Raw genomic sequence first — 72089 nt, 5'->3', positions numbered from 1 at the left:
ATCTGTGTGCGTGCACGTAAGCACTGGAGCGCGCTGCGATGCTTCGATAGCGTTTAGCTTAGCCCCATTCATTCAATGGTACCATTTAGAGATAAAGTTAGAAGTGACCAAACACATCAACGTTTTTCCTATTTAAGACGAGTAGTTATACGAGCAAGTTTGGTGGTACAAAATAAAACGTAGCGCTTTTCTAAGTGGATTTAAAAGAGGAACTATATTTTATGGCGTAATAGCACTTTTGGGAGTACTTCGACTCGCCTGAAAAGTCCGCTCCCCTTCTCCCTCTCAAAATGGGAGAGGGAGGGTGTTACTGCGCCGAGTCGAAGTACTCCCAAAAGTGCTATTACCAGCGCTTACGTGCACGCACACAGATGATAGAGGGATGTATTAACAATTCTTAGTTAAGGTAATAACATATTTTAATATTGAAAATGAGTAGACTATTCCTTTAAGAGACAGCCGCCCAATGCCACCAATCCACTCTTCTGCAACAGGGCTCTTTCTTCAGCCTACGAGATGATCACTGAAAACACTGACAACAGCACAGCACAATTGTCCAAGTGTACACACTTCAAAAAAAGCACCCACCACACTCCATACACTTACAGTGATATAGGGTCAGGGTCACAACGTTGAGCTGGGCTCGGAGTCCTGTATAGACAAATAACTGGGTCAGAGGACAACCACATGCGGCGTCTAGACCACGACACTTGAACTCCTCCTCCCTTTTCTCAGCCGTCTCCACACTCACATGGATCCTCCAACGAATGGGGTGACCAACACACTTAACAGGGAAACAGAGATGTACTGGAATGGCAGTATTAGTAATCCTGCACACAGTAAGGCAACAGCAAGACGAATTCCAATGTAACACACTTTAACTTTTTGATACTTCCCTCCTCGTTGTCGATATTTCCTACATCCGAATCCTAGTTTCCACACATTACTCCACTTTATTCCGTCGCTAATCTCTCCCCTAGTTTCCACACATTACTCCACTTTATTCCGTCGCTAATCTCTCCCCTTAGACCCACTTCCGGTATCCTTCCACAGACAAGATCTCTTCATAATACACAGTAAAATCAATGGCAAATACTGCAGAGTGAATTATATCTTCGTCGCGGTTCCAGCCCAATTCTCCAACTCGATTCTGCCCAAGCCTGCAAATCCACACGAAAACATATCTCCACATACACCGTACACCTCTGCCTCACTCACAGCGCCTGCCGGAATAAAAACTCTCCCTTTTGGTTTTCTGGACGCCTTATTTATGGTCTTCCTCTTCCCTACAACGTCCAATCACCGATCGCCACATTTGCTAAACACACCTAATCCCAATAGCGCTTGATTTGCTTGCCCAGAGTTGGCCGGAACGGCCAGGTGTTACACTAACATTGGTCCGGGCGGAACTATTTCCACCATTTTAGTTCCACCGACTCAAAGTCACTCCGTGACATATGGCACAACTGCAAACCTACCAAGACATGGGCATCCACATAAACTGACAGGCCTTGCAAGGAGAGCATTAATCAGAGAAGCAGCAAAGAAACCCATTGTAACTCTGGAGGAGCTGCAGAGATCCACAGCTCAGGTGGGAGAATCTGTCCATAGGACAACTATTAGTCGGGGGACTCCACAAATCTGGTTATTATGGAAGAGTGGCAAGAAGAAAACCATTGTTGAAACCCCATAAGAAATCCTGTTTGCAGTTTGCGAATGTGGGGGACACGGCAAGCATGTGGAAGAAGGTGCTCTGGTCAGATGAGACCAAAATTGAACTTTTTGGCCTAAATTCAAAACATTATGTTTGGGGGAACCTAACACTAGACATCACCCTGAACACACCATCCCTGGTCAGAGTTAATGGGAAGATGGATGGAGCCAAATAAAGGGCAATCTTAGATGAAAACCTGTTAGAGTCTGCAAAACACTTGAGACTGGGGCGGAGGTTCACTTTCCAGCAATACAATGACTCTAAACATACAGCCAGAGCTACAATGGAGTGGTTTAGATCAAAGCATATTCATGTGTTAGAATGGCCCAGTCAAAGTCCAGACCTAAATCCAATTGAGAATCTGTGGGGAGACTTAAAAATCACTGTTCAAAGACGCTCACCATCCAATCTGACTGAGCTTGAGCTATTTTGCAAAGAAGAATGGGCAAAAATTTCACTCTCTAGATGTGCAAAGCTGGTAGAGACAAAAGACTTGCAACTGTAATTCCAGCGGTGGATCTACAAAGTGTTGACTCAATGGGACTGAATAAAACTGCACGCCACACTTTTCAGATATTTATTTGTACAAATATTTGGACACCATTTATCATTTTCCTTCCACTTTCTAATTATGTGCCACTTTGTGTTGGTCTATCACATAAAATAATTATAAAATACATTTTTGTTTGTGGTTGTAACGTGTCAAAATGTGAAAAAGTTCAGTGGGTATGAATCATTTTGCAAGGCACTGTATTTGCAGGCAAAAGATGTGCCTGTAACATAGTAGAATTCAAAACTGCCCCTAGAAAGGTGATTCTCAGTACAAGAGAATACACACTCTTGGCATTGTGCATCCACACACTTAGTAAAAGTTCAGAGAGATAAATGCCCTGTCCCAAATGGCACACTCCAGACTTGTGGTCCTCCTCAGAATCCACACTTTGATGACATCATGTAGTGCAAACTTTAGGGAGCCCTGATGCGAGTCCACCTGGGACAGATTTGAGCGTCACACTGGAAATAGGAAGAAAAGTTGCCCGTCAGTGTGAACTCCTCCCTTCCGGTCTGATTGCTCTTTTGCAAGGACTTCTGGGTTGTTAAAGTGCACGAAGCCTGCTGCAGTGCGGGCTTTACTGAAGACTGCATCAAGGGGGCGCTGATGAGCACACTTCGGAGCATAAAATTCACAGATGGGAAACCCTACGGGATGGAATGGAAAAACCTGCAAACTATAGGAAGTTCCTGTGTTGGATAGAGACATAACGATGTATTGTGACAAATTGGTTCTCAAATCTGATTTGCATCACAATCTGTTTCAGTCACAGCATTCAGGCTCCATGCTTTTTTGGAACAGTAAAGTAATGGCTGTAAATCATAATTTCTTTCATCTAGAGGTTCTACAGTTTCTGTGCACAAGAGTGTATTCATGTTCTATTACCAGAGCTAGCTCAGGGTGCACCATGGGTAATAGCCATTTAAAATGAGACGGGCAACATAACTTAATCGCATAGCCCCGTTCCAGTGTATGCAGGTGCATGTTAAGGACTGTGGCCACATGCGGCAGTGTGTGTGCCTTGTGAGTGCACTGAAAGAAAGCAGGCACCATAAACTGAGGTGTGAGCCACCTTGCTTCCGCAGGGGCTACCCTTGTTCGTCCTATTTGTCAATTATTCTCCTTTTCTATGTGATAATGCGGCAAGTGGTCCATTTTCCTCCTTAGCTTTTTCTTCCACAGGCCAAACTTCAGGACTCACAGGTAAGTCACTTCCAACAGCAGATTAATTCACAGGTAAGTCACTTTCAAAAGTGGGTTACCTTTATTTTCAGAGCTTTATTTTCAGGTAAGTTGTGTTTGGTGGAAATGTACTTTGATTGTTCTCTACAGGGTCCTTGCGATATCAAAGACTGAATACAAGGAAGTCAATACATACAAGTTGGCAGGTCTAGAAGTTACAATATTTACAAGTGTAGCATCCCTTTAGGCAAGACCTTCCATCCCAAACATTGATCATATGTCTTGACCTTTTGCTCTATGTCAAAAGCCATCTTTAGCCAATAGAACCGACTTCTGACCAAGTATAAAGTCCAATCGATGCCCATGTGACCAAGATCATCATGCAGAGCCTTAAAGGCGGAGTCCACGATGTTTGAAAAACGCTTTGGAAAAGGAGACGGGCCGACTACCAAACACACTTATATCCAATCAGCAGTAAGGAGCATGTCTACTAACTGACATCCTTGCCGGGTTGCGTATGTGTGGGGTGGGTCTATCAACAGAAGGTCCAGATTCTATTGGGGTAGGGGCGTGTTTGTTTAGGTGATTTCAAATATCGACATTGGCTTTCAAACATCGTGGACTCCGCCTTTAAGAACGTAAGAATGGAACTTCTCTGCGGGTAAGGTAATCTGGGAAAGTATTTCTCACTGAGGTAGGTGGATTTTCTCCAGTTTTTACATATTCTATAGCCACTGGGATACCGTAATCTGCTGCTTGCAAGTACTGAATTTCCATCATTGTCTTGATTCTGTTTCTCTGATCTGTACTGCAACATGAAATGATATGTTGATAGAACAGCTAGCCACCTATAGCTGGTTACATCAAGCCTAGCTGTGGAAAGCACATATGTCAGGGGATTACTGTCTCTTATGACAGTAAAAGGACTACCATATAAGGAATCCTGAAATTTCTCAACAACTGTCCACTTCACTATGCGAAACTCTTTTATTTGCATAAGTCATGACTCTACTTCACATCTTCTTATCAAGTAGTGCTGGCATTGGTGTGTAAGATGTAAGGTTGTTTTGTATCAGCAAAACCCAACACTGGCACAGTTGAAAGTTTCACAATAAGATTTAAATGCATTTTGACATTTGATAGTCCACCTTCTTTCAAAAGGTTCTTTTGGGTTTCTGTATCCAATTCCATTCGGAGATTTTAGTTTTTTTTCTATTTGATGGATATCCAGAAGTCAATTTATTTAGAAGTCTAGTCTTCCTAGAAAAAATATTTAATGAACTTGCGATAATAGCCAATGAACCCAAGGAAGAATTTTAACTGTTTTAAATTTCTAGGAATTGGCAAGGTTTTTACTGCAGACACTTTCTCTGGGTCTGTACTTACTCCTTGGTCAGAGACTATGTGACCTAAGTACTTAACCGAATTTTCTGCAAAAAAAAAATTCTGGGGCAAGCTTAAGTCCATACTCCCTGAGCCGTGTTAGAACTCTTATTAATCTTTCCTCATGTTCTTCTAGATCCTTGAAAAAGACAATAAATGTAATTTATGAACACCAGGGCCTTTTAGCGATGTACGTCCACCATATTTCTCCAGGAGCCTTTGAAAAAGTGCTTGGGGCATTTGTAAGATCTTGTGGCATTCTACTGAATTTGTAGAATCCTAACGGACACACGGATGATGTATTTGGTTTGTCTGCTGCTTCAACCTCAATTTGATAATAGCCCACCATTAGTTTAAGGACAGAGAACCATTGAGATCCATTCAAAGCTATGAATGTGTCTTCCAACTAGGGCTGTTAGAACGAATTTCAGTAATCGAATATAATTCAAATATTAAAAAAATTAATACTAATCGAATGTTAAAACTACTATTTGAATGGGATTTTAAAAAATTGTTTAGATTTTGTTTATGTGTTCAGTGTTCACTATCTTTAGCGAATGTGTGATAACAAATTGCTTGTCACTCTGAAAATGGCCGACAGCGGTGCACACACAGAGGCAGCTGAGCAACAAGCTCCTGTAGCAGCGGTCATCATGGAGAAGAAACTATGTCATCTCGAATTGAGTACCAGCGAGTGGACCCTTATGGAGGAGGTGAGAGCTGTGCTTAAGCCTTTCAAAGTAGCCACGGAGGCGTTATCGACTGATCGATTCCCAACTGCATCAGCCGTTCTCCCGCTAAAGTATGTGCTTTTGTCACATCTCAAGCCATCCATCGGCGATTCGGCAGCACTCAATGAAATGAAAACTAAAATTTCAGCGGACCTCGAGAAACGATACGGCACAACAAAGACGCATTTATGCTGCTAAATACCGCTAGCTACCTCGACCCGCGTTTCCATCAGCTAATTCATTTGGAACGAGACCAGCAACAGGAGGTACGTGATAAAGTTAAAACGGAGCTGACGGCGATTGCGGAGAAAGGCTATGAGGATGAGGAAGACGAGAACGGAGCAGGCATGCTGAAAAGACAGTGTCAGGAGAAAAACGCTCTCAGTGCTATGGGCGACCTTATTGGGAATGTTTATCTCCAAGGCGCTGATGCATCGGGTGGTAAACATACCTTGGACATTGGAAATATACTGCAACAAGAAATGCTGATCTACTAGAGTGTGACCCCGCTACCCTCCGACAGCGATCCACTGTCGTGGTGGAAGACATCTGCGTCTACAGATGTGGCCTTTAAAAATGCGCGTTTTCTCCCGCGGCATTCGCCAAATCGTCTCGCGGAGTCTCGCAGAATTCTGCAAGTGTTTTCGGGGGGGCTACTTTGCCTTTTCCCTTAATGTTTTTCGCTTCACAGAAAATCCACCAGGTGGCGCATAAAAAACTTGTCATTGCGGTTGTTTCCAGAAGTTAATAAGGGCATTGCCGTATATTTAACATTGCTATTAAAACAGCAAAGTGACGTCAACCCCTTCTTGCCAGCATAACAGCGCATACAACGATGACTGTATGTACAATGCATTTATACTAAGTGCAACGGAGAATTTAGTGTGAGCCTAATACACGTAACTCTATTTACAATGAATATCTTAATTATTTGTGTTGTCGAATTTTGACACCGTTTCATTGTTTGTTCATAATATTTATAATTATGTCAATTTTTCTAAAAGTATCAATATTTTAAAGAGATTAATGTGGTATAAAAAATACATGTTTTACAGTTAAAAGTGTTGTAAAAATATATTAGTATTCTTATATATTAAGAACAATAATATGACACATGTATATTGCGCTAAAATGCTTTACATATGGAAAGAGGAATTCTTCTCAGCCACCACCAATAAAGTTTAAAAATTATTCTTTAGAAAAACAGTGTTTAAACCCACGCAGAGCGAACAAGAAAACATAGGCCTATGCTTACATACAGTACAGTTGGCATATGATATCTTTATTTAGTTTTACATATTTATATTTATACCTTTAATAATACCTTTTTTGCTCATATAGGCAGTGTTGTTATTTTTTTAAATCCTTTCAGCCGTAATTCATATCTGTAAAAATATCCAGCTTTGTAAATATCATTAAAATAATGGATTAAAATAACTTTATAAAATCTCTTAATGTCACATTTTTATTTAAAATTGACTTTATATGTAGGCTATACTGCATCTAATAAATTAGCGAACAGAGAAACTGCAAAAACACCCCCGAAGTGTTGAGTTTATGAATATTTACACTTACAATATGTACTTTGTGAAATGTGTGTGTAAAATAATCAATTTAATAACATGTGGCTTTATAAACAAACAAGCCGCGTCTCCTTCCAGATATCTTATCTCCTACCCGTTCTCACCAAGATGCGTACAAATGACACGCAGTGTGATTATCGTGCAATAGATACGCCAAATTCCGATTTTGCGTGCATATGATACGCCAGTCCTTCCCATTCACTTATATGGCGAATCGTTTCGTGACGTTTTATTTATTGTTTTCTCGTTTGTTTTCTGTTTTTTAAACAATTTTCGCTTGGGTTTAGGGTTAGATTTCACATTTGTTTAAGCAGGTTATTTAATATACAGGTTTCTCTATGTTTTTATCTATATTTAAGCCATGGTCGCTTGGAGTTGGGGTTAGAGTTGGGGTTTGGGTTAGGATGTCATTTTTATATAATAAAAAGTTGTTCTAACCCTAAACCCAAGCGAAAATGGTAAAAAAAAAACAGAAAACAAATGAGAAAACAATAAATAAAACGTCACGAAACGATTCGCCATATAAGTGAATGGGAAGGACTGGTGTATCATATGCACGCAAAATCGGAATTTGGCGTATCTATTGCACGATAATCACACTGCGTGTCATTTGTACGCTTTTTGGTGAGAACTATTCAACACTTTTCAAAACTTATTTATATAAAAAGTGTATTAATTAACTTAATAAAATCTAATGTCATTTATGTATTTTTATTTGGTCAAACCAAAATAAATTATTAGAAATAGAACAGACATTTTAATTTAAAATGTATATTATATTATAAGCGTATGCTACATCTAATAAAATAGCGAACAGAGAAACTGCGCCTTTTACGGACGGAAAACACATCCGAAGTGTTGAGTTTATGAATATTTACACCTACAATTTGTACTTTGTGAAATGTGTGAGTAAAATAATAAATTTAATAACATGTGGCTATATAGACAAACACGCCGCGTCTCCTTCCAGATATCTTATCTCAGACATTCGCATTCAACAGTTTTCAAAACTTATTTATATATAATCTAATTTATAAATTTAAAAAACAAAGTTTTAAGTTAAGACAATAATAAATATGTTTATCTTTTTTGAAAGAAAAACGTAGAAAATGTTATTATGGGTATAGTTGATGCAAATAAAGTGTGCAGTATACAAAAAAATGCAAACAAATTATTTCTAAAAGTAGCAATATTTTAAAGAGATAAAGGTGGTATAAAGAAAGACATGAGAAAAGTAGAGGTATGCAAAAGAGCACAGTTCAGATATTGTTAATTCAAGCGGTTTTATACACGTTTCAGCTTTGTTTGAATTGACAAGCATTTTATTCGGCACTGTCAAAACATTTTGTGATTGATTTACTGATTTATTACAGAAACTTGTTGTCAGAAGCAAAGCTATTGTACTAAGCATCTTTATATGTATGTTTTAAAGTTAAACGTGTTGTAAAAATATATGAGTATTCTCTTATATAAAGAATAACAATATGATACATTTATATTGCGCTAAAATGCTTTATAAATTATTCTGCAATATAAATTATTCTCAACCACCACCAATAAAGTTTTAACATTATTCTTTTAAAAAAAACGGCGTTTAAACCCGTGGAGCGAACAAGAAAACATATGTTTATATGCTCATTCGGCATATCATATGATATTTTTTATTTAGTTTTACAGTTTTAAAAGTGGCAAAAAAAGTTCTTAAAATCTAATGAATACTGGTCTCTGTAAATATAACTGCAGATGACAGCAGATTAGATTCAGTTCACCTACTAAGAAATAGGAGAAGCGATGATTTGTGATTGATTGGGGCTAATAGAATGACTGCCACACTCAAAATACACCAAACCAAATGAGCACTTTATATTAAACTAAAGCAACACACAATGTGCAAGTCATGACCTTGGCCGGGTTTCCCAAAAGCATCGTAAGGCTAAGTAGATAGTAAAACGATCGTACGAATCATCTTAGAATTACGGGCTGTTTCCCAAAAGCTTCGTAACTTAAGTTGCACTTGAAAATCATCGTAGATCTACGAGTGCTCTGGAGTAATCGTTCATTCATAAGTGCTTTTGGGAAACCGGGCCCAGACCTTGACGCTTTGTGTATTCGACTTTAAATGGTGCGGCGCTGACTGGTCGGCGTTTGACATCAGAGTACCGCGAGAGCAAAGGTAAAGTCGGACCATTTGTAACATTTCGACTTGCTCTCGCGGTACTTTGATGTCTTCGGTGCCGAACTGTCTGCGCAGCGCCACATAGAAACGCCCTTTGACTCTTTACAGCAGAGTACCAGCAACATGAGAAGTGGTGGCACGCAAAAGAAAGTGAAGGAACCCAGTACGCTAAAATATAAAGTGTCGGTACTGCGAGCACTGGTTTAGTTATTTACATCGTGTGTTGCTCTTTCACCATTGTGCACCCGCGCACTCGCTCTGTAGTTTGTAGCTCGCGCTCCGGCTTCTGTAAACAATGGCCGTTTCTCAATACCAAGTAGGGGAGAGTGGGGCAAAATAAGCCAGTGGGTAAGTTGACCCAACCCCTTTATCTAGGCAACCATACAGATTTGTAGCCGTGTGACCAATACAGGTATAAGCAACCATAATTTCTATTTGGCTATGTTAAAGAGAAGGACAAATTAAAGAGTTATGATTAAAGTAATTTTTTTTACAAAAAAATAGTTTTTATCCCATCAAAGTAAAATTTATACATACCAGGTATAATGGTTGTTATGTCAAAGTAGATTTATCCATGTCTAAATATTTATACCATAAATATTGGTGATAGGCTAATGTATAAAACCATGTGAATGATTTAGCTAAAGATTAGCCTTAATTATTAAGCTAGGCAGTTTTCCCAAAATGGTGGCTGTGGGGCAAAGTGAACCAGATGGGGTAAACTGAACCCCACCATGAGGCACTGAAACCACTGAATATGTTTCATTAAAAAATATATTTCTGTGTAGTTTCGCACAACTGATTTGTTCATTTTTAAACATTTTTGAAAACATATCATGCCAAGACATTACAGTATTACTACATTTTTATTTTATGCATTTGGCGTTTTGGTCCATACTGAAAAAACAAACTTACCATTAAGAAACGTCCATTCTCCAAACAATAAGTTGTTCCTCAAAATCTGTATTTCCATCTGATACAGACTCAAACATGAGTGGATGACATCAGAGTACCGCGAGAGCGATTGAAACCAACCTTAGTCTGTGTCACTGGTAGCTGCTAAAACTAGCAGCTAAACAATGTGCAATTAATTACATTTTGGAATTAACTTCCTTCATGTCGTTTTATTTATACACTGTAAAAAATATTTTCTGAATTTGTAAGTAAAGTTAGCATTAAATATGTTGTACAATTTTAAATGCATTTTTGCTTTTATTATAATTATAATTTAAATAACTGTAAATATTTATTAAAAATAATACACATTTTTTTTTTATCAAAAAGACAAATAACTTGATTCTCATTAATAATAGGCATGGAAAACAAACTTCTCATTTTCAAAGCCTCGTACAGCTTGTGCCTATGTGCGTTGAACTTGAGAGCGCTTTAAGCGTTTATTGTGTCTTTCACATATGTGTGTTACATATGTTACCCATTCTGTCTAAATGATGTTTTCAAATACTCTATTAATTAAACATCTAATACGTTTTCTGAGAGTGAAATGATTAATACTAAGATGCGTGTCATGTCTGACATCTTGGTTTCGGTTTAAAAACATGCAGGAATTTGAAAATAAAATGCAGAACTTGCTTGATGTTTAAAGAGTTAAGAGAGATAAAGTTCGGGACTGATTTATGTTAAAAAGTTATTAAGATCAACAAGATTCGCGCTGACTGACAGATCCGAAACGCAACGCACAGACACGCAAGTACCTGACTGACAGAATAGTTCAAAAACATCTGTTTTGGCAAGAATTTACGAAAGCATATTAAGCATTACAAAAAACTTGCTAAGCTCATTATTAAATATGTCCATAGCCTACAGCGTTTGCGCGAACAGAACGAATTGTTTAAAAAAACTCTTCTCATTAATCTTTATCTAAATAAATAAATAATCAGATATTCGTTTAATATTTTAAATAACAGTATGCTCTATTATTTAAAAGTCAGATTTGACTTGGTTCAAAACAAGCAAAATGTTTTTAAACAATAAGGTAATTATAAAGATGTAATTCAAATGTTTCAGTTGTTATTTACTAACTTTATTTTTATGTTAATTGCAAGTCATGTCATAATAATCTTCAGTATAAATTTTGCTTTTAAAATGTTACATTTTCATATTTTTATCTATTTACTTGTTTATTTTATATTCACCTAGATTGACAATGAAGCTGGCTTTAACTTGAACTAGTTAAAAGATCATCTGTGACCGAAGTCACGGAGACACGGAGTTATTAACGAATATTTTATTATCAGAGTGCAGCATTTTATCAAGGTTTTCTGGTCTTGTGTAATTAAATAAAATATAAAAAACTAAAAGGATTATTTTTTACAGTTGGATTAAAAGAAGTTTGATATTAGCAGCGTTTTAAAACTAATTCCAAAACATCTCGCGTTTCCAAATAAGGGACGCGCAGAAAATGTCATTCATGTAATTTTATAGATTACACTCATTCACTTCACACACATATTATATGTGCTTTAAGGGCTTTATAATTTAGCTGTTCCAGTAAACACGTGATTATGTCTGGCCTAATATTTTTTCTGTTATTCGGATGAATTCGTTATTCGTTTTAAAGCCATTATCCGTGCCCTTCCGAATAACGTATTTAGCTTCGGGCACATCCCTAATATATATATTTGACGAATGCTTATCAGTACATTACTTTTTTGTTTCTTCAACTTTAAAGATGAATATTCTCCTTTAGAGTTGGGCAATTTTTTTGCAATAGCACATTATATTCAAAATTTTGAGCTCATAAAAAAGATTTTTCGCTTATTTAAATTACTTGTTTATGTTTTTGTGCACGTTTAGTTTTGGTGCAATTTCCCAAAAGCTTATAATTAATACACACAACGCGCTTAACTTATATTTTCTTATATTTCTACTTATATTCCTACTGTTCAGTAATGCAGAAAAGCGCAACACAAAGCTATTAAAACGTTCAGATGCAAAAAAAGAACTAAATGTAAAATTAGATAGTTAATGATATTGCGTAAATGCGCTCGGTCTCTTCAAAGGTCTTCGCGAGTTATTTTGTTATAAGACTCAGTTATCATACATCACGTCTCTTCTACTGTAAGTACACGGAAAATAATAAGACAAATGATGCGCGTTTGAGTCGGATGAAGAATATGTGACTGTTTATGTAACTGGCAAAAGAAAACTTCGCCAACGAAATGTTTGCCAAAAAAGCGTGCATTTGTATGACATCAAAGTCTATTGCCTAAACACAGAAAATCCGTGTCATGTTACTTCAATATCATACAGTATACGCTCAGCATGAAGCCAAGCACACAAATTGTCGTCAGTATGGCCTACATGAAACACGACTGCCATCTACAGGTTTTTGTATTTCCTGCGTCCCTCACCGAACCCCCCTTCTGCGGGATCTCGCAGAATTTCGGAAGTGCTCGCGGCATTCTGCTCTCAGAAACGCGCATTTTTAAAGGCCACATCTGTAAGTACCCCCACATTGCCCAGCTGGCACGACGCTACTTAAGCATCCCAGGCACCTCGGTTAGAGCAGAACGGGTTTTCTCCACGGCGGGCATTATAGTAAACAAAAAACGCTCCGCACTAGATCCAGAAAACGTAGATCGCCTTGTGTTTTTGGCCAACAACCTTTAGGATCAAATTGTGACATGTTTTTCATTATAGCCTGGCCTACAGATTAAAATTAGTGTTACTATTAGCTCACTTAAGCAGCGCACTTTGGTTTACTGTTGTTCTACATGTCTTTAATGCTCATTTGTTTGGATAAGTTTGTGTTTTTAAACAGTGGCAAAATACTTGTTCAAGATCGCACTTCCTTTAAGGTGTGTTTAAATGAAAAAGGAATAGTGAAATTGGAGGGCAGGGGAAATGTGTGCTGTGTGTAAGTCAGATTGTATAACGATGCGATCTACGCAGCCCTACGAGAACAAAGAGAACTTTTGCGTTGACAATGAAAACGTTCATTAAAGTTGACAACTTTATACATTTTGTGTCTAAGCTTAATCATTAATTAGCAAGAAAGCTAAATCCTGTTGGTTAATAATTACATGTTTATTAGTAATACTGCAATGCTTTCTAGTGGACATAATTTAAAACAAGTCAACTACGAGCTCGAAGTTGCATTGGCAATGCATAAGCCCGTTTTTACAGTGTGTGTAGATAGATACATAGTAAATATGAATAAGTCAAATTTGCATTAAATAATCGATTATAAATCGAATTTTTAAAAATAATAATGAATGAAATTCGAATGGGATAATAGAGGAAGATTGACAGCCCTACTTCCAACTTTGGGAGTGCATATGCATTTTTATTGTCTGCTGATTTAATTTGCGGAAATCTTTGCACAGACGAACATCCCCATTCTTCGTTCTTAACACAACAATCAATGAGGCAAAAGGAGATTCAGACTCTCTGATAATTCCCTTAATAAGGTAATAATTACCTTTAGCCATTTGCGAAGATGTTTTCTAACTGCTTCTCTATCATCAGGATGTATGGGCCTGACACGATGCTTAAATGGTTTCTCTTCTGAAAAATTTATGTATGTAACAAAGTCACTTTCCAGCAGAGGTGTCAAGTAACAAAGTACAAATACTTCATTACCTTACTCAAGTAGAAATTTTGTCATTGTTAAAAAAACCTATCCAGATAAATTTGTTTGTGATTGGATAATAAGTATAAACATGTGATCCATCGCACATGACCCTAATCACATCAAACTCCAGCAAGGAGGATATAGCCAGTGTTGGGGTACGTTTTAAAAAATATATTTTTTGATTGATGGCACAGTACAGATCGACCCAAGAAAAACATAAAAGTACTGCGAGAGCGAATACTTAGAAAACAGAACGAATAGAAAACATGTGGAGCAGTCTCCTCTCATGATACTTTGATATCATACGCCATCCGTATTCATCATAGAAATACTGACTAGCACTTCTACAGAAGTCTTTTTAAACCCTAGTATTTATACTTCTACCTGAGTAATGAATGTGAAAACTTTTGACACCACTGCTTTCCAGCAACAAGACTTAAACCTTCAGGCAAAGGGAAAACTGAAGGATGCTCAACAATTGCCCACTAATCAGAGTGTGGGGTTGTGACTGTAGCTGAACCACAAAGGACCAAGTTCTGACCAGCATGAATTATTTGGGGACACTTCTCTGGCCCTCGCACTAACCCTATATTTTCCTCATTGTTTTGTTTGTGATGCAATTGTAGGACCTTTAGCACTTGCTTGTAACCAAACAGTGGAAAGAACTGGCTAACTTGCAGTTTGGAAAAGTTTTTGTACAGTTCATTCAAAGTTTTTTAACCAACTAATATTGAAGGTTGAGACTTTGGAGAGAAGTCAGGAACTATTAAAGCTAAGGTGGGCACTTCTATGTTTTCTCCTGAAGAGTCTTCTGGGAAATCAATGGTTAATTCAACATATCCAAGGTAAGGGACACTTTGTCCATTTGCATTCTTGACGAGTAAAGTGTCCAAGCAGTGAATTTTCTTGTATGACAAGTATTCATCGTAGAAATACTGACTAATAGTGGTAACCTGTGATCCAGTGTCGAGCAAGCAATTGCATGTTTTTCCTATAATTTCTATCTCACCTGTGCATTTACCTTTTGGTAGATTGAAGTACTGCTGTTTGAAGTTTGTTTGAGTCAAGAATCTTTTAGGATATTTGGGACATCCTTCACTACTCTCAGTTCCCATTTGTCCCGCAACCGGAACCGTTCCAAGTTTAATGGAGGCTTAGAAAGACCATTATCCAGGTCCCACTCATTTTGACATTTTTTTAGTTGCTACCTCTTTTCGCCACTAGTACTGGATTCGGATTGTTTGAAAAAGAAGTCATGATGTGCCCATCTTCCCCAAATCTAAAACAATAACTGAGTTTGGGCCAGTGTTCTGTGTTTTAGCTGTGGCCCCAGACATTGCTTTGGCATTTCCATCTGGTTTTTTATTGACAGCTTGGGAACATTTTGCTTTGACTTGGGTCTATCATCTTGTTTCAACATCTCTTTAAGAATATCTGTGAAATCTTTTCCACTGCATTTTGATAAAGCTTTTAACTCATTTAGGTAAGTCTGAGTTGTGTCTTTCCCCACTTATTGAGTGTAAACACCTGACAGGGGCACCATATGAAAAAAAACTACAGGGTCATGGCTTGCCTGTTGAGTGTGTGGCAAAGAAGTTTGGAGGTTCTATTCTTTTCTATAAGTCTATTATTTCTTCATCTGCCTCTGAGATTCACCATGATTGGCTGCTCTACAACCGCAGTGCAGTGTACTTTATCTAATTGAATGACCTTTCTTTAATGAGGTTTATTTTAATAAAACGTTTATACATTAAGTTTCACTTTCTCAGCAAGATCATATTGTGACTCCCACAAGTGCAGCAGGCGCTGTGCCTCAGCAGAAGTGGGACTGCTGCTGTAAGGGTTGCAAGCCCGAGCACCCTTCTCAAAGAGCGCCAGGTAGGAGCGAAACATGTGCATGGGAATCCACTCGCAGTTCACACAGCCAGGTCCCTTAAGAGCCCACTCTGCGTGCTGCTCTCCCAGACACATTACACATAACTCATGGGTATCCTTGTCTGTAACATAGCGCCGACAGGGAGGATTGATGATTTACACTTCTTAGAAATGCTTGTTGTATAAAACGTCACTTGCTGAGGCACAAAAAGCGAAAATGCTTGTTAAGGATGACCTTTTGTACCCCTGGTCCGCACTGCATCCCGCTCATTATCTCATAATTAGTTTATTTGATACAAGTGCTTCAGATCATTCATGGCGAGCGATTCCCCAAAGTTTCGCAATGGCCATCAGGGGTGGACCGGCCATTGTTAGCACTGGGACATTTTCCGGTGGTCGTTCTGGCCTGCCAGGCAGTCAGCTCAGATTGGCATGTGATAGGCTGACAGGTGAATAATGGACCCCTAAAAATCTACAAATCTGGCAATCACAGTGCGAAAATCAAGTTCAAGTTCAAGTTCCTTTATTTTATACCCTTAGGTAAATTAGGTTTCAGTGGCAAGTTCACAGTTCCTCACACAAACAAATAGAAAACAACAATAAAACAACACTAAAAGGACATCATAAGAACAGTAACATACAATAACAATGTAAAATACATCAATAGATAGCAATTAAAAAATAAATAAATAAAATAATAAACCCCTTTTACGCCTTTAAATTATTCATGTGGTTAATCACAGCTGGGACAAAGCTGTTCTTAAATCGTTTTGTTGTGCAATGTGGTACTCTATACCGTCGATTTGATGGGAGTAATCGAAATTCATTAAACAGGGGGTGATGCCTATCTCCTGTAACTGAAACACCCATTCGCTGTACCTGTCTGGTATACAGTAAAGCAGGGGTAAGTAAAGGCTCCCCAATCAACTTACTAGCCCATTTCACAATCTGGTTCATCGAGTTGCGATTTTTCACTGATAGATTTCCATACCAGGACACCAACGTAAATGACAATACTGACTCAATGTAGGCACGATAAAACAAAATCAACAATGTTTTATCAATATGGAATTTACACAATTTCCTCAAAAAGAACATTCGTTGATGCCCTTTTTTACACACAGCTTCACAGTTTCCTTCAAAACTTAACTTGGAATCAATAATTGTCCCCAGGTATTTATATGATTGCACACACTCCACAGCTTGACCCTTAATGGTTGTGACTTCATGCGTATTAACATTCCTTCTAAAATCAATAACCATATCCTTAGTTTTTAACACATTCAAATGAAGCTGAGACTCCTCACACCACTCTACAAAGTCTGTAATAACTGGTCCATGACCCGTCTCACCATTCTTAAGCAGACTGACAATAACAGTGTCATCTGCATATTTTAAAATAACGCGATTCTCCCAATTGCTTTGACACATATTTGTATAAAGAATAAACAGTAAGGGGGAGAGTACACAACCTTGTGGTGAACCGGTAGAGGATGTAACTTGTACAGAGAGACTATTTTTTATCCTTACTCTTTGTGTCCTGTGAGTTGCCACCACATGACCTAACGCTGACAATGCACTGCCTCTTTGGCTATATCTGACAAATATGCAGCACAAACACAAAGGAGAAGCAGAGAGAAAGCTAGCGAATAGAAAGAAAAGCCCTTGACAAAGAAGCAGCGAGATGTTGCAAAAATCACAGATATATTCACCAAGAAGGGAACAGGTCAGTCAAGATACAAGTAAAAGTACCAAAAAACTGTATCAAAAATCCAAATCATGCCTTTTTACTGGCATTTCACCTTTTAATTTGCAACTCTTTAAAATGTCTTTTTATATAAAATTCTATCTGTTCTCTGGTCGACAACTAGGCTGCTTTGCACTGTAAAAAAAGTCCGTAAAAATTTCAATGTTATTGCAGCTGGGTTGCCGGTAATTTACCGTAGATTTACATTTATGTTATTTACTGGCAAGAGTTTGTTCAAAGTTAAATAAATTTTAAATATTAACAAGTCTTTATCTTTACAGAATAAAACTATACAATAACAGCCTCATGCAAAGCATTCTGGGAACCAGAAATCATCATCAACCTTTTTCGGTTTTTTGCTTCAGATTTTGTTTCTCAGAATGTTTTGCCTGATGCTGTTTTTTCAGTTTTACTCTGTAAAGACAAAGACTTGTAAATGTTAAATGTTCATTTAACTTTGAACAAAATGTTGCCAGTAAATAACATAAATTTAAATCTACGGTAAATTACCGGCAACTCAGCTGCAATTTCTACGGATTTTTTTTACAGTGTGCAAATAAAGGCTATGTGTGTAGATATAGGAACAATCAATTGGGAGAGACCTCAAGGAAGCAGAGTGATTAGTGAGCTGATTGAGAATAAATTACATGCCTTTTTACTGTCATTTCACCTTTTAATTAGCATTTTTTGAATGATATTCTATGGGCAGGTAGAATTTGCGCGCTGTTTACGCACGCAGAACGCCTTGCCGTTTTTGCCACCAGCCGCAGCACGCGCTTTTGAAGGAGAGCTGAGAGCGAGAAGTGCCTAACGTCATTTGCGTCTTTCCATTGTCCAATCGAATGAGGGGAGAGGCGGGCCTTAAGTTGTGGTGAGGGAAGTTTACAGTTGCTTTGAAGAACCGGACTCCACTTGCTTTACTTTACTCATTACTTCAGAAAGTAATATTATTACGTAATGCACGTTACTTGTAATGCATTACCCCCAACACTGGTAAGGACCCTACATAATAAACAGATATGTTATTATTACCTTAGAATGAGCCGTTTTATCTACATACACTGCAAGTCCCCTTAAGCTCGGTACACACCAAAAGAGAATCAGGCTGATTTTGGACTGATTTTCCCCCTTACGACAATCCAAGTTTTACCTCCTCCACACTAAAGTGCAATTCATTTGGGACAGCTCACCATGGGTGCCCTTAACAGTCTGCAATGGCTGTCTCCTGGTGATATTAGTGTGAAGAAGAAGAAAACTATTGCCTGGAGCTACACTTCTGTATACCTCTGTTCCCTTTGTATTTGTGTGTGTGTGTGTGTGTGTGTGTGTGTGTGTGTAGCCTGCAGCACTTAATCTTATAAAATACCCCTAAATGCAGTGGAAGAATCTGTAATGAGCTATTAAGCCACAGATTGACAGGCTCTAATACAAAAGTAGACTTTACCTCATAAAGGTAAAAAAGTAGTATTTTTTTAAATGTATTTTTTCCAGTTGCATATTTACCCTGCAAAAACAAGAAGAAATATAATTTGTTTTATAATATTATGTTCTCTTATTTTGATTTATCTCGTTATGTGAGGCTGACTTTGTATCTTTTTATCTGATAAAATTTTTTCGGTTAGCATTTTATGCTCAAACAAATGTCTCAATGCTCTCATTTTGTGGTGTGCTGCTCACAGTTCCTTCCATCAGGTGATTTCCTAAGGGAATGTGCATGAATAGTTTATGGATAGTATAAAACCAGCTTTAGGTAATTCCTATGGTCACTACATAAAGAGCTAGAGCGTGTCATACACATTTGTATGTAGTAGGGGTGTCATGTCATGTAGAAAATGCCAATGTGGTGTTTAATGAAGCTTCAAAGGGCTGTATAGTTTGGTTCAACTGGTGAAGTGTAGAAAAGATGCCATTTCACGGTGTGCATGTGTGTCTGATGGTGTTGTTACTCAGCACTTTAATCTCTTCACAGCTCTTTCAGACCTGTCGACTTATGCGCAGCACCTTGGACCTGCCCGTGTTGGCCAGCGAGGGAGACATTACCATTGGCACCCTCTTCTCTCTACATGACACAGTGCTGGAATCTCCACTGTCTTTTACTGCAAAGCCAAATCCAACACACTGCTCGGGGTAAGTAATTTAACCTCCTAAGAGCCAAGCTTTGGTTTGGCTTGCATTTTAGATTTCTTCCAGCTATTTGGGAGCGTGTCCAACTAGTGGCACCTTAGTAGGAAGAATTTGGGGTTAGGAAGAACCAATAAATATAATAAACAAATATTTTTCTTTGAACATGAAGCAGTGTAATTATCCACGTTTGTTTACAACAGGTTCCAGTTACACAGAATTAAGTACTATGGTACAAACAACAAAAAATGTGATGTCCACGTATGTCTTAGGAGGTTAGAAGAGCTTTTACTAAAATATTACTGTATTTTTTTATAAGATTTTCATTTTGCATCATTGTTCCTTAAATAATTTTCTAATGAAAGTTAAGACTCACATTCAGTCTCTTATTAAGTAAACTGTTAGGACAATAACTGGGGTTTTTCAGTCTTAAACCTATTTAAATAGACACAAAAATGTGATTTTGATGATTTTTAACAATATCATTTTTATTGTGCTTTTTTGCAAAAGGTTTAATTTTCGAACCTTTAGATGGATGCAGACAATGATTTTTGCCATAGAGCAGATCAACAGAGATAACCGACTCCTGCCCAATATAACTCTGGGTTATAAGATTTATGACTCATGCAGTACCCATTTCCATGCCCTCCGCACAGCCTTGGCCCTGATGAGTGGTCATGATTCTGAGAATCCTGGGTGCCGAGGCAAAGTGCCTGTTGTCATTGGTGACGGAGGATCCACATTATCCCTAGTGGTTGCTCGCTTTTTGGGTGTTTTTCATGTTCCACAGGTGAGCTGTGCATTTAAAACACAACTGAGGTACATTAATGTTTTATGAAACATTTTTATCCCCTCTCCTTTCTGCTCTTCCAGGTAAGCTATTTCTCCAGCTGTGCATGTCTTAGTAATAAACTCGAGTTTCCAGCATTTTTGAGGACTATGCCCAGTGACTTCTTTCAAGTGGATGCTCTTGCACAGCTAGTGCAACACTTTGGTTGGAGCTGGATAGGAACTTTCGCAGGAGATGACGCTTATGGTCGTGGAGGTGCTCAAATCTTCAACGATGAGGTTAACAAACTGGGTGCATGTATTGCATTTTATGAAATTATCCCAAAGAACCATGAAAAAGCAGAGATGTCCAGGATTGTAAAGAGAATTCGTGAGACAGGTGCCCGTGTGGTTCTGGTCTTTGCTTTAGAACAAGATGCAAGGGCTATCTTTTGGGAAGCCCTTTTGCAAAACCTTACTGGTATACAATGGTTGGCCAGCGAGGCCTGGATCACAGCAGCTGTTCTCTCCACACCTGAATTTCACTCCATCCTGCAAGGCTCCATGGGATATGCAATCCGCAAGGCTGATATTCCCGGCCTGCAGCCTTTCCTGCTACGGCTGCATCCTTCCAAATACCCTCAGGACCCATTTGTACTGCAGTTCTGGGAGCAAATGTTTAAGTGCTCTCTAGGTAAAGAAAATGAAAGTTCCCCTCTTAAACCCCTGTGTAATGGCTCAGAAGTACTAGTCAACACTGGCCACATTTACTCCGATGTATCCCAGCTTAGAATCTCCTATAATGTTTATAAAGCAGTATACGCAATTGCTCACGCTCTGGATTCAATGCTGCACTGTGAACCAGGCAAAGGACCTTTCAAAGGTGGATTGTGCCCCAACTCTAACTCCATACAACCACAGGAGGTATAAGTTATGACACAATATATATATATACATATATTATTTTTCAGTTGATCTACCTTTTTATCTTTTTTACATATCTCTCTCATATTTGTCCTTTTCTTATTAATTTACTTACCAACACAGCTTCTGCATTATCTAAAGAATGTCCACTTCACTAATGAGTTTGGTGAGGAGACTAAGTTCGATGGTAACGGAGATCCTGTGGCTATGTATGATCTTATCAACTGGCAGCTCAGGGACAATGGAGAAGTGCAGTACGCCACTGTGGGGAGGTTTGATGAAACAATGCAGCCAAAATTAGTGATTGAAGAAGAAAACATATTCTGGAATGGAAACCAGAAACAAGTAAAGCTCCAGTGTGAATTTTATTTTATTATTTATATATTAAAAGTGTATTTGTCTGGTAACTTAATTACAATTTTCCTTGTTCTCCTTTCCCTTTGTCTATGAAGTGTCCAAAAGTTTGAAAACCTTAAATTCAAAATATCATTCAAATCAGTTTGGGAATTTTAAAATGATAAAACTAAGAAATTGTAAAATGTTAAGTTTTTGAATTTAATCGAAATTGAGAAATAGGTAAGCTTCTGTTGTATTTCTTGGACAAAAAATTTAATAAGCAAATTTGTGCTATAAAATTAGTTTAAATCATTAACCTAGTTAATAGTTATATTTTATCTATTTATTTAGCTTTTATTTAATACTGGAACATCTTAGATCATGCAATTATATTATGCTGTTTTGCACAAGCACAAGTGCATAAGTTAATAAAGGACATACAAAAAACGAAAAAAATAAAAATAAAAATAATAATAATCAAATCAGCATCTTTCTACATCAGCAAGTTTCTAACCGATAATTCTGATCTCAGACTTTTGGACCCTACTGTGTCTCATGTATTTCAAATTGGCATTTATTCCTTAGATTACGATGTATACCTCTGTAGTTGGTCTGCTTTCTGAATTGCAGGTTCCTGTGTCCATCTGCAGCACCAGCTGTCCTCCAGGCACTAGAAAGGCTCTCAGGCCAAACTTTCCTCTCTGCTGCTTTGACTGCATTCTCTGTGCAGCTGGGGAGGTTAGCAATCAGACAGGTGTGTGTGTGTGTGTGTGTGTGTGTGTGTGTGTGTGTGTGTACTGTAGTGTACTGTACTGTAACAACCAGATCTGCATTTTTGCAGATTCTTTTATTGCAGGCACTAGGGTAACACATTTTGTACAAGAGATTACAGAAGGTATAATTACTAATAATATCTTATTCGTCTGTTTAGATGCCCTAGAGTGTGAAAAATGCCTGCCTGAGTACTGGTCCAATACTAGACGAGACACCTGCATCCCAAAACTGGTCGAATTCCTCTCCTTCAGCGACACCATGGGAATCGCTTTGCTAGCCTTGGCCTTGCTGGGGTCCTGTTTCACTATTGTAGTTGCTCTGATATTTGCTTTCAAACGTCACACCCCCTTAGTCAGAGCTAATAACTCTGAGCTCAGTTTCCTTATTCTCAGCTCCCTGTGGCTTTGTTTTTTGTGTGCACCAGCTTTCATTGGGCAGCCTACGTCCTGGTCCTGCGGGCTTCGCCACACTGCCTTTGGTATTGCATTTTCTCTCTGCCTCTCCTGTATTCTGGGGAAGACTGTGGTTGTGCTCATGGCCTTCAGAGCCACTTTACCTAGCAGAAATGTGATGAAATGGTTTGGCCCTCTACAGCAGCGCGGCATCATCTTCTTGTGTACGGCCGTGCAAGTGGTGATTTGCTGTACATGGCTAATTGTGGCACCTCCTGTCCCATTTAAGCTCATGACCCGTGAAACCGCCCGGATTATCCTTTTATGTGATGTGGGCTCACCATTAGCATTCTCACTGGTGCTGGGTTACATCGGACTGCTTGCAGCTGTTTGTTTTTTGATGGCCTTCTTTGCTCGAAAGCTTCCTGACAATTTCAATGAGGCTAAATTCATTACTTTCAGCATGTTGATCTTCTGTGCTGTGTGGATTGCATTTGTTCCAGCATATGTAAGCTCACCGGGCAAGTACACAGTGGCTGTGGAGATTTTCGCCATTTTGGCCTCCAGTTATGGCCTGCTGCTGTGTATCTTCACCCCGAAGTGTTACATCATTCTGCTTAGACCTGAGAAAAATACAAAGAGATATTTGTTGTCCAAATCCGGCTAAGAAAGAAAATATTAAAAACTAAATCGAAAAGATTTATTTTATCACTTTTGAATAGTCCAAATCCCCCCCATCACTTTCAACTGCATTTTCATAAATGCATAAAGCGTTCCCCAGTATAAATGGTAAACCTGGTACATAAACCTTGAGGCAACATTCAATTTGGAAAGCAGATTTATTATGTTTATCTTTTAACCCTTTTGTCTCACATTTAGGCCTGATTTTCTCTTTGCTCTGGCAGTACTCATACATTGCTCAATAGTAAAGTGATTTGAAACATCAAATGTCCATTCACCTTAATCTAATTAAAAACAGCTAAACATGTCAACATCCCTTCTGTTTCACTCACTGAACACTGCAAAAACAAATGCACACTAATGAATTTATTCTGCTTCAGCTACACATGGCAATCACGCCTATTTGCTTCTTCATCATTATGGGGAAGAAGAGAGATGGAGAGGAAGACATTCCAATCTGTGGGGAAATGTTATGTGTAACATTGCTATCACATCGTATACAACTGCAAAAGTAATGTTTTGGTGTGTCTTGTAATATTATTTACAAATAAATATTCATTTAAAACCTGTGACATTCATTGATTTAAAAATTGTTGTACCTGTTCACTTAAAAAAAAGATGCTTCACGATACCAAAGCGTATACATTTTTAGCTGAATGGTTCCATAAAGAATCTTTAACATCTAAATAACATTTCTGTTTCACAAAAGGTTCTTTGTAGTGAAAAAAGTTAAGATTATAAAAAATGTATGAAAAAAAAGTGAAGACTGAATAGTTTCCAAAAGTGGTTATTCTATGGCATTGCTGTGAATAACATTTTAACCCTTGTGCATTGTTCCAATTCACTACCCTTTCGTGTTGTTAGTGGCCAATTTCTGCATAAATCACTTGGTGATCAACAGTAAAAATGACAAATTTTAAACTTTAAACCACAAAGAATCAAGAATGCATGATGAAAATGTGTCATGGCTCTGCAATCAAATTTTTTTTATTATAATAATAATGGAAGTCAATGGGGTAAAAATGGCCAAAAACAATAGATGATGGAGAAAAAAATAAAATGTGCTGCTGCACAAAAACTAAAAATGCATCAAAGCCAATGTTTTTACTAATCTTTTACATGCCCAAGACTGTGAAAAAGGTAAAAGAAAATCCAGTCCACAATCACTTTTTATATTGAAAATCTGTCATTTTGTGTGTTTTTTCCCAAATCGGTGACACCACTTATAAACTTGGCAATTAAAGAGTTAAAATCATGAAATTTTTGGTAGGTAATTTGGTAGTTTTGATCAGTATTCTGCATGCTTTTGTGCATTTGGTGGTGCCCTTTAACCATATTTCTCATTCTGAGTTTTTATTGTGTCTGTATATTGTATACTCTATGCACAGCATGTGTAAGCATTCATTGGTCCATGTGTGTGTGTGAGCCCAGGCATGTGTGTCCTTGTATCTTGTATACCTAACCTCCTGTCATCTCCCTGCAGAGTCTCTTTAGAATATTATCTCTATAAAGTCTCTGACCCACAGCCTCAGTTTCCAGCTCTCTGTCAGTTAGACAGACCATTGTGCTGAGATGGAGATAAAGCTGGCAGTATTCCAGACCATACATTTGGTGTTTTCTTTCTTTTACCCGATTCAAAGTGTCTCAGATGAAGACTGTCAACTCTGGAGGGACCTAGACTCAGCGATGGTCCATAAGGAAGGCCACATAGTTCTGGCTGGAATGTTTCCCATCCACTCTAAAGGCATCAACCAGCAGCTAAACTTTACAAGCCAGCCAGACCAGAGGACTTGTAGGGGGTAAAAAAAATGCTAATTTTAGGGCTTTTGTGTCTTTCAGATGGTTATTTTGGACATATATTGATGAATGCCATTGAAAAAAAATAATTATATTATAACAACATTGTTTTACAGAAATATCTTTTATAATTTTTGTGGCAATCAGCAATTTATTTTAAAGTGGTCAAAAAAGGTAAAATACTCACTATGGACTTCAAAGACACTAAAAATGCTTTACACATTTTAACACTGTTTTTTTGCATGTAAAATGTTATGCATTTGTTAAATCTATTTGATGTTTCTGAATAACCGGAAGTCTGATCTCTCATCTAGGTTTAACATGCGGGTGTTCCGCTGGTCTCAATCAATGGTCTACTTCATTGAGGAGATCAACCGAAACCCTGCACTCCTGCCAAACATAACTCTGGGCTACAGGCTGTATGACACATGTGGACTGACTACTCTATCTCAGAGGACGACATTATCTGTGGTCTCTCAACCCATGAAGAGAAGCAATTCTGGGGTCTGCTCTTCCCCAAGCATCCCCATCATCATTGGGGACTCTGGATCCACCTTGTCTATGGCTAATTCTAGACTACTTAACTTGTTTCGTATCCCACTGGTAGGCAGGAGATCAGACACCAGATGTTGTCAATAATATATTTGTCTTGTTTTACAGTATCTAAACATTGATAAACAGAGATGCCTATGAGCAAAATGTGATTCTGTCTGTGAAATCCAGACTAAAGTTTCATAATCTAATAATTTTATTTGGGGCATCAACCAATCTTTGTCATATCTTTACTAAGGTTATATTTTCAAAGAATATTGTTTACATTATGTAAGATGAATTTATGTAGAAAACAGTATATTAAAAAAATAGACTTTAGCTGGGTTTTCACAGACTGGGTCAAAATAGCAGAAGATATTAAGACTAAGAGAATAGGGCAGTGTCCCCAGAAAGTATCTGGTCACATACTGTTAGACTTTTCAAATGCAATGTGTTTGCATTATACATTATAGCAAAAATCAAACCATGTAGCATTATCATGAATCTACTAAATATGACATAAGTGTGCAAAATCAAAATACTTTTGGGGCCCACGGTATATAATGAATATGTACTGCCACTGAAAATCTCTCTTTATTCACTCATCTTTCTCTCTTTGTCCAATCCTGTTTCCCTTTGCCTTTCACAGGTGAGTTATTTTGCATCATGCGCTTGCCTAAGTAACAAGCAGCAGTTCCCTTATTTCTTTCGCACAATTCCCAGTGATGTTAATCAAGCCAACGCTCTTGCCCGTCTGGTCAAGCACTTTGGCTGGACCTGGGTGGGTACGGTCGGCGCTGACGATGCTTACGGGCGCACCGGCATAGAATTGTTCACGGCAGAAGTGACCCGCCTTGGTGCTTGTGTGGCTTATCGAGTTATCATACCCAAACTACCGACCCACCAGCAGCTGCACGAAATCGTTAGGACCATTCGAGATTCGACAGCACGTGTTTTGGTGGTTTTTGCGATTGAAGAGGATATCAAACCGGTGGTGGATGAAATAGTACGTCAGAATGTGACTGGGAAGCAGTGGGTGGCTAGCGAAGCATGGGTGACCTCCACTCTTATTTCTACCAAAGAGAACTACCCCTCCCTTAGTGGCACAATTGGCTTTGCCATCCGCCGAGCTGAGATACCGGGCCTCAAAAGCTTCCTCGAAAGCATGCAGCCTTTGGCTAAGCCCTATAATCCATTTGCAAGGGAGTTCTGGGAAACACAATTCCAGTGCTCTTTAAACACAACTCTTCCTTTTGCCTCTACAACAGAGCCAGTCCAACACAGCCGCACATGTACCGGCAAGGAGAGTATCCGGGACACTCAGAGTATCTATAATGATGTGTCTGAGCTCAGGGTGACATATAATGTGCACAAAGCTGTTTACACTGTCGCACATGCACTGCATAACCTGCTTCTATGTCAGAGACAAAATGTGTCTGCCTTTACACAACAGTGCCCTGATATCCTTCATTTGCAGCCCTGGCAGGTATAGCAAAATGTTTTATGTTATGTAAAATCTATCAAAAGAAAATCTGAGTTTAAATGCCAACTTTATGTTTCTATGTTTCCAGGTCATTGAGGTCCTGAGGAAAGTGAACTACACAAACATTTTTGGAGATTCAATTTACTTTGATAAAAATGGAGACCCTGTTGGGTCATATGACATAGTTAACTGGCAGAGGAAGACAAAAGAAGGTCCGGTACAATATGTTACAGTGGGTCGCTTTGACTCCTCTTTGCCGACAGCACAGCAGTTGGTGTTGAATCAAGAGCAAATCATCTGGTATGGGGAAACAAAGAAGGTAAAATGATATACTATAGCATCATATTCAGGGACTAGCAGTTCAGATGATAAGTTATTGTCTTATATTGCTTTTCATCTCTTTATCAAATATTTTTCTGGCATGTAGTTCCTAAAGAATATATTTTTGCCACGTGTTGTCTTCACTTACAGGTACCAGTGTCTGTGTGTTCTGCAAGCTGTCCGCAGGGATTCAGGAAAGTTATACGAGAGGGTCAACCTGTGTGTTGCTATGATTGTATCCCTTGTGCTGAGGGCAGCATAAGCAATACTACTGGTATGATCACACCAACACAATCTCATGGCAATTTGTACATATTAATTCGTACAACCAATTTCATAAGTTCTTTCAACCCATGACTTTGAATTTAGTCAGCAGGGTTAGAGTGGCGTGTCATATTTTTTCTAGTAATTGTACGTTGTGCGATTCACTTAATACGAATTCATGTTCAATAAAACAATACATGTTATGTTATGATTTCAGTTGGGTAGCTTTGTTAACAGCTAGTAAGCTATGCTATTGAAACGAATGGCACCTTATGAATGAATTACATCATTTTGACTCTTGTTAAGCAGGGGTACACTTTAAAGGGGACATTTTACAAGACTTTTTTAGATGTCCCCAGAGTACGTATGTGACGTTTTAGCTCAAGGGGGGGGGAATTCAATCCAACCGTCTCTATTGACTTTGTATTGCTAGAGGCCGCCTCCTTGTCATTTCTGGCTTATAACAAAAAACAGAATAATGCTTTAAAGCTGCTGTGTGACAATATGTACAGCTAACAAGCCAAAGAATCCAGAAACACATTTTTATAAACTGTCAAGCCGTAAAACCCTGCCTTTAAGGAGAAAAAAGTGGATCGCCGACTACGTTTCCTCCTAGTGGACGCAGTTCTACTAATATGAGTACTATGAAAAGTTGCCTGTTTCCACTTTTCTGTCTGTAAACGCTCGTTTTTTGAGCTCAACAGCTTATAAAAACTTATTTCTGGGTTCTTTGGCTTGTTAGCTGTACATATTGTCACACAGCAGCTTTAAGGCATTATTCTGTTTTTTGTTATAAGCCAGAAATGACAAGGAGGCGGCCTCTCTCAATACAAAGTCAATGGAGACGGTTGGATTGCTTTTCCCCCCGGTGGGCGTGGTTTTCAGGTTATGACGGGCTGCGCTCTGTCTCTATATGCCCTCTTTTATTTTCAGACAGAGACCTTGTAAAATAAAATCATACCTACGTCTGTTACTTGCACGTTCTCCAAAAATTAATTTCTGGGATATTTTACATAATTTGCAAACATCAGGTAGCTACTATCATTATGCGAGAGACTCCCAGAACATCTGGGAGAGGTGTGATGTCTCCATACAAGAAAGTTATAATGTGCAGTCAGCCTCAGATATACATAAATATACATAAAACAGCCGAATGTCACTGTTAACAACCAAAGATGTTAGAACTGACATGCTCGTCAGAGAAACCCTCCATTTGGTTCTTGTTGTGTGTTTATTTTTAGATCAGCCTGAATGCTTTCTTTGTCCTGAAGACTTCTGGTCCAACCAGCATCGCAACCATTGTATCCCCAAGCAGATTGAATTTCTGTCTTACTCAGAGGCCTTCGGCATGGCCCTCGCCGCTACAGCCATTCTGGGTGCTGTTGCTGCGATAACAGTTGCTGCGATTTTTTTCCGTCATCGAGACACGCCTCTGGTCCGGGCTAATAACTCAGAACTGAGCTTTCTGTTGCTGCTCTCTCTCACCCTCTGCTTCATGTGTGCGCTGACATTCCTGGGCCAGCCATCCCACTGGGCCTGCCCTCTTAGACGGACTGCTTTTGGCTTGACCTTTGCCCTTTGCCTCTCCTGTCTTCTCAGTAAAACCCTAGTGGTGCTTATGGCCTTTAAAGCCACATTGCCTGGTAACAACGCAGCTAAATGGTTTCGTCCCCCTCAGCAAAGACTAGGTGTGTTTTTATGTTCTGTCCTGCAGGGCGGGGTTTGCGTGGTTTGGCTTACCACAGCTCCTCCATATCCAGTAAAAAACACATGGGCATATCGTGACCGAATTATTTTAGAGTGTCACCTGGGTTCAGTAGCTCTTTTCTGCTGTGTATTGGGTTACATTGGCTGCTTAGCGGCCTTCTGCTTCATTTTAGCTTTTCTAGCCCGAAAATTGCCTGATAACTTCAATGAAGCTAAATTCATCACATTCAGTATGCTTATATTCTGTGCGGTGTGGATCACGTTTATCCCAGCTTACGTCAGTTCACCTGGAAAATTTACTGTAGCTGTGGAGATATTTGCCATTTTAGCTTCTAGTTACGGGGTACTTTTGTGTATTTTTGTCCCTAAATGTTACATCATCATTTTTATGCCTGAGAGAAATTCTAAAAAATATCTCATGTCCCAAAAATGATAGATCAATCTCCTGGTTCTGCTTTTAAATTTGTGTTGTGTATATTTACTCATGTGTATTTACACTTTTGGATGAATATAAAACCTTTCTTAAGTAGACGAGGTATGTTGATCTTTTGCTCATTGCATTAAATGAAAAGAAAATGGTCTATTATTTTCCATGCCTGCATATCAAAGAATCTCGATTATGATGTTTTACCACTAGAGCGCACTAGTGTTCAACTTAAACTCCTCAATAAGACATAAAGATGCTACGAGACTTGCATCAGATGCTATATGTGTCTTTTTATTGAAATAAATATATAAATAAAAACTGTAAAAATAAACAGTATTTAGTGAACATGCAAAGTAGTAAGGTACAAATGTCCCTGATCCTAGCAAACCTATCTGAGGAGAGAGCTGAGATTGCTGCATTTAAATGTAACTGTGCAGTAATGATTGTCTGCATGTCCAGCATGCTTGAAACAATTAGTGTTTAGTCAAAACACCGAGCATGTGTTGGGCATGTGCATTGTTTTAGGAAAGTGCATTGCATAACCTTCCATGTAAACATTATACATAAACAAGGAATTGGAATGCGGAGCAAAGATGCAAGTTTACAAAGAATATTATACATTTGATCTCATGTGTTTGATTAAAATGTATACTGTATATGACAGATTTTAAGATTTTTACCATTACCTGAAGCAATGGCATCATTTTCCAGAACTCTTAGGTTTACAGCTAGTTAAAGTAATACCCCAAACCGCAGCACCCAACACATTTCACAGCTCATGATGACCTTGTTTTGGTGGCACTTAGTCAGAGAGGCATAGCCACGAGAAAAATTGCGACATTTTACCTGCTCATATAGAAAGCCTACAGAACGGCACATTTTTTATATTTATTTAATAAAGTTTAAGTATATTTGTACTTTAAACGTGCATAGAAATCTCCATATTAACCATAACTCCCAGACAGTGCTTATCCTGGTCCCAGAGTAAATGTTTGAGCTGCTTTAATTTGAAAACATCTTGCTCTGACATACTTTAACATATATCAGTGCCATTGCTTTGTCTCAAGATGCACACCAGTATTGTATGTTTGTAAAAAATACTTAAATGTCCATAAATGTAATTCCTCTCCGGCTGATCAATACAACATCAGAGCGATGCACTTCATGATCTTGCCCCAGGCATGTTCAAACACATAAAAGAGGCTGAGCACACAGCATCCAATTCCCCACACCTCTAATGTTCTGAAAATGATTGCAAATAGCTTAAGTGCTCCAGAGCTTAGTTCTGCTTCACTAATGGCTAGTAATAACACATTTTTACCTTAATCATATAATACTCGCATCCGCTTTGGATCCTTTTGTTTAACTTCATCTCCCTCTTGTTTTTCCTTTGAAATGGAAAATTACAGATGTGCAGATAATCACTGGATTCTTAATATATTGTTTGCAGCTTCGTAGTTTGCATTTTTCACAACACAACTGTAATGCTGACCATATGTGATCAGAGCTGTCTGTGTATGTACAGGAACAGTGAACTATGTGGTTAACTTCATGAACTCTTCCTGGAGTATACATTATGAAATGTTGATTCCACATACAAATTAAATAATTAGTTTGCCAAATGTGAAAACTCTGTCTTATTTAATCACTCCCAAGATATTTTCAACTCACATATGGTCACTTGTGTTTCACATAATCTTTAAAATCTTTTAATTGGAAGATGTATGCTTAATCTGTCTATTTGTATGCTTAACATTTTTAAAATAAATTTAGAAAATCTGGATGGCTACTTTTTTAAATAGCGTACAATTTTTTTTGTTTTACTTGTTGATATGTTTTACATAAGTACATAAAGGAAGCCAAGCAAATACAAAAATATGTAACAAATAAATATCAAAATTGAGGCTATTAATAGAATGTGCTTTGGCGGGAAACTCACTGACTTCATGCGGGCAACCTAGTGCCTGCGGGCACCATGTTGGAGACCACTTATATAGACGCTTTCAACAGCAACAACATAAACAAACCGCTTCTGTGGCCCAAACTGAACTACAGGTAGACGTCCGCATATAGAGTCCTTCTAGAGTAAATTATTTCTGATAAAAAGCTAAATAAATAGGAAGCTAATGACCTTAGTTCAAATCATAGATAAAACTACTACATCACTGTTACAATGTTATAGCTACAGATCCTTAAATATGATTGCCAAACCCCTCTTCACATAGTGATCCATGCCCACCATCTCTCTTATCTTTATGAAACTAAAACATTTTTATTAGGACATGCACGCAACCGTGACAATTTCAGTAGGATAGTCGCAGAATTTTTTGCAAATTTTTCCATGGCATTCTCACGGATCTCTGCATTTTTCCGTGGCCCTGCCACAGATTGTCTTTTCTGTGGCATTGTCACAGATTGGTTACTCAACTGTTTTGTCCTTTTTCTTACCATTGTCGCTTCGGTTCAGTGTTAGTTTTACAAAAAATGACATCCGTACCCAAACCCAACTCTAACCCCAACGCCAGGTGACAATTGTTTAAAGTTTAGAAAATATAAAAGAATAAATCAGAAAAAATATTATAAACCAATACTTAAAGTGAAAAAATGGTGTAACGCAAACACCAAATCTAACCTTAAACCGAAGCAACAATGGTTTGAAAATAGGAAAAAGCAGTTGACTAACCAATCCGTGAGAATTCCACGGAAAAGACAGTATGTGGCAGGGCCACGGACAAATGCGGAGATCCGTGAAAATGCCACTGAAAATGAGCAAAAAATTCTGTGACTATCCTACGGAACTTTGTGAGATCATGTTGACAATGTGGAGGTTTTTATTTTGTGGCAGCTAGAGACCACTGGAAAGGAGGACTGTTTCTGCATTGCCCACATTACAGGTTTGACAAGGCTATATGATACTGTGAAAAGAGTATTTTTTTTTGCTCACACTATGGGGATGAGCATTTTCAGGGATTTATCTTGGAATTTTTGTTTTGGCCAATGGTTGCACTTTTTTGATGACATATGGCACTTTTCCATTGCATAGTACCCCACGGTTTGGGTCAGGTCGGTTCAGCTTGCCTGACTTTGGCTTGGTTAGCTTTTCCGTTAAGTTTAGTAACACTTCGGAGTGAGAGGGATTATAGGTGTGAAGTTATATTTGCGCTGCCTACTGTGACATCATGTGAGAGCATCAATGTACATTCCCATACATTTATTTATTTCTCAGTCTGCCACAAAATTTAAATTGACCACCACAAATAGATGTTTGCACATCACGTTTATCACTACCTCTGTCTCACATGACACTTTCTGTACAAACACCCGTGGCATCGGTCGACGCACTCCGCTGAGCCTCATTTAACAGACTGCATGTCTGAAAAAAACTGTTATGGTATTCCTGATACACAACCTGTGGATGTATTTCATTGCTAAAAGGGAGTTTGGGAACTTATAGCAAAGCAAAGCAACAGGTTTACTCGAGACAGCGCAGGTATGAAGGTAAAGCTAATCTTTTACATTATAGCGATGACGCTGGTAGTGATGATTTTCTCAGACCAATCATGTTTTGGTAACAGCTCTGGTTGGTTGGAACCCACGACCGAGGTGGTAATAAAAAAGTATCGGGTACTACGTACTGCACCCAGTGGAAAAGCTCTGAAAAATAAGCTGACCCGACCCAAACCAAACCAGGGGGTACTATACAATGGAAAAGCGCTAATAGTAGGAGCCAACAGCTGGCAGTACAACACTCACACAGTTATAGATTCATCCCAATGTTGTCTCTCCTCTTAGAAAGGATCCATGTCTCCTGTGTACAGATAATTTAATGAAGAACCGGAAAATATACTTACAGTAAAAACATACTCTTTGTTATACTAAACTTTGTAAAGAAACAAATGTACACCTTCCCCTTTTGCACAATTTAATGTTGATTTGTTTTAAACAAAGTCTTTCTATACATTGTTTGTATACATTAACATTATACTAACCTCTGGCTGTTTTCAAACAAAATCAAGGTCAGGTTTTGGTGTTTCAACATGAACAGGAAACAGAACACCATCTCTATGTTTATAAAGAAACAGATCTGATCCACAGGCCACAGGACAGACCTGCACCTGATTATCTTAGCAATAAAGCCCACCGCCCATGAACCCACAATCAAACCGATCATTTTACACAGTAAGAGAGAGTCAACAATGGAGTGAGTCAACAAATGCAGGGTTGGATGATAAGCCCAACTTTTTGTTGGTCTTGCTTGGAGCAAAATAGCATGCAGCAGGTAAATAGGTGATTGTGGAAATAACTGTTACACAGGCACCTTTAGATAAATGTGTAATAGATAACTTTCAAGCTTAAAATCATCTTAGAGCATTTGTGTACTGTAGTAGCCTGGCTAACACCAGACCAGTCTCATAGAGAATAAGACCATTAAATTATCACTGTAATGCTTAACATGTTTAGTTTTACAATATAACTGGACCTTATTGCAGCCACTGTGAACTTTGTGGTTGGTTATTATCACCTTTAATATGGTTAACAGTCCTATTGGTGAAATAAGTGAGGTAAGCAATTGCATGTTCATGCTAAATAACTTTATACTAGTACTTACTGAAACACGGTGTTTGGGTTATAGGTTTAGGTGACTGTTTGAAATGGGAGAACAGTTGATGAAACTATGGTGTCTACTCATCACACATTGTAAGGGTAAAGAAGGGTCAGGGACTAAATGCTTGGAAATCATTTTTTATGTTTATTTATTTGATGTTGTTTACAGAGGCACAGTACATCTGAATGAAGATAAAAACAAAACCTCTATCACATTTACAAGAAAATCCATTATCATATCCCTTTGCTTATCTTTAAAAGAAAACAAATGCATTTCCAAAACAAATACAATCCCAACCAATTTACAAGAACCCCTATGAAACCATTATTTAACTCTATCTCGACAACATGTTCTTTTTTGTATTTTTCTCAGGTCTAAGCAGAATGATGTAACACTTCGGGGTGAAGATACACAGCAGCAGGCCGTAACTGGAGGCCAAAATGGCGAAAATCTCCACAGCCACTGTGTACTTGCCCGGCGAGCTTACATACGCTGGAACAAATGCAATCCACACAACACAGAAGATCAGCATGCTAAAAGTAATGAATTTAGCCTCATTGAAATTGTCTGGAAGCTTACGAGCAAGAAAAGCCAGCAGAAAGCAAACAACTGCGAGCAGGCCGATGTAACCCAGCACCAGTACAAATCCTACCACTGATCCTACTGTGCATTGCAGGATCACCCGAGCACCAAGCTCTCCACTTTCTGTGGGCAGAGGAGGTGCCAACAGCAGCCACAACAAACATATGACAAATTGAACCAATGTGCAAAAGAAGATGCCTGCCCTCTGCTGGACAGGGCCGAAGTACTTCATCAGGTTAGATCCTGGCAGAGTGGCCCGAAAAGCCACCAGCACCACCACAGTTTTACTGAGGACGCAGGCGATGCAAATCACAAAGCTCACTCCAAATAGTGTGTGACGTAGCATGCAGTTCCACGGCGCAGGTCGACCGATAAAAACGAGTGCACAGAGGAAGCAGAGCGTGAGAGATACCAACAGAAGAAAGCTCAGCTCTGAGTTGTTTGCCCGCACCAGGGGTGTGTCACGATGACGGAAGAAGGCACCCAAAACAGTGGTGGTCAGTGTTGCTCCAGTTACAGATAAGACGGTCAGGACAATTCCCATGGTATCTTGCAAAGACAGAAACTCCACAACCTTTGGGATGCACATTGTTTTCTCAGTGTTTGACCAAAATTGCTCTGGACACTTAATACACTCTGCTGAGTCTGGAGGATGATGTTATAGCACAGATAAACATATGTAAAACAGTTAGATTTGTCGCTAGGGTTAAAAAGTAATGATCTTGTCATCATTAACAAATGTAATATTATAATACCTGTGACATTACTGATTTCCCCTGCTGCACAAGGAAGGCAGTCGAAACAGCAGACAGGTTTTCCTTTTTGTACAGCCTTCCTTGTGCCTGGGAGACAGCTCATACTGCACACAGACACAGGCACCTGAATTACAGAGGAAGAAAACTCCTTCAACCTCACAACAAATCTCTAACAACACAATATCTGACAGTACAACAAGCACATAAAGGAGAACAAATGAAATACAATTGCTTTGCTGCCTCACACACATGCTTGATGTGGTGAGCCATTTCTATAAAACACACATACTGTGCAGATTCTCATAAACATAGTCATAGGCTCATTTCAAAGACGTGTGGTTCCGCTCTCCACCCATTAAAGTATGTTATCTATGACCTATAAATGTAAATGGATTATAAACACATGCCACTGAATTTAAGGAAAAAGGAACCCTAGTCCCTCAATGCCTACCTGGTCTGCCCAGCCTCCTCCCCAAACCACCCGCCCAGAGTTTATGTTTAGTTCCTGTCCTGGTCCTTTGGCTGCATCAAATTGCCCCACCTGGACAAAATTCACTGCTCCACTTTCATCTACGTGCCAGTTCATAATGTCATAAGAGGCAGATGGCTCTCCATTATCTTCAAAGTAGACACGCTCACCCACCGGTGTTGTGAAGTTTACAGCCTTTAAATACTGAAGAAGCTGTAAAAAGACAACAAAAAAGAAAATATACACTAGCTATATGACAAAAAAAAATCAATGCAAAGTGTTGATCTAATGTACAAAACCGAAGATAAATTCCTATCCTCTGTGTACCTGTCTTGGATTTATTCTGTGCACATCAGGACATTCTCCATGTTCAAACGGCCCTTTACCAGGCTGACAGGACATCATGTTATGAATAGCATTAGCAATAGCATAAACAGCTTTATACACATTATAAGTGACTCTCAGCTGTGAAACATCTGTGTAAATGCGTCCATGTTCCTCCACATTCTCTGTGCCCGTGCATCTTGGTTTTTCAAATGAAGGCTGCCAGTCTTGGGCTAGCGAGCAGCCAAAAATATCTTCCCATACATCTTTCACAAAAGGTTCATTTGGTTGCTTCAAAGGATTGAGCTGGGCAAGAAAAGCACCAAGACCTTGAATATCAGCCCTGCGCAGGGCAAAGCCAATGGTACCAGCGAGAAGAGGAATGGTGGCCAGGTCAAAAAACTGTATTGAAGTGCTCCAGGCCTCTGTGGCTATCCACTGTCTGTTGGTCACATTCTGCACCTTCACTTCTTTGAATAGAATTTCAATGTCTGGTCCTATGGCAAAGGTTACCACCACACGAGCTGTGGAAGTCCGGATTTTCTCCACAATCCGCCTGATTCTGGTCTGTGAGAGTGATTTAGGAATAAACTCCAGGTAGTCCACACAGACTCCTGAACCTTCTAGTTCTTTAAAGAGCAGCTGAACACCACTTTTACCATAGTCATCATCTCCTGCAACCACACCGACCCAGGTCCAGTCCAGCAGACGCAGCAGACGGGCCATGGCCTTGGCCTGAAAGGCATCGCTAGGAACGGTGCGCATGAAAGTGTGAAATCTGCTGCTGTCACTGAGACATGCACAGGATGCAAAGTAACTCACCTGAATAAATTAAACACACAGAGTTGAGGGAAAAATGGGTAGCAATTTGGTAACATGAGAAATTCGGGAATTCTGTAATTCGTAAGAAAATAAACAAAAGCACCCATTTAACACATGTTAAAAGCAATGAAATAATACATATTGTTTACTAAATATGGGATAAAACTTTACTGTATATACAGTACAGTAATAGCTCTTTGCAAAAACCTTTAACAGAAAAAAATAAAATTTACAAAACATGGTCACTTTCTCCTGACATCATTGGTGCCTGTTTTGAGTTAAGTTTGAAAAAAGCAAAATAACATTCCTGTATATTGTAAACAATTTATAATGGTGTTCATATAACAAAGTCTTTGTGTAAATCATAAATACTCTATGTGACTTTGACTCAATCTTAAACACTCTGAAAATTATGTGAGAACACACTGTACAGTACTAAGTCAATTTTTTGCTACATTGACAACCCAGAGTTGCATTTTTGTAACACTTCTCAAATTTTCACCTAACAACATTCACTCTAAAAGAAATGGTGTTAACACTAAAAGCTCTTAATCATAGGGGAACCATTTTTAGTACTACAGAGAACCTATATAGCACCTCTGTATAGAACCATGAGTGGTGCTAAACATGCACCACCAAAGCAGCACTTATGGTATAACTTAGCACAATATGGTTCTACACATGTGCTACACAGGTTCTACATATATGATGTTATAGCACTAAAATTATTTCCAATCATTACAAGCCAGTGAACCACTTTTAGTGCTGGTTAGCACCAATTTTCAGAGGGTACTTTGACAAAAATAATAAGCAGTTGCGGCGTTTATTTTACAATACCATGGGTATATCAAACACTCCCAGTGTGTCAGCCACCACTATTGAGGCAGAGGAACGGGCGTCTCCGATAATGACAGGCACCATTGGGGCTCCGTTGCACTCTGCTCCTGACACCGTCTCCTCCTGCCCGGTTACCAAAGCTAAAGCAGCACTCAGGGTCGAACCCTCGGCGAGACAAGTGTCAGCTATCAGATACCCCAGAGTAACATTTGGAAGCAGGGCAGGATCACGATTAATCTCCTCTACTGTGAAGATCATTGCTTTCAGCCAGCGGTATGAACGAAGGTCAACACTGAGAAAAAATACAATTTGGTAAAAACTGTTGCATATGTAAAGATATAAACAGATCATATCTCTACGTAATAAAATCCTGCCATTCAATTTTTTTCAGGTAACTTATTCCATGTAGTAACAGTTAATTGTTACTTAACTTATACTAGTAAACTTATTGAATTATATTATTTAGTTAGGCCACCTAAATATTTATAGGTTGAATAGGTCAGTAGCATCTTTCTTAAGGCAACAATTGGACAGTTTACATTTTTGGAGTTTATGTTGGATTACATTGGTAACATTTTACAGTAAAGCTCAACTTGTTAACAATAGTGAATTAATTACTTAACATTATTAAGTATTTTCACAGCATTTACGGATCTTGGTTACTGTTAGTTAATACAAATAACACTGTTCATGTAAACTAATATAGTTAACAAATGGAACTTAATTGAAAATTGTATGACTATATTTCTCAAGACCCCTCAATATCTAAACAATGGACAACCTTGCGATTATGTTACATTTGATATATTCACAATATACTTACCTCTGGCAGTGAGCTCCATGCTGTTATTGAATAAAATCAAGGTCAGGTTGTGGTGCTTCTACATGAACAGGAAACAGACCACCAATGATCACATCTCCGTCTTTATACAGACTCTCTGAAACCGATCTGCCCCACAGACCACAGGACAGACCTGCACCACACACCTTGACCATTTCAGCAAGGAAGCCAACCACACACAACAACACAATCAAACCCATCACTTTACACACTGAGAGAGAAAGTCAACAAGTGCAGGATCCTGCAAAGAAAGGGAAAGATGATAAGCCCCCTTTTATAGACTTGATTTTGCCTGAGGCAAAAGAACATGCAAAACAGGTGAGTAGGGAGATAAATCGTGCGTATAATTGGTGCATTCTTACTAAATTATCATGTTTTGCATGTGAGCAAACAGCAGAGAATATCAATTAAAACAATGGCTTTATTTCTAAAGAATAAACAAACTGAGCCATTGTGTGGTTTTGTTCATGCTACAGGAGAAATACTCACAAAATTAAAAGTTGAATTAAGTTACAGCAACTCATCACGAGTCAAGATAAAAAAACAAAAGTTGATTATACTTAAAAATGTTAGTGCACTTGTTTATAGTGTAAAGGGAAATGAAGAAAGATCAGCAATCTTTATGCCAACAGCTGATTAATCTTTTTTTTTAGGTCTGAGAGAAAACTCTATAAATGCTGGGTTGGTTAACCCATAGTTGGGTCAAATATTGACAAACCCATGCTGTTGGGTAAAACAAATCTATTCTAGGTTATTTAAACTCAAATGCTGTGTTGTTTCAAACCATAGTTGGGTAAGATCAACCCAGCATAGGTTTATTTATAACCCAACTTTTGGGTTTCTCCATATTTGACCTAACTATGGGTTAAACCCAACATTTTTTGAGTAAACCATTTACACAAACGTAACTATAACAGTGTTACAGTAATTGAGATAATGTTAATGTCACAGGTCGGAGCGGACCACAGATGTTGCCAGTCATGCCCCTTCCTAGTTTCCACCCCGAGGAGTTCCCAAAGACACCCCAATGACCAGACACACGAGAGAATGTAGGTATAATTAAAACAAACTTTATTAATTTACTTAAAAGAAGGTGGGAGAGGGGGAAAGGGGAAACTAAAATCCAACAGGTTGGAGGGCAGTCTCGAGTCTCCGTGACTCGGTCGCAGGTACGTCTCAGGTGGGTCCTTTTCTACTTCTCCTATCCTTGCGACATTAACAGCTTATTCACTGGTTTCTGGTGTGTTCTGTTTGCAGGGTACCGATCCCGGGGCTCCCGCCTTTTCCTGGGCGTAAAGAGAACAGAGGGTGAGTAGTTTGAATGGTGGAGTGTCAATACCTGGGTTTGTACGCGCACCACCGGTTCCCTAGATGGAGGCACAGGTAAGTACTGTGGGAGGGAGGGCACTCAAGCTGCGGTGGGAAACACAGGTAAGTAAACAACAAGATGGGTATGCGAGACAGGCACAGAGTGCTCTTCGGCCTGCAAGGAGATGTGCAACACAGTATACTGGCTCTGAGTGGTTCCCAAATGGCAGACACTGTACAATTTAGCTGGAACGGTGCTTTGACTTCAAGCGGCACTCAACACAATACCCTGACTCTTTGCTGTTCACACAAGGTAAGTACTTCACAGGTGACTGGGGCTTTGCTTCCACTTGGGCGGCGTACAACACAATCTGTTAGCTCTTAGCTATGGGCAAAGGTAAGTACTTCACAGGTGACGTGGGCTTTACTTTTCTTTGGTGGCATACAACACAATCTGGTAGCTCTAAGCTATGGGCAAAGGTAAGTACTTCACAGGTGACGGGGGCTTTACTTTCAGGTAACAGGTGGGGGCTCACGTAGAATAATTTTATCCTGGCTGGTGGACTTGTGATGGGTAAGACTGCCGAACAGTGAATAAAAGGAATTCTCAGACCTTAAGCGGTGGTTGGTATCTTGGCATTCGCCTGCTCTGAGACTCCGATAGAAAGCTGCTAAGCTGGAGGCTGCTGCGGTGGGCCGAACGCTTCCCTCTCTTCTCTTCCGACCGACAGGGCCAGAGATCTAGACAGGGTCGAATCTTGAAGGGCTCCACAACAGACAAAATTATTCACACAGCTAATTTCCTCCTTCAGCAGTCAAATTTTCTCCTTACAGATATTTTCCTCTTTACTCACAGAAGTCTTACTTGCCTTGTTAGTTCACCACCACCTCTTTAAGGCCAGGAAATTCCACGATGTCAACCCGGGATGTCAATACATAATGTCGATGCAGGCCGCCGTTACCGGATATCCATACAAGGGGGTCATGAAGGGCATATAGATAGAGATGTTCTCCACCAGTCGCAGCGTCCACTTACTCTCCCAAGACTCACTTCAGCCTAAAGGTGGTCACTGACGACACAAGCACAGCATAGCACTGCAAACCTTTCAAGTGTACACACTCATGGCAAGGACACGGACTCACCCACTGCACTCCACACACTTTAGTGAAATAAGGTCATAACCACGGCTGACTGGGGTTTGTCCTGGGATTTGCTGGCCGCTGATTACGATGGAGGGTCGAGATACAGCCGTCGCCGTCTTGACACCACTGTCTCTTCCACAACTTGCTTCCATGGTGGGGCCGCTCACCTGCGAGGCTAGAACTCACAATACTCGCTGCGTGGTTTATTCTCCAATGAGCTGTTGTTTTCACAAATATTCAAAAGTACTCACGAGCAACGCTAATACTCTCCCTCTGTCTCTTTCTCCTTCCAGACGTTGGCTAAATCATCTTTCCTTCGTTTGCCCAACACCGGAAATCCTCCTTTGATGGCGCTTCTGGCGAGTATTCCAGTTGCAAACACTCAGAACGTATCACTTGTTTACCAATCATCATTTAAATCAGCATTTCTCAAAGTGTGGGGCGGGCCCCACTGGTGGGGAATAGGAACATTAAAAGTGGGGCATGAAAAACGGGAGGAAATTTGGTCACAAAGTTTTAATTCATGCAAAGTGATAATACATTTGCCCCTTTATTGGAGGTGTTTAATGTTGTAATGTTTTAAAATATTGATGTAATTAAATAAATTTCAAAAGTTAAACTTAAAGCCTAGTTGATTACCATTTTGTTGGGGCGATTGGGGACAGGTGGGGCTCGGAACCCTTTCCTACCTCCAAAGTGGGGAATGGCAGAAAAAGTTTGAGAAACACTGATTTAAATGGTTTGATACTCAGCCCAATCTTGTGTGCCCCTAGATCCTTCTTCCCCCAGTCAACATTATTCCTCCGCCTTTTCAATGCTGCGCTCACCGAAACACTCAACTCCTCTCACCGGATTGGCTGGAATAAACTGCACCGTTTGCAATCTCTGAGGCTCTTTATATACTCCTCTTCTTTTCTTAGGCACATCAATGCAACCGGAATCTTCGGCCGAACATACAGCCCGTGTGGCATCACAATAAGACATTTTTTTGCCCTTGATATTAGACCCTTCCTGTTTCTCCGATTTCGCCATCAATTTGTCGCATTGCCATGGCAGCACCGTTTGAGATATCAAAAATCCCTTTGCAATTTAGCAAGTGCAATGTCTCGACATCATGTTCACCACGTTTGGTGTCAATCGCATGAATTCCCTAGGAGGAGCCTACTTCCTGTTGGGCGGTTCAAAAAAGTGTGAGGGCGAAAGTTGTTCGGGTCAATGAGATATATATGGTACAAACTTTCGTACATGTGCGTACATGTTTGCACAATCTGTGCACCAATGGTTTGTTTTTGCATTACAATGGATGCTGCAGAGCCCCCCTGCCACGCCCTCGTTCCTTTGTCCGGTCGCAATCATGGACGACTCTGACATCTGTGCCAAATTTCAAGAGTTTTCGAGGCATGTTAAGGCACCCAAAGTGCCCAAAAGTGTTTAAAAAAATATAAAAAAATAGCTTTGCCTGCTGAATCTATAAATCATCATAAAATATATTTTATGTGTCTTATGACCATAAAAACTTATTATAAATTATTTGCTGCTGTTTAAATTATTGATAAATGTAACAAATAGATGGACATTTAAGTAAGCAATCATTGGAAATGTTTTTTTAAAGTCTTAAGTGACAACATAAATGGGGATTTAAATAATCTAAAAACTCTTATCAACTGGTTTTACATATGAATTATATCTGACAGCTTTTTAAAGCGTTATTCTACCTCAAACATTGTCAAGGTGAATGCAATATTTTCTCGGCCAATATAATCCAAGAATGTAAAGATCCACACACGTCCACAAAGCTTGTAAAACAAATATTGTGCTCAAACATCCATACATGAACTAATTGCCTAATCTGTGATAATGTATAAATGATTTGTGTGTAACCTACCATATATGCAATATTAACGAGCATAAACAGCATCCCATAAGACAAAATATTAATTTCTCTGGGCAAAAATGTTTTAAATATATGCTAAAAAAAATTGTAGAAAGTGAGGCCTAAATAAATGTATTTAGTTTAAACTTCATCTGTCAACATATTTAAAATGTATTTTAAGGGCAAGCAAATACATTTCAAATTTTGTAAATAATACTATATATATATATATATATATATATATATATATATGAAGAGTTTGGTTCCAAAATGCAATAAACGGCATTTTTGAAAAAACTGAGTTACTGCCAGAATCAGTATTATATCAGGTCAGTATTTAAAAGTAAATTCTTAATTTTATGCAAAATCCAATATACGCCGTGTTATTCTGTCATCTTTTCTCCTTTTTTTCCCAAAATGCAATAAACGCCACTCTCCCTTTTCCACAGAATGCCATAAATCCACTCCACAGATTACAGCACACCATTCACGCAATGTAAACAAGCAATGGCGGCGCGTTGAGTACACAGAATCCTAGTTTTTCTCATCTACTTTGTACTTCGTGATCAACAAACAAACAAAAACAAAATAATACTTTAATAGCATTGATAAGCCTGTGATGGTTTTCTGTGATGGGAAAGAAACGTAAGCCATCAAAATCTAACAATTTACATGAGAGGCACTCGGGAGACGGGTGCTTGTTTGCCCGGGTCGACAGGATTAAGTTTCTGTCATGATAACACATTGACCCCAGGGGATCTTATGAAAAACTTTCCATAATTTTACTCAAAGTCAACGAAAATCGAGCAGGACCAAAACATGTTACAGCTGATCGCTGTGAAAAGCGGTAAGCAACGACGTCAAGTATAACCGCAGCAATGACAGTGTTCTTGCTATGACAAAGTAAGTGTTTTGATTAATGACATTAATGTTTATATTTTAATTAGTGTGTACAACTAGTCAACTAAATTAATATAACATGGCAAAGATGAATGCACATTTATATAGGCTATTGATTCAATAGATCTATAGCATTTTGAATAAAAACTTGTCATGGATTTATTGCATTTTTTGGAAAAAATAATCAGTTTTTATAATAAATCTTTGAAAATCAAGTTATGGATTTGAATTTTTTATGTTTTTATAACCTAAAGATGCTATGTGAAAGTTTGTAACAGAAAATAGTGGTCACTTTCTTGGTATAGAAAACACATTTTTACCAAAATTTGTCAAAATCGATTTATTTCGTTTTGGAACCAAACTCTTCACACATATATATATATGTGAAGAGTGGCTTCACAAATGCTTATATATATATATATATATATATATATATATATATATATATATATATATATATATATATATATATATATATATATATATATATATATATACATACACTCACCTAAAGGATTATTAGGAACACCATTAATACTATGTTTTACCCCCTTTTACCTTCAGATCTGCCTTAATACTACGTGGCATTGATTCAACAAGGTGCTGAAAGCATTATTTAGAAATGTTGGCCCATATTGATAGGATAGCATCTTGCAGTTGATGGAGATTTGTGGGATGCACATCCAAGATGCTCTATTGGATTGAGGTCTGCTGACTGTGGGGGCCATTTTAGTACAGTGAACTCATTGTCATGTTCAAGAAACCAATTTGAAATTATTCAAACTTTGTGACATGGTGCATTATCCTGCTGGAAGTAGCCATGAGAGGATTTTAGTAAGCTCGTGCAAATTGTAGCCTCTTTTTCCTATTCGTAGTGTAGATGAGTACCCGGTAGGGTCTTCTGCTGTTGTAGCCCATCCACCTCAAGGTTGTGCGTGTTGTGGCTTCACAAATGCTTTGCTGCATACCTCGGTTGTAACGAGTGGTCATTTCAGTCAAAGTTGCTCTTCTATCAGCTTGAATCAGTCGGCCCATTCTTCTCTGACCTCTAGCATCAACAAGGCATTTTCGCCCACAGGACTGCTGTATACTGCAGGGGCGTAGCCAGAATGTTATTTTTGGGGGGTCCCATCTTAAAATGAGGGGGCAACTCATATATATGTACCGTTTGAGCAGAACATGCAGACACATAACCGCACAACATAGCTTGGTGATTATTCCTATTCAGGGCTTGACATTAACTTTTTTGCTCACCAGCTAAAGTGGCTAGTTGTTTTCCAAATTTACTAGCCACTCAGCATTTTCACTGGCCACAATTGTGTTGGTGGTAAATAAAGTTTATATGATTAAACTTGACTTTGGCATCCTAAATGCCTTTAATTCGAGCAAATTTACTTGGTTTAGCTAAATTAGATGCATATTGAATTTCAAATGCAGTCTGACCACCCAAATTAAGACTACATTTATTAGCTGGTATAAACCAGGTATATCAGTATAGATCATATCACATATTTTGGTGCATGAAAAACATGCAAGTAAGGCATAAGTAGATGAACTTTAATTGAATATATTAAAAGTGGAGCAGGGTGTAGTAGAAGATTAACTGAAAAGATAAACACAAAACTCCTCAACAACCACTTTAAATATTTATTAACAACAGCAGTAAATACTGTCAAGAAATGTAAATGAATTTTACTGTCAACTTGTTTATGCAGATTGTATTTTATAAGCTTGATCATGGTTTCTGTTAAAAGTTATTTAAGACTTTTAATAACAAATGTTGAAGTGGGCATTGTTGTTGCATTTAATTGATGCGCGAACCTCTCAGCTGGCGGGTTTCCTTTGATTTCGTGTGCATTCAGGTATGCGCTGAATTTCTCTCCGCTCTTGCCCTGAGAGTGTGCACGCAATTTATATCTTCAATCACTTCCATGCAATTGTTTTATCTTTCCCAAAGTGTGTATGCACTCAGACTGCGTCCTCTTGTGCATTCGCAAATCCATCAGCTCTCTCACACTCTCTGGAAGGTGGGGCTTTGGTCCACAACGCTCCGCTGATCGCTCGCGCGTCTCAACAAATGGTCTCTGTGCGTTGCACTGGGTAGAGAGTGCTCATGGGAGTTGTAGTTTCCCAGTTTCGCAATGCGCATTGTTTATCATTTCGCATAACTTTTAAGAAAACTACAATAAAAAAATTATATTCAACCTGCCAAAGTGGCAAGTGGGATTGGCTGTCTTACCCGCCACAGACGAAATCTACCCGCATTTGGCGGGTGTTAATGTCAAGCCCTGGTTCTATTACCCTTAACATGAGTCTATGAGGGCAATTATGAAAAGTGTCAATGATGTCATTGTACTCAGTACAGAAATCCACCAATTTACATTCGAAAAACAGCAAGGAAAGATTTACAAGCAAACATATTATACAGCATAAAATCACAGCATTTTTACTTCACTGTTTCATCAGCATAACAGCATACAACATAGCTCAGCGGCTATAATTCAAACCATGGGACAAATCATTGGGCATTATTATGCCGATCTGTGTCGTGGAAGTCTCACCGCTACACTTCTGTGATGTAGGCGTTTCTGTGTCCTAAGAAGCCTCAGGTGCCACTTCACTTACTGTCGCAGAAGCAGACTCAGATGATGTAGATGGCACATTTTCTCCTTCTAGCTCATCTTTACGTGCTTTTTTGAAAAAGTGTAATATTGTACTTTGCGTGCACGGCTGCCATTGCCACCGAATATTAATGAACTCTCATGTGAAGATGACAGCGTAAGTTACGCACAACAACAGGTGACATGAGCTAATCCAATCAAGTTTAAAAACAGATGCATCTTACCGCACAGCATTTTGATTGGTCAATCTATCAATCAGACTAAGAAATCATCATTTTCTTATTTTATTTATTTTATTTTAAGGAATTGGAAATCTGAGGGGGCCGGTCATGTAAATGAGGGGGCCAAGGCCCACCCAGGCCCCCTCGTGGCTACGCCCCTGGTATATGTTTTTCCCTTCTAACACCATTCTTTGTAATCCCTAGAAATGGTTGTGCGTGAAAATCCCAGTAATTTAGCAGATTGTGAAATACTCAGACCGGCCCGTCTGGCACCAACAACCATGCCACGCTCAAATTACCTTTATTTCCCATTCTGACATTCAGTTTGGAGTTCACTAGATTGTCTTGACCAGGACCACACCATATGTGTGTGTGTGTGTGTGTCTGTGTGTATGTACGCACGCACGCACGCACGCACGCACACACACACGCGCACACGCACGCGCACGCACACGCACACACACACACACACACACACACACACACACACACACACACACACACACACACACACACACACACACACATATATACACAGTACTGTGCAAAAGTCAAAAGGCCACCATTACCAGCTTTGTTGTTTTAGCAAAGTTTTAATGTCCATCCATATTTATTTTTCACTCTTTTTTTCAGATACAAACAGAAAATACAGGAAATATGTACACAAAATAAAAAATAAAAAATTTCAGAACTAAATGTCTTCTTCCGACATCAGTCAGTATTTAGTGTGACCTCTTTTGGCACGAAACACCTTGAGCTTTTTTGAGGAGACTTAAGTCCTGAAGTCATTCGATTAGAATTAGAAATTAGGATTTAATTTCATTTAGGTTTAAGAGATCCTGCAGTTGCCTGCTATTGCTCAAGTTGAAGGGAGTTTACCCTAAATACTTGACACTTCAGCTTAAACTTTTATGCTGTTTTAATACTACATACACTTTTACTGTATTTTCTGGTTGTATTCTAATATACTGAGAAATAATTATATATGATCACTATACAATTGCAAAAACAACAAATCTAATGGTAGCATGGTGGCCTAAGACTTTTGCACAGTACTGTATATATATTTGTATTGGCCTAAATATATTTTACATATATGCTTAATACATTTTAAAATGCAGGGTCAAAAATGAATGCTTGAAAATCTTTCTTGTTTGTTTGTTTGTTTATTTATTTTATGTTGTTATGAGACACAGTACATCTAATTAAACATTATGCAAACAAAACCTTCATCACATTTATATTCCTCTTTACTTATCATTGAAAGCAAACTACTGTAATACATGTATGCAACCTCAAATTATGTCACCATAACTTTACTATTTAGTACTTCTACATGTATATATATTTTATACACTTTTCATTACATTATATATTTCCCATATGAAAAGTGCTGTCTTTGCAGAAAATTATTTTATTATTTAACTTTTATCTCGACATCATGTTCTTTTTTGTATTTTTCTCAGGTCTAAGCAGAATGATGTAACACTTCGGGGTGAAGATACACAGCAGCAGGCCGTAACTGGAGGCCAAAATGGCGAAAATCTCCACAGCCACTGTGTACTTGCCCGGCGAGCTTACATACGCTGGAACAAATGCAATCCACACAGCACAGAAGATCAACATGCTAAAAGTAATGAATTTAGCCTCATTGAAATTGTCTGGAAGCTTACGAGCAAGAAAAGCCAGCAGAAAGCAAATAAATGCGAGCAGGCCGATGTAACCCAGCACCAGTACAAATCCCACCACTGATCCTACTGTGCATTGCAGGATCACCCGAGCACCAAGCTCTCCTCCTGCACTTTCTGTGGGCAGAGGAGGAGCCAACAGCAGCCACAACAAACATATGACAAATTGAACCAGTGTGCAAAAGAAGATGCCTGCCCTCTGCTGGACAGGACCGAAGTACTGCATCAGGTTAGATCCTGGCAGAGTGGCCCGAAAAGCCACCAGCACCACCACAGTTTTACTGAGGACGCAGGCGATGCAAATCACAAAGCTCACTCCAAACATCGTGTGACGTAGCATGCAGTTCCACGGCGCAGGTCGACCGATAAAAACGAGTGCACAGAGGAAGCATAGCGTGAGAGATACCAACAGAAGAAAGCTCAGCTCTGAGTTGTTCGCCCGCACCAGGGGTGTGTCACGATGACGGAAGAAGGTACCCAGAACACTGGTGGTCAGTGTTGCTCCAGTTACAGATAAGACGGTCAGGACAATTCCCATGGTATCTTGCAAAGACAGAAACTCCACAACCTTTGGGATGCACATTGTCCTCTCAGTGTTTGACCAAAACCGCTCTGGACACCTAATACACTCTGCTGAGTCTGGAGGATGATGTTTATAGCAAAGATACAGATTTGTAAAACAGTAAGATTTGTCGCTAGGGTTAAAAAGTAATGATCTTGTCATCATTAACAAATGTAATATTTTTAATACCTGTGACATTACTGATTTCCCCTGCTGCACAAGGAAGGCAGTCGAAGCAGCAGACAGGTTTTCCTTTTTGTACAGCCTTCCTTGTGCCTGGGAGACAGCTCATACTGCACACAGACACAGGCACCTGAATTACAGAGGAAGAAAAATCCATCAACACAATATCTGACAGTACAACAAGCACATAAAGGAGAACAATGCTTGATGTGGTGAGCCATTTCTATAAAACACACATACTGTGCAGATTCTCATAAACATAGTCATAGGCTCATCTCAAAGACATGTGTCTCCGCTCTCCACACATTAAAGTATGTTATCTATGACCTATAAATGTAAATGGATCATAGACACATGTACAGTTTAACTTACTTTGCTCATTTTTGTTTGTGTATTATCAGTGGTTCTCAAACTTTTTCCGCGTGCGGCCCCCCTTGTGTACAGTGCATTCCTTCGCGGCTCCCCGAAAGAAAATTTATGACAAAAACTGTTCTAAAATGTAACATTTTAATTAAACAAAACATATTAAGTTATACAAAGTAGTGCTGTTGGTTAGTAGCCTTGTTTTTTTTTTTTGTTTAATTACACAGAATTCATGATAAATGAATGTATTTTATAAAATGTCATAAAACTGGGGCCCCCCTGGCACCATCTCGCGGCCCCCCTGGGGGCCCCAGACCCCAATTTGAGAACCACTGTATTAAGTGACCAAATATCTTAAAGCCACTGAATTTAAGGAAAAAAGAACCCTAGTATCTCAATGCCTACCTGGTCTGCCCAGCCTCCTCCCCAAACCACCCGCTCAGAGTTTATGTTTAGTTCCTGTCCTGGTCCTTTGGCTGCATCAAATTGCCCCACCTGGACAAAATTCACTGCTCCACTTTCATCTACGTGCCAGTTCATAATGTCATAAGAGGCAGATGGCTCTCCATTATCTTCAAAGTAGACCCGCTCACCTACAGGTGTTGTGAAGTTTACAGCCTTTAAATACTGAAGAAGCTGTAAAAGACAACAAAAAAGAAAATATACAGCAGCTATATGACAAAAAAAATCAATGCAAAGTGTTGGTCTAATGTACAAAACCGAAGATAAATTCCTATCCTCTGTGTACCTGTCTTGGATTTATTCTGTGCACATCAGGACATTCTCCATGTTCAAACAGCCCTTTACCAGGCTGACAGGCTATCATGTTATGAATAGCATTAGCAATAGCATAAACAGCTTTATACACATTATAAGTGACTCTCAGCTGTGAAACATCTGTGTAAATGCGTCCATGTTCCTCCACATTCTCTGTGCCCGTGCATCTTGGTTTTTCATATGAAGGCTGCCAGTCTTGGGCCAGCGAGCAGCCAAAAATAGCTTCCAATACATCTTTCACAAAAGGTTCATTTGGTTGCTTCAAAGGATTGAGCTGGGCAAGAAAAGCACCAAGACCTTGAATATCAGCCCTGCGCAGGGCAAAGCCAATGGTACCAGCGAGAAGAGGAATGGTGGCCAGGTCAAAAAACTGTATTGAAGTGCTCCATGCTTCTGTGGCTATCCACTGTCTGTTGGTCACATTCTGCACCCTCACTTCTTTGAACAGAATTTTAATGTCTGTTCCGATGGCAAAGGTTACCACCACACGAGCTGTGGAAGTCCGGATTTTCTCCACAATCCGCCTGATTCTGCTCTGTGAGAGCGATTTAGGAATGAACTCCAGGTAGTCCACACAGACTCCTGTACCTTCTAGTTCTTTCAAGAGCAGCTGAATGCCACTTTTACCATAGTCATCATCTCCTGCAACCACACCGACCCAGGTCCAGTCCAGCAGACGCAGCAGACGGGCCATGGCCTTGGCCTGAAAGGCATCGCTAGGAACGGTGCGCATGAAAGTGTGAAATCTGCGACTGTCACTGAGACAAGCACAGGAGGCAAAGTAACTCACCTAAATAAATAAAACACACAGAGCTGAGGGGAAAACAGTATAAAATGGGTAACAATTTGGTAGAAATTCTGGAATTCGTAAGAAAAAAACAAAAGCACCCATTTAACACCTGTTAAAAGCAATGAAATAATACTTATTGTTTACTAAATATGGGATAAAACTTTACTGTATATACAGTACAGTAATAGCTCTTTGAAATGTGCCTTTGCAAAAAAAACTTTAGCAGAAAAAAAAGTAAGTTTTGTATGCCAAATTTATAAAACATGGTCACGTTCTCCTGACATCATTGGCGCCTGTTTTGAGTTAAGTTTGGGAAAAAAGCAAAATAACATCCCTTTATATTTTAAACAATTTATAATAGTGTTCACATAACAAAGTCTTTGTGTAAATCATGAATACTGTATGTGACTTCAACTCTTAAGTTATCTTAAACACTCTGAAAATTTACACAATATAAGAGGGGTGATGTGAGAACATACAGTACAGTACTAAGTCAAATTTTTGCTATACTGAAAAAAATAAAGGCTGGATTTACTTTAAAATATAGTGCGTCATTTTTGCATCCATTTTTTAAAGTAAGTTTCATGTTGAATTCTACGCAATTTATACAATTGGGAACCATTTTTAGCACTACAGAGCACCAATATAGACCTCTGTAGAACCATGAGTGCTGCTAAAGCATGACCAAAACACCACTTATGGTATAACATAGCACAATATGGTTCTACACATGTGCTACACAGGTTCTACATAGATGATGTTATAGCACTAAAAATGATTTCCAATCATTTCAAGCCAGTGAACCACTTTTAGTGCTATTTAGCACCAATTTTTAGAGGGTACTTAAAATAATAAGCAGTCACTGCGTATGTAATGGAAAAAATAAGTTGTTTATGGTGATTTTACAATACCATGGGTATATCAAACACTCCTAGTGTGTCAGCCACAACTATTGAGGCAGAGGAACGGGCGTCTCCGATAATAACTGGCACCATTGGGGCTCCGTTGCACTCTGCTCCTGACACCGTCTCCTCCTGCCCGGTTACCAAAGCTAAAGCAGCACTCAGGGTCGAACCCTCGGCGAGACAAGTGTCAGCTATCAGATACCCCAGAGTAACATTTGGAAGCAGGATAGGATCACGATTAATCTCCTCTACTGTGAAGATCATTGCTTTCAGCCAGCGGTATGAATGAAGGTTAACACTGAGAAAAAAATACAATTTGGTAAAAACTGTTGCATATATAAAGTTAAAAACAGATTTTATCTCAATATAACAAAATCTTGCCATTCAATTTCAAACAGTTTTGTCAGGTAACTTATAAACATATTCCATGTAGTTAATTGTTACTTAACTTATACTAGTAAACTTATTGAATTATATTATTTAGTTAGGCCACCTAAATATTTTTAGGTTAAATAGGTCAGTAGCATCTTTCTTAAGGCAACAACTGGACAGTTTACATTTTTGGAGTTTATGTTGGATTACATTGGTAACATTTTACAGTAAAGCTCAACTTGTTAACAATGGTGAATGAATCACTTAACATTAAGTATTTTCACAGCATTTATAGATCTTGGTTACTGTTCGTTAATACAAATAAACTAATATAGTTAACAAATGAAACTTTATAAAAAATGTTACCACAGAACCCCTCAATATCTAAACAATGGACAACCTTGTGATTATGTACATTCAATATATTCACAATATACTTACCTCTGGCAGTGAGCTCCATGCTGTGATTGAATAAAGTCAAGGTCAGGTTGTGGTGCTTCTACATGAACAGGAAACAGACCACCAATGATCACATCTCCGTCTTTATACAGACTCTCTGAAACCGATCTGCCCCACAGACCACAGGACAGACCTGCACCACACACCTTGACTATTTCAGCAAGGAAGCCGACCACCCACAACAACACAATCAAACCCATCACTTTACACACTGAGAGAGAAAGTCAACAAGTGCAGGATCCTGCAAAGAAAGGGAAAGATGATAAGCCCACTTTTATAGACTTGATTTTGCCCGAGGCAAAAGAACATGCAAAACAGGTGAGTAGGGACATAAATGGTGCGTATAATTGGTGCATTCTTACTAAATTATCATGTTTTGCATGTGAGCAAACAGCAGAGAATATCAATTAAAACAATGGCTTTTTAAAAAAAAAATAAACAAACTGAGCGTGTGTGGTTGTGTGACCTTGTAATGAATATGTGTTGTTCATGCTACATATAAATATGCCTTAATCCATAAGACTCACTGTTAACTGTGTGCTCTCAACTTGTATTATGTTTTTGTTTTGTTTTGCTTTTTTAATTGAATGATTCTACACAGACACCTGTGAGTGTTAATGTGGGTGTGTACCTAATGTGATTGGAGTGTTAATAAAATCACCTTGAGTGAGCGCAGCTGCTGCTGTGCGTTTGAAGTCAGTCACATCGTTGCGTCTACTCTGTTAACAGGTTATGGGCCCAGAGTTAGTCAAGATACACCGCGTTTTTTGTTTTATAGTGTGCTGAAGTAGCACCATGAGTAACGCGAGAAGATCGTCAGAACATAGCGGTCGCTGGTCGCGGCTTTTGTTCGATGGGGACGAGAAAAATTATGAACTCTGGGAGACAAAGTTTTTGGGTCACCTCCGGCTGCAAGGACTGAAAAGGATTATCACTTCGGAGCCCGAAGGTGTTGAGACACCGGAAGAAGCGGCGTCAAATGCTGAGGCATATGCAGAATTGATACAATTCTTGGACGATAAAAGTTTATCGCTAGTGATGCGGGAGGCAGCCGATGATGGGCGTGCAGCGCTAAAGATTTTGAGAGACTATTATGCAGGTAAAGGAAAGCCACGAGTAATAAGCCTGTATACTGAACTGACCTCGCTTCAAAAACCAAGCAACGAGAGTGTGACTGAATATGTTATTCGTGCGGAAACCGCTATCACGGCATTACGAAATGCTGGAGAGACTTTGAGTGACGGACTGCTGATAGCTATGGTTCTGAAGGGGCTTCCTGAGACTTTTAAACCAGTTGCCATCCATGTAACGCAATCAGATGAGACGATAACATTTGCCGAATTCAAAACTAAGCTTCGAAGCTACGAGGACATCGAGAAGATGCGTGCCCCAGCCGCCGAGGACAACGTAATGTCAGTGCGGGCGCGACAAAGGACGGCGAGACCTGCCAGCGCAAGTTCAACTGAACGTGGAGCTGAGCAGGCTGCAGCGGACGTGGTGTGCTACAGGTGTGGTCTGAAAGGACACATATCTCGCGCTTGCCAGCGCAAACTGTGGTGCAGTCACTGCAAAAACAACACTCACCGTGACTCAACCTGCAGAAGGAGACGGCGTCAGGACGCAACGTGGAGGGCCGCAGAGAAAGGGACAGACGAGTATGTATTCCTGGTGACCGATGGGGCGGCAGGATCCCAGCCACGGAGCCAGGGTATCTACACGAGAGGCCTGATGGTCGATTGCGGTGCAACCTCGCATATTGTCACAGATATCGCCAAGTTCAAGAGGTTTGAGGATGACTTCCAAGCCGGGACACATTGCATGGAGTTGGCTGACGGCACAAAGTGCAAAGGAGTGGCAGAGCGCCGAGGTGATGCAGAGGTCTTCTTGATGGACAGCAGAGGACGCCACCTCAAAACTATGCTGAGACGGGCGCTGTACATTCCCTCTTACCCGCAAGATATATTCTCGGTGCAAGCAGCGGCTGACAGCGGAGCAACGGTGATTTTCAAGAAAGGCGAGGACATTCTGATGCACAAAGACGGTACAAAATTTCCAATACATGTACATGATAGACTATATTACTTGCATACAGTACCTGTTGAATGTGATGACCGAGTTAAGGGATGCTATGATTTTAAAACATGGCATGAGATATTGGGACACTGTAATTTTGATGATGTTAAAAGTTTAGAGGGTATTGTTGATGGTATGAAAATTAAGGGTCCAATGAACAAACCTCCATCTTGTGAAGTGTGCACCCAAGGCAAGTTTACACAAACTAGAAACAGAAAACCTGATGTGAGGGCTAAAAGACCTTTAGAGTTAGTGCACACAGATTTAGCAGGGCCAATACACCCAGATTCAAGAGAGGGGTACAAATATGTCTTATCATTCACTGATGATTTTTCCAGTGCAGTGTTTATATATGCCCTTAAGAATAAAAGTGACACACTGCAAGCAACAGAGAGGTTTCTTGCAGATATGGCCCCATATGGTAAAATTCAACGCCTTAGATCTGATAATGGTACTGAGTTTACTGGAAAACATTACAAAACACTTTTGGTTAAGAATGGTATTAAACATGAAACCTCCGCACCTTATTCTCCCCATCAAAATGGTACAGCGGAGCGTAATTGGCGCACACTGTTTGACATGGCACGGTGCATGTTGATAGAGAGTGGTTTACCTAAAGGTTTGTGGCCTTACGCAGTGCAGACAGCAGCCATAATCAGGAACAGGTGTTTTAACAAACGCACCAAACAGACACCAGTACAGATGTTAACAGGGAGAAGGCCCAATCTTTCCAAGATGCAAAAGTTTGGTTCAGAGTGTTTTACTTATAAACAAGATAAAAGAAAACTGGATCCAAGATGTGAAAAAGGTGTTTTTATTGGTTATGACAAAAGCAGTCCAGCATACATTATCTATTTCCCTGACAGCAGGAAAGTGCAAAAGCACAGGTTAGTCAGGTTTATTTCTAAGACCTGTGTTGAGCAATATACTCAGACCACCATTGTAGATGATGATGATCTGGAGCAGAGGGCCAATAGGACTAGGCAGAATTTGAATGCAAATACAGTAAATGACCAGGTTCCAGTCAAACAGGAAGAAGTGAGTAGCAGTCCTCAGACCCAGACAGTTGAAGCTATGCCTGAGCCTTCAAGGTACCCTTCTAGAGAGAGGAGGAGGCCAGCCTATCTCCATGACTATGTTTCTCAACAGGCATCTGATGAGGAAACTGATCAGGTACAGATTAACATAGATTACTGTTATAGAGTGACATTTAACATACCTGTAACTTTCACAGAAGCTGTAACCTCAGACAGATCAAAAGAGTGGGTTGCTGCGATGGATGAGGAGATGCAGTCACTTAGAGAAAATAACACATTTACCCTAAGTAGATTGCCTGAGTGTAAGAAAGTAGTGGGGGGTAGATGGGTTTATGCAATCAAAAACAACATAGATGGTTCTGAAAAGTGCAAAGCACGTTATGTAGCAAAAGGATACAGTCAGAAGAAAGGTGTAGACTATGAGGAGACATTTTCTCCTACAGCTAATTTAACAAGTATCCGAGTGATAATGCAAAAAGCAGCGCAAGAAAACCTGATTCTGCACCAAATGGATGTAAAAACTGCCTACCTGAACGCACCAATAGACCATGAAATTTACATGGAACAGCCAGAAGGCTATGAGGTGAAATCAGACACAAATGAAAAATTGGTTTGTAAATTGGAAAGATCTTTGTACGGGCTAAAACAATCTGGCAGAAATTGGAATAAAGTACTACATGAGTACCTAACCAAAAACCATTTTGAGCAGAATCAAGCTGACCACTGTGTTTACACATGGGAAACAGAAAATGAAAAAGTGATAATTGTTATATGGGTTGATGATTTGTTGATTGCTGCAAGTAATGAAAATGTACTCAAAAATGTGAAGGACATGATTACAGAAAAATTCAAAATGAAGGACTTGGGCAAACTCAGGCATTTTTTGGGAATTGATTTTAACCAGAGTGAAAACTGTGTGAAAATGTCACAAACAAAATATGTGGGAAAAATATTGGAAAGGTTTAACATGCAGGATTGCAAACCTAGATCCACACCCTGTGAACAAAAATTAGACTATACTGAGTATGCCGAAAAGATGACTGATGTGAAAAAATATAGAGAGGCAGTGGGAAGCCTTATCTATCTGACCATCTGTACTAGACCTGATATAAGCTTTGTGGTAAGCAAACTGGCACAGTATTTCACAGAGCCAACTGTTGAGCAATGGGCCACAGTTAAACATGTACTGAGGTATCTTAAAGGTACAATTGACAAAGAGCTGTGTTATACAAAATGTAATGAGACACTGGGAATAAAAGCATACTGTGATGCAGATTGGGCAGCTAGTAATGACAGACGTAGTACAACAGGCTATTGTGTGAGTCTAACCAAATGTGGTGCTTTGATTTCATGGAAGACCAAGAAACAGCCCACTGTCGCACTGTCCACTTGTGAGGCAGAATATATAGCACTAGCCACAACCATCCAAGAATGTCTCTATCTTAAACATCTGTTAGAAAATCTTGATCAATGTCAGTACTTACCACCTAAAGTATATGAAGATAACCAAGGTACAATAGCTTTAGCAAAAAATCCCGTAAGCAGACAAAGATGCAAACATGTAGACATCAAGTATCATTTTATTAGGTCTACTGTAAATAATGGTGTAATCTTGTTAGAGTATTGTCCATCTAATGAAATGGTAGCAGATGTATTGACAAAGCCTGCAACCAAGTGTAAGCTGATGAAGTTTGCTGCATTTATTTTCGGGAAATGATGTTGCATATATTTACCATCATGTACTGTGTGACACCAAACAAGCCCTGCTTTAAATGCACTATTTTCATTGTCATGTGAGAGCAAGTGGGGGTGTTAACTGTGTGCTCTCAACTTGTATTATGTTTTTGTTTTGTTTTGCTTATTTAATTGAATGATTCTACACAGACACCTGTGAGTGTTAATGTGGGTGTGTACCTAATGTGATTGGAGTGTTAATAAAATCACCTTGAGTGAGCGCAGCTGCTGCTGTGCGTTTGAAGTCAGTCACATCGTTGCGTCTACTCTGTTAACACTCACAAAATTGAAAGTTGAAATAAGTTACAGCAACTCATCACGAGTCAAGATAAAAAATGAAAGTTGATTATACTTATGCACTTGTTTATAGTGTAAAGGTAAATGAAGAAAGATCAGCAATCTTTATGCCAACAGTTGATTATTCTGTTTTCTTGAGCTCTGAGAGAAAACTCAATAAATGCGGGGTTGTTTAACCCATAGTTGGGTCAAATATTGACAAACCCAACAGATGGGTTAAACAAATCTATTCTGGGCTATTTAAACTCAAATGCTGAGTTGTTTCAACCCATAGTTGGGTAAGATCAACCCAGCATAGGTTTATTTATAACCCAACTGTTGGGTTTCTCCATATTTGACCTAACTATGGGTTAAAGGGGACAGAGAATGAAAAACCATTTTTACCTTGTCTTTGCTGAATAATGGTAGTCTACCCGCATTCACGAACATACAAAAAGTGCTAGACATGCTAAACATCTCAGTCTCATAGAAATTCCTCTTTTAGAAATGTCAGCCAGAAAACGGCCCAATCTGAAAAACTGATGCTTATGACATCACAGGCATCTCACTGCCCCTCCATTTTAAAATAATTGGCTACATTTTTTGAGTGGCAGCAAATCAGCCAATCAGTAATGAGATTACAAGTTAAGCCAGTAGGGGGAGACAAATATGTGCAAAACCACTTGTTTAAAATCCCCACCCTAATAGAGCTATCTGAGAGAGGTTTTTAGGAAGCTTCTAAGGCATTACAGACCCAAACAAAACAAAAATTTGTCTACATGTCACATCACAGACAAAGGATAAATACCCTGTTCAATCGTTCTATGTCACCTTTAAAGCAACCCAACGTTTTTTTGAGTAAACGATTTGCACAAACGTTACTATAACAGTTTTACAGTAATTGAGATAATGTTAATAATAAGATTTAATGTTGAAATCAGATTTTACGTTATGGTCTCTAATCAGAGAACTAGAAAATGTTGAGGCAAAAATGATACATGACTTAAGTGTTTACAAGTTACATAGGGCAGGCCCAAACACAAGGTGAGCTTCATGGAGATGCTAACTCAACATACAGTTTACTCTGCCCTATTCTAGCAAATTTCCAGATTTCTTGGAAAAACAAAATAGCCGATGTGTTTATTAATATTCTTTGTGTAAGTCATCATGTTATTCTGGTGTCAATCGCATTAATTCCCTAGGAGGAGTATTTAATAGTTCACTGCATGCAACTGTAAGGCTTAAATATGCCTTAAAAATGAATGTAAAAGTTAATTGCATGCAACTGTCAAAAAAATCCACCTTTGTGAATGACACACTTCATGGCGCCTGTTGGTGGCACTATTCCCGGGACTCACAATAGGCACATCGATGCAATCGGAATCTTCGGCCGAACATACACCCACGTGGCATCAAAATAAGAAATTTTTTCCCCTTGATTTTAGACCCTTCAACACTTCGATTTCGCCATAAATTTGTTTCCTTGCCATGGCAGCTCCGTTCGAGATATCAAAAATCCCTTTGCAATTTAGCAAGTGCAATGTCTCGACATCATGTTCACCATGTTTGGTGTCAATGAATCCCTAGGAGGAGTATAAAAGTTCACCCCATGCATTTTAGAAACAAATTTGCTTTGCTTGCTGAATCTATAAATTTATCATAAAATATATTTTATATGCTTCATGACCATAAAAACTCAAACAACTCAAGTCATAAAAAACCTAAGCATAACACAGAGTGTTAGCCAAATCAGTAAATTATGTGCTGCTGTAAAATTATTGATAAATGTAACAAATAGATGGACATTTAAGTAAGCAATCATTGAAAATGTTTTTTTAAGCCTTAAGTGACAAAGTAAATGGGGATTTAAATAAGCTTAAAACTCTTATCAACTGCTTTTACATATGATTAATATCTGATGGCTTTTTAAAACATTATTCTATCTCAAACAGTCATGGTGAATGCTATAATGCTATAAGACCCACACACGTCCACAAAATTTGTAAATCAAATATTGTGCTCAGACATCCATACATGAACTACTTGTCTAATACATGGAATATTAATGAGCATAAACAGCATCCCATAAGACAAAAAAGTAATTTCTCTGTGCAAAAATGTTTTAAATATATGCTAAATAAAATTTTGTGAAAAGTAAAGCCTAAATAAATGTATTTAGTTTTAACTTCATCTGTCAACATATTTTAAAATTTATTTTATGGCAAGCAAATACATTTCTAATTTTGTAAATAATAGTATATATAATGTAAAGTCAAAAGGCCACCATTACCAGCTTTGTTGTTTTAGCAAAGGTTTAATGTCTATCCATATTTATTTTTCACTCTTTTTTTAAGATACAAACAGAAAATACAGGAAATATGTACACAAAATTAAAAACAATTTTTTTTTCAGAACTAAATGTCTCTTCAGGCATCAGTCAGTATTTAGTGTGACTCTCTTGGCACGAAACACATCTTGAGCTTTTTTAAGGAGACTGAAGTCCTGAAGTCATTCGATTAGAATTAGAAATTAGGATTTAATTTGATTTAGGTTTAAGAGATCCTGCAGCTGCCTGTTATTGCTCAAGTGGAAGAGGAGTTTACCCTAAATACTTGACACTTCAGCTTATACTTTTATACTGTTTTTAATTCTACATAAACTTTTACTGTATTTTTGGTTGTATTCTAATAAAGAGACTGAGAAATAATTATATATAATCACTATACAATTGCAAAAATAACAAATCTAATAATAGCATTGTGGCCTAAGACTTTTGCACAGTACTGTATTTGTATTTGCCTAAATATATTTTACATATATGCTTAATACATTTTAAAATGCAGGGTCAAAAATGAATGCTTGAAAATCTTTTTTTGTTTGTTTGTTTATTTATTTGATGTTGTTTACTGAGACACAGTACATCTAATTAAACATTATGCAAACAAAACCTTCATCACATTTATATTCCTCTTTACTTATCATTGAAAGCAAACTACTGTAATACATGTATGCAACCTCAAATTATGTCACCATAACTTTACTATTTAGTACTTCTACATATATATATATTGTATACACTTTTCATTACATTATATATTTCCCATATGAAAAGTGCTGTCTTTGCAGAAAATTATTTTATTATTTAACTTTTATCTCGACATCATGTTCTTTTTTGTATTTTTCTCAGGTCTGAGCAGAATGATGTAACACTTCGGGGTGAAGATACACAGCAGCAGGCCGTAACTGGAGGCCAAAATGGCGAAAATCTCCACAGCCACTGTGTACTTGCCCGGCGAGCTTACATACGCTGGAACAAATGCAATCCACACAGCACAGAAGATCAACATGCTAAAAGTAATGAATTTAGCCTCATTGAAATTGTCCGGAAGCTTACGAGCAAGAAAAGCCAGCAGAAAGCAAACAACTGCGAGCAGGCCGATGTAACCCAGCACCAGTACAAATCCTACCACGGATCCTACTGTGCATTGCAGGATCACCCGAGCACCAAGCTCTCCACTTTCTGTGGGCAGAGGTGGTGCCAACAGCAGCCACAACAAACATATGACAAACTGAACCAGTGTGCAAAAGAAGATGCCTGCCCTCTGCTGGACAGGACCGAAGTACTGCATCAGGTTAGATCCTGGCAGAGTGGCCCGAAAAGCCACCAGCACCACCACAGTTTTACTGAGGATGCAGGCGATGCAAATCACAAAGCTCACTCCAAACATCGTGTGACGTAGCATGCAGTTCCACGGCGCAGGTCGACCGATAAAAACAAGTGCACAGAGGAAGCATAGCGTGAGAGATACCAACAGAAGAAAGCTCAGCTCTGAGTTGTTCGCCCGCACCAGGGGTGTGTCACGATAACGGAAAAAGGCACCCAAAACAGTGGTGGTCAGTGTTGCTCCAGTTACAGATAAGACGGTCAGGACAATTCCCATGGTATCTTGCAAAGACAGAAACTCCACAACCTTTGGGATGCACATTGTCCTCTCAGTGTTTGACCAAAACCGCTCTGGACACCTAATACACTCTGCTGAGTCTGGAGGATGATGTTTATAGCAAAGATACAGATTTGTAAAATAGTTAGATTTGTCGCTAGGGTTAAAAAGTAATGATCTTGTCATCATTAACAAATGTAATATTTTTAATACCTGTGACATTACTGATTTCCCCTGCTGCACAAGGAAGGCAGTCGAAGCAGCAGACAGGTTTTCCTTTTTGTACAGCCTTCCTTGTGCCTGGGAGACAGCTCATACTGCACACAGACACAGGCACCTGATTTACAGAGGAAGAAAAATCCATCAACCTCACAACAAACCTCTTACAACACAACATCTGACAGCACATCTAGAACACAACTGATTCATTGCATTTGTGCTTTCCTTTTAAATAAAAATATAGGCATACATCCCTACTTTCTTTAGACAGATATAAGAGCTAAAATACATGTAAATCAGAAAAATAATGGACTCCTACCTGGTTTGCCCAGCCTCCTCCCCAAACCACCCGCTCAAGGTTTATGTTCAGTTCCTGTCCTGGTCCTTTGGCTGCATCAAATTGCCCCACCTGGACAAAATTCACTGCTCCACTTTCATCTACGTGCCAGTTCATAATGTCATAAGAGGCAGATGGCTCTCCATTATCTTCAAAGTAGACACGCTCACCCACCGGTGTTGTGAAGTTTACATCATCTAAATACTGAAAAAGCTGCAAAAAGACAACAAAGATGCATGAACATAAAAATTGGCATCATTAAATGTACTTAATATATAAATTAACCCATGGCCAAATGTACATAAATGCTATGTTTATAACTACTTTAAATTCGGCATGTACATTCAGTGCAATGCCAGATACAGATGAGCCCTCCCCAGCTACGCCTGGTTTTGTTTAGAGTTATGCTGTTCTTACTTTTTGTTTATTTGCTTTTTTCGAGTCACCTTTGGTTTGTTTACCAGTGTCTTACAAACATTATGGGATGATTTTGTCAAGCTGTATGTTAGTACAGTATGTCTTGTAAACGCACTGCAAATCAAAATTACCTGTCCAGGCTTTATTCTGTGCACATCAGGACATTCTCCATGTTCAAACGGCCCTTTACCAGGCTGGCAGGCCATCATGTTATGAATAGCATTAGCAATAGCATACACAGCTTTATACACATTGTAAGTGACTCTCAGCTGTGAAACATCTGTGTAAATGCGTCCATGTTCCTCCACATTCTCTGTCCCCGTGCATCTTGGTTTTTCAAATGAAGGCTGCCAGTCTTGTGCCAGTGAGCAGCCAAATATTTTTTCCCACACTTCTTTCACAAAAGGTTCATTTGGTTGCTTCAAAGGATTGAGCTGGGTAAGAAAAGCACCAAAACCTTGAATATCAGCCCTGCGCAGGGCAAAGCCAATGGTACCAGCGAGAAAAGGAATGCTTGATGAGTCAAAGTATTGAGTGGTGGTGCTCCATGCTTCTGTGGCTATCCACTGTCTGTTGGTCACATTTTGCTCCACCACTTCTTGGAACAGGACTTTCAGGTCTGGACCGATGGCAAAGGTTACGACCACACGAGCTGTGGAAGTCCGTATCCTCTCCACAATCCTCCTGATTCTGCTCTGTGAGAGTGATTTAGGAATGAACTCCAGGTAGTCCACACAGACTCCTGTACCCTCCAGTTCTTTAAAGAGCAGCTGAATGCCACTTTTACCATAGTCATCATCTCCTGCAACCACACCGACCCAGGTCCAGTCCAGCAGACGCAGCAGACGGGCCATGGCTTTGGCCTGAAAGGCATCACTAGGAACGGTGCGCATAAAAGTGTGAAATCTGCGACTGTCACTGAGACAAGCACAGGAGGCAAAGTAACTCACCTGAATAAATAAAACACAGAGTTGAGAGGAAATTGTTACAAAAGTAAAGCTATTCTTATCTTTTATTATTTTTAAGATGGGCTGTTTTCATGTACTCTGTTTGTATATAGTTTAACTGATGTGAGATGAATGAAATGTTTTGAAATTACGCTTCGATAAAAACAAAAGTGCATCATTTTGGGGAAACTGAATAGCACAGTTTTTAACCAAAAAAGAAGTACATTTAAACATTTTGGTTACAGATGCAGTGGCTCAGCTGGTAGGGCTTAATGCTAGCAATGTCAAAGTTAAGGGTTTGATTCCCAGGAAAAACAGAAATGATAAAATGAATACATTGAATGTGCTAAGTTTTCTTCACTAAGTTTGATAAAAGCATCAGCAAAATGCAAATGTGCAATGAAAATTATACAGTATAAAAAATAATAAATATAAATTAAAAAATTACTCAACCAACTAGCAAAATTAAAAATTCAACGCAGAAAGCTAAGAAATATACAGAATGTTTTTTTTTATACCATAGGGATGTCAAACACTCCCAGTGTGTCAGCCACCACTATTGAGGCAGAGGAACGGGCGTCTCCGATAATAACTGGCACCATTGGGGCTCCGTTGCACTCTGCTCCTGACACCGTCTCCTCTTGCCCGGTTACCAAAGCTAAAGCGGCACTCAGGGTCGAACCCTCGGCAAGACAAGTGTCAGCTATCAGATACCCCAGAGTGACATTTGGAAGCAGGACAGGATCACGATTAATCTCCTCTACTGTGAAGATCATTGCCTTCAGCCAGCGGTATGAACGAAGGTCAACACTGAGAATTTTTTACAAAACAATAAGAGCTGTTGCATTATTTTGACAATAAATTGAACATGCAGTAAACTCTGACATTAACATACATTTTTTGTTAAGTAACCTAAACAAAATGTAAACATATTTTTTTTAGATACTGTATGTCTAAATTAACCTGAGAACATTAGGTACAAATATTTGTAGGTTTAGTAGAAATAAAACACCCTTTATAAAATGCACTAAATAAGCACTTTATACTTTGACCTATAGTAAGATTTAAATATTTTATGCGATAGCAAATATTTTAAATCTCTAAACAATACTAAAACCTTGCTATTGTATGTGGTCACACCATACTCACTCCTGGCAGTGAGCTCCGTGCTGTGTTTGAGTAAAATCAAGGTCAGGTTGTGGTGCATCAAAATGAACAGGAAACAGACCACCAATGATCACATCTCCCTCTTTATACAGACTCTCTGAAACCGATCTGCCCCACAGACCACAGGACAGACCTGCACCGCACACCCTGACTATTTCAGCAAGGAAGCCGACCACCCACAACCATACAATCAAACCCATCACTTTACCCATGCAATGAGAGATAGTGAATAAGGGACAAGAAGTGCAGGCTCAGGATATTCCTGCAAAGAAGAAGGGTTGGACGAAATCCCTCTTTTGTAGATTTTATTTTGCCTGGGGCAAAACAAAATGTAACAAGAGAACAGGTGAGGTAGAAGATAATTGCAGAACGTCCTTGTGGAGAGCAATTTTCCAGGGGCCCAAACAATAAATAAAAAGTTTTAACAACGTGTCATTAAGGTTACATCATGCAAATGAGAGCATTGGAGGAGAAAGAGACATTGGCCTTAATTCCTTATCGATAGTAAAGGATTCAAATTACATTTTTAAGCTAATAGAGCATAAACAAAAAAAAATTGTGGTTAGTCCATTTGTGACCTCAAAGCCATTTGTATGAATGGCCTATTGATGGTGCTGTTTAGCCTGATGTACCAATCATCTCCAGTACAAATAAGAAAAAGAGTAGTGATGCACCGATGTATCGGCCGCCGATATTTATCGGCCGATTTTTGATGAATTTGAAACCATCGGCATATCGACAATAGCACGAGAAAGGCCGGTATCGATTGTTTATTAATTAACTGCATAAAGAAATCCATTATATGTAAAAAATTTGTTAATGTTGTTAATAAAATAAATGCTGAATAGCAAAAACTACCTTTGAAGGTGGTTATGATGTCTTATTATATTTGTTTTAGCTTAATTTGTGCCTCTCTTATTATGTTGGTTAGTTGAATGTTAATTAGATCCAATCCATGTTTAGTAAAAATAATTTGATGCAGAAATAAACTAGCTAATAGACCAACTGTATAGTATTGTATACAAGTGTTTAATATCGGTATCGGCATCGGTATCGGCCAGAAGTTGTCTGTTTAAATCGGTATCGGCCCAAAAAAAATCCTATCCGTGCATCCCTAAAAATGAGGCTACAATCACAAGCTCACCAAAAAATTACACTGTAAAAAATACTTTGCTGCCTTAAAATTTTTTGTTAAATCAACTCAGATTTAAAAGTCATGTCAACAGAGATGAGATGTCACAACTTATAAAATATAGTTGAGAAAAGTCAACTTAATTTTATAATAACAACTCACCTGTAGTTATAACAACTCATCTCTAGTCAAGATAAATAATAGAAAGTTGAAATGACTTGTAAATCCAAGTTGATTCAACAAAAAAATTTTAAGGCAGCAAAGTATTTTTTATAGTGTGGACAGTTGAAGACTGGAAAAAATGTTGCCTGGTCTGATGAGTCTCGATTTCTGTTGAGACATTCAGATGGTAGAGTAAGAATTTAGCGTAAACAGAATGAGAACATGGATCCATCATGCTTTGTTACCACTGTGCAAATTGGTGGTGGTGCTGTAATGATGTGGGGGATGTTTTCCTTGGCACACTTTAGGCCCCTTAGTGCCAATTGGGCATCGTTTAAATGCCACGGCCTACCTGAGCATTGTTTCTGACCATGTCCATCCCTTTTTGACCACCATGTACCCATCCTCGGATGGCAACTTCCAGCAGGATAATGCACCATGTCACAAAGCTCCAATCATTTCAAATTGGTTTCTTGAACATGACAATGAGTTCACTGTACTAAAATGGCCCCCACAGTCACCAGATCTCAACCCAATAAAAGATGCTGAGGCAATGCTAATAGACCACTGAAAGTGTAGGCTCATGCCATAGTGTAAAATTCACTCTGCCCTCTTCTGGCTTAAATGCAAAATTGTTGTTTTTATAATGCCATGATAAGTCAATGAATATTCAGTGGATCAGTCAGGACAGATTTAAAAGTTTTCTGTTCTTGTTCTTCATGCTTCTGCAGTCATGCTGTACAACCAGATGCACAAGTCCAGATGTGACTGAAGCAATTATACAGTAGATGCATTGTCAAGCAGCAGTACCTCTCTCATGCCAATATGTGTGAAAACCAAGGAGATCTAAAAATATGCAAACAATATCCATCATCATTCCCATTCATTCCACTGCACATGCACATGCAGCTCCAAGCTGTCATATTTACTCATGGACACAGTTGAAGGGCACAGTTGGGCACGGTTTTTTATTTTCTTACTGGCCAATCAATGAAAAGGTCGAGATCTGCAGACAGTTGGCTATTGCTCATTTTTTTGACAGTGGGCTGGTTATTGGCATGTTGTGGAGAGCATAACTGTATTCAGACAAGGAAGGTTTCAAAAGTTAATACACAGTACATTCAGTCACAAACTGTCATTACTGTAGTTCAGTCACAGAATATAAAAAGTTTATGCTTTGCAACCGAAAGGCGTTAACCAATAAATTATTTGCACATGCACCCAATGTCTCCAAGCAGTGTGCCCTCAAGTACAGGGCAAGGTCACAATGTTCTCTGGAATAAATCATGTCAAACACACTATAAAAACTTTCTGTGCTAACAATGTAGTTACAAAATGCAAAAACATGTTTTTTTTTAAGGAAAACAGTTGACCTTGCTAATTTGTTACTGGGGTCAAATTAACCCCAAACTGAAAGAACATGACATTAGATAACAGCCACATGTTTTAAGGATATAGCATTCTGTACACGTCTACGATTTCTATGGTGTAATAATATCTTCCAAATGGCTTTTATTACATTAAGGCTAAAGTAATTGCATAAGGCCATCTGACTGTTGAATAACGGGGTCTCTTTTTAATAATGCATTGAAATTAATCAGACTGTTTTGCAACAGAAAGGACAATATGCCCTCACATTCTCCTTCTTTCTGTCTGTCTTATTGAGTGTTGTTAAACTGAAGTGATCATGAGAGTGCTTGGGGGGTGCAGAGGTCCAGAGACACATACCAAACATCAGGTGTAGAGAGGGATGCTGTTGCTATGGTGACACATGGGACCAGTGGCCTTATTTGAACATTTTGTTCTGTAAATAAGACTTCTCAAGCACAAGTTAAAAAGGACTCTATTAATATTAATGTGTGCTTGTGTACATAATATGCTTTTTCTATGCTTTATTTAGACTTATTTTTAACATAACATAACATGCAGGATCCTGTTACAGCAAAATTTTCGAGAAAGCCAGATGAGGTTTGAAAATCTCTGAAAATATAAAAAAGGCTGAAAGTAAAGACATGAGATGAACCCAGCCCCCACACATCTGGTCTTATCCTGTCAAGTATTAGCGACATGGATATTCTCCCATGGACTTAACACACATACTGACATTTGAAAATCCTGGCTGACTTTACCCTGCCCATGGAGCTAAGCTGGGTTTAATTAGAGGCATTAAAACCTGGCAGTACCATGCAAAAACAAAATAGTGGTATTTAGTAAAACTACAGTCATTAGACTTAATCAGATTATAAAATATTTAGCACCTGGAGGTTGAAAATGTCAATGTAAACACGATTTTTTTCACATACTGTTTACACTCTTTTCTAGAAATGGTCTTGTTGGGCTTAATTTGGGCTTAATTTCCACAATACTTTTACAAAAGATTCTTTGTTGTGGAAAAAGATTCTTCAGACTACGAAAAAGTAAGAAAGAAGTCTATACTAATAACTGAGGCTATTACTCTTTGCTGTAAAGGTATAAAAATGTATTGTTGCCTTGAAATTCAACTTCTCTACCCCGAATACTGTCAAAAATATCACGTTTGATCCACTGATAGAATTGTAATAAATCTCTGCAGTCCCTTGTATCGCCACAGGACGTCGCTGTATCACTCATCCCCATAATGTTCTACCTGCAGTAAATACTAGAGCAGTCACTTTTGTCTAAAGAATATTGATTTCCTCACACTAGAGTACCATTTCTCAGACCAGACTGTCGGTTACCGAACACGGAGTTATGGCCAATAATGTGTTCCTAATGAAATATTAAAAATCGTAAGGATTTTTAACCTTACTTTTATAAGAACATAACGGACCAGACGAGGGTTGTCTGGGCAAGCACCAGAAAGCTGCAATCCATAACTTTAGCTTGTACAGGTATATCGCCATCTCTGTTTAAACATAAGATTGAACATTACTTTTCTTACCTTTCTTTATGTGGGTGGAAGTCAAATGAACATTATGGTAGCCTACAGGGCGGCTCAGCTTACAAGTCATTTTTATTATAAGTTTTCTGTTTACTGAATCAGTAAGGTAAGAACATTTTTGCCCATTTTTGTTTTTAAACAAGAATATGTTTATGCTGTTTATCTCCAATGCAAGTCTTAAATAGCTAAAGCCTTATCCCTACACAACTCTTAGACTACCAAAACTGCTGCACTCTTCGCATTAAACAACAGCATTAGTTTCTGTCATGTAATATGGTGATCAGTCTGTGCCACTGTAGCAATTTACATTCTGTACTTTATAGGGTTCACAAATAACAAGATCGTTGGTCAAGTTTGGTTTGTTTCAGATTTTTTGTAATACCAAAATAAGAGCAAAATTGTGTTGTGAGGGCACGACTTTCCACATGTTTACTGGACTGTATTTGTGAGGCTTTGGTCTAGTGTTGGGCAGTGGCGGCTCGTGACTGCTCATCCAAGGGGCGCAAATTCAAAATAAGTGTTCAGAGTATCATGTGTTTTGCTTGTGTTTTCAAAATATGTGTTTTTGCGTCATGTGAACCATGTGCATCATGTGTTTCGTCAAAATAAGTGCCTGCTGCACATGTGTCAAAACCGTTTATGATAAAAGAGACGCTCACGTTCAAGACACGCAAGACACTCCCTTAACGGTAAACTCTGATTACACATGAGATTATGCCAGGATCTGGCAAACGCAAGCGTTTCTTTTATCATAAACCCTTTAGACGTATTTTGACAAGACATATGATAAACCATTTAGACTTATTTTGACAAGACACATGATGCACATAGGTTTACTCGACACGCAGAACACATATTTTAAAAATTACGAACCATGACGAGCTACATTGTGACGAACTTCGCATCGAGCACCCTCGAAAAAATAAGTCACCGGCCGCCACTGGTGTTGGGTCATTCTATGAAAATGTCATTTTTCTGTCCCTACAGAAATATTACACCTGAAAAACACTCTAGGGTTACATTTTAAAATGAAACAATGTTATTTGAACTATTACACCTTTTTAAATCATCAACGAGGCATTATTTGTTTTTTAATTAATGATATGGAATTCCAAGCACCACAAATGTGTTCGTCCTAACAGCATGTACAGATGGAAAGTGCTTTATCGTTTCCAACAATTTAAAATCTAATTATGTATACATACCTATCAAATATATGATGTAAATGGTAAAATATGAAAGCAGTTGTGCCACAGGTGTTATCGTTTAACAAAAATCTCTTTTGAGATAAAAAATCACACTGATGACATCACTTGACTTCATTCTTCCCATTTCCTGAAAATCTATAAAGAAAGGGCCATGTTAAGTCCACTGTCTCTTTTCATTTATCAGAAATGTTCTCACTAACCTCATGATTTCCAGCCTGCATGGTCTCACTGTTAATACAGTACGTTGTATTAATACATAACTTTCAAAAACGCGAAACTTATTTTTGTGAAGCATACAATGTACACATATACCATAAAGACATGCTTTGCATGAGATAAAGATTTATTATTGTGTAATGTTCATTTAACTTTGAACAAACTGTTGCCAGTAGACTAAATAACATGAATTTAAATCTACAAAGTTACTGCCAAACAGCTGCATTACAGCTAATTAAAGTTTAAATATTCATCATGACATTTTAGGACAAGAGATTTTATAAAAGTGCAAGCAAAATAAGTGTAAGTCAGGTTGTAAGAATCATTAAATTATTATTATTATTATTTGTGTGTGTGGTTGAGAATGTACATCTGCTTATTTACAAGCAAATTTCATTATTGGTGTTTGGTAAGGGCAGTTTGAAGAGAGAATATGAATTTGCTCCTAAATAAAGTTATAATGCATATTGTTGGACAAGCTTTAATTTAATAATAAACTGTCCAACCACAGTGAAAGGGAGAAAAATGCAAATGTCTTAAAAATAAATTAAATAATGTTTAAGGTCAATAGAAAGGCCTTCACAGAAAAAAACATTTATTGCTCCAAAGTGCTCATCGATGGCTTGGCGTTTCTCACTGCAACCTGTCACCAGTGAGCCAGCAAATCTGTTTAAATCAGTAGTGTGCTGTATATTTAACTCATCCACAAATAGCCCATAAAGATAGCGAACAGGACTAATATGATGGGAGTGTAGAAAGGAGAATCCATGTGGTGATGCTTTTTGGTGTGCGTGTGCACTGTAAAGTGCTATGACCTTTTGCAAAGCCCCATATGGAA

General features: G+C 38.8%; 4 protein-coding genes across 5 annotated transcripts; 2 read left to right on the top strand and 2 right to left on the bottom strand.

Annotated features, from left to right (window-relative positions):
* The first annotated feature begins 19417 nt into the window (after nucleotides 1-19417).
* On the top strand, nucleotides 19418-24039 carry LOC129419887 (extracellular calcium-sensing receptor). The gene is made up of 6 exons (XM_055175082.2): nucleotides 19418-19665; nucleotides 20170-20449; nucleotides 20533-21351; nucleotides 21475-21696; nucleotides 22318-22441; nucleotides 22619-24039. Exons 1-6 carry the CDS (start codon nucleotides 19442-19444, stop codon nucleotides 23518-23520), a joined length of 2571 nt encoding a protein of 856 aa, XP_055031057.2. The 5' UTR covers nucleotides 19418-19441; the 3' UTR covers nucleotides 23521-24039.
* Nucleotides 24040-25205: 1166 nt separating this feature from the next.
* Nucleotides 25206-30099, top strand: olfcw1 (olfactory receptor C family, w1). The gene is made up of 6 exons (XM_055174469.2): nucleotides 25206-25333; nucleotides 25646-25934; nucleotides 26512-27348; nucleotides 27434-27664; nucleotides 27817-27940; nucleotides 29172-30099. Exons 1-6 carry the CDS (start codon nucleotides 25221-25223, stop codon nucleotides 30068-30070), a joined length of 2493 nt encoding a protein of 830 aa, XP_055030444.2. The 5' UTR covers nucleotides 25206-25220; the 3' UTR covers nucleotides 30071-30099.
* A 4695-nt stretch (nucleotides 30100-34794) lies between these two features.
* On the bottom strand, nucleotides 34795-39413 carry LOC129418591 (extracellular calcium-sensing receptor). Its single transcript, XM_055173362.2, has 6 exons — nucleotides 39283-39413; nucleotides 38460-38751; nucleotides 36804-37622; nucleotides 36459-36689; nucleotides 36008-36131; nucleotides 34795-35897 (listed from the first exon to the last, which is right to left on the bottom strand). Exons 2-6 carry the CDS (start codon nucleotides 38715-38717, stop codon nucleotides 35005-35007), a joined length of 2325 nt encoding a protein of 774 aa, XP_055029337.2. The 5' UTR covers nucleotides 38718-38751; nucleotides 39283-39413; the 3' UTR covers nucleotides 34795-35004.
* A 9186-nt stretch (nucleotides 39414-48599) lies between these two features.
* Nucleotides 48600-65491, bottom strand: LOC129419844 (extracellular calcium-sensing receptor). Of its 2 annotated transcripts, XM_073853460.1 has the most exons (7): nucleotides 62740-62850; nucleotides 53448-53706; nucleotides 52641-52932; nucleotides 50911-51729; nucleotides 50568-50798; nucleotides 49806-49929; nucleotides 48600-49693 (listed from the first exon to the last, which is right to left on the bottom strand). In XM_073853460.1, the coding sequence occupies exons 2-7, from the start codon at nucleotides 53663-53665 to the stop codon at nucleotides 48795-48797; spliced, it is 2583 nt and encodes an 860-aa protein (XP_073709561.1). In that variant the 5' UTR covers nucleotides 53666-53706; nucleotides 62740-62850; the 3' UTR covers nucleotides 48600-48794. The 2 variants fall into 2 exon arrangements, with proteins under 2 accessions (XP_073709561.1, XP_073709562.1); XM_073853461.1 differs by lacking the exons at nucleotides 48600-49693; nucleotides 49806-49929; nucleotides 50568-50798; ... (1 more) ...; nucleotides 52641-52932; nucleotides 53448-53706 and adding exons at nucleotides 61488-62627; nucleotides 63065-63295; nucleotides 63631-64449; nucleotides 64965-65491 and having other exon boundaries at nucleotides 62740-62863.
* Nucleotides 65492-72089: the final 6598 nt, after the last annotated feature.

Source organism: Misgurnus anguillicaudatus, chromosome 15 (assembly GCF_027580225.2).
Source record: "Misgurnus anguillicaudatus chromosome 15, ASM2758022v2, whole genome shotgun sequence".
NCBI classification, from domain to species: Eukaryota; Metazoa; Chordata; class Actinopteri; order Cypriniformes; family Cobitidae; genus Misgurnus; species Misgurnus anguillicaudatus.
The sequence above is the reverse complement of the archived record's forward strand: the minus strand, read 5'-3'. Positions and strand labels throughout refer to the sequence as shown.

What these genes read in the sequence shown, in the direction of transcription:
- olfcw1 (XM_055174469.2), top strand. Translation starts at nt 25,221, where the DNA reads ATGGTCCATAAGGAAGGCCACATAGTTCTGGCTGGAATGTTTCCCATC. An exon ending in GACCAGAGGACTTGTAGGGG is followed by an intron (nt 25,334 to 25,645) that starts GTAAAAAAAATG and finishes TCTCTCATCTAG; the next exon opens with GTTTAACATGCGGGTGTTCC. An exon ending in CAGCATAAGCAATACTACTG is followed by an intron (nt 27,941 to 29,171) that starts GTATGATCACAC and finishes GTTTATTTTTAG; the next exon opens with ATCAGCCTGAATGCTTTCTT.
- LOC129419887 (XM_055175082.2), top strand. Translation starts at nt 19,442, where the DNA reads ATGCCATTTCACGGTGTGCATGTGTGTCTGATGGTGTTGTTACTCAGC. An exon ending in AATCCAACACACTGCTCGGG is followed by an intron (nt 19,666 to 20,169) that starts GTAAGTAATTTA and finishes TTTTTGCAAAAG; the next exon opens with GTTTAATTTTCGAACCTTTA. An exon ending in GGAGGTTAGCAATCAGACAG is followed by an intron (nt 22,442 to 22,618) that starts GTGTGTGTGTGT and finishes TCGTCTGTTTAG; the next exon opens with ATGCCCTAGAGTGTGAAAAA.
- LOC129419844 (XM_073853460.1), bottom strand. Translation starts at nt 53,665, where the DNA reads ATGGGTTTGATTGTGTTGTTGTGGGTGGTCGGCTTCCTTGCTGAAATA. An exon ending in CATGGAGCTCACTGCCAGAG is followed by an intron (nt 52,933 to 53,447) that starts GTAAGTATATTG and finishes TTTTTTTCTCAG; the next exon opens with TGTTAACCTTCATTCATACC. An exon ending in GAGGAGGCTGGGCAGACCAG is followed by an intron (nt 49,930 to 50,567) that starts GTAGGCATTGAG and finishes TCTGTAATTCAG; the next exon opens with GTGCCTGTGTCTGTGTGCAG.
- LOC129418591 (XM_055173362.2), bottom strand. Translation starts at nt 38,717, where the DNA reads ATGATCTTCACAGTAGAGGAGATTAATCGTGATCCTGCCCTGCTTCCA. An exon ending in ACAGAATAAATCCAAGACAG is followed by an intron (nt 36,690 to 36,803) that starts GTACACAGAGGA and finishes GTCTTTTTACAG; the next exon opens with CTTCTTCAGTATTTAAAGGC. An exon ending in GAGGAGGCTGGGCAGACCAG is followed by an intron (nt 36,132 to 36,458) that starts GTAGGCATTGAG and finishes TCTGTAATTCAG; the next exon opens with GTGCCTGTGTCTGTGTGCAG.